At 35.6% G+C, this 72,089-nt stretch overlaps 1 protein-coding gene across 5 annotated transcripts; it reads right to left on the minus strand.

The window, feature by feature from the left end:
* Positions 1 to 26,910: 26,910 nt before the first annotated feature.
* Positions 26,911 to 32,822, minus strand: LOC126690603 (disease resistance protein RGA2-like). 5 transcript variants are annotated; one of them, XM_050385853.1, is made up of 4 exons: positions 29,562 to 32,822; positions 29,211 to 29,329; positions 27,943 to 28,038; positions 26,911 to 27,320 (listed from the first exon to the last, which is right to left on the minus strand). In XM_050385853.1, exons 1-2 carry the CDS (start codon positions 32,707 to 32,709, stop codon positions 29,316 to 29,318), a joined length of 3,162 nt encoding a protein of 1,053 aa, XP_050241810.1. In that variant the 5' UTR covers positions 32,710 to 32,822; the 3' UTR covers positions 26,911 to 27,320; positions 27,943 to 28,038; positions 29,211 to 29,315. The 5 variants fall into 5 exon arrangements, with proteins under 5 accessions (XP_050241810.1, XP_050241793.1, XP_050241785.1 ...); XM_050385836.1 differs by having other exon boundaries at positions 26,911 to 27,301; positions 29,211 to 32,822; XM_050385828.1 differs by having other exon boundaries at positions 29,211 to 32,822.
* Positions 32,823 to 72,089: the final 39,267 nt, after the last annotated feature.

Raw genomic sequence — 72,089 nt, forward strand, 5'->3', positions numbered from 1 at the left:
CATGTCTATCATGCTTATTTGCTTTATGCCTCTTTCACATGCTCTTTGCATCTTTTCCTTCCATTGCTTGTCTGTTGGTTTCTTGTCTTTGCCTTTGCATGTACACACATGGAGCAAGGATGCTTGGAGCTAGGGCATAGTCTCCTTGGCACAAGCAAAAAGGGCATGGACACGAGCCTGTAGAGATAAGCCAAGCGGCAATGTTCAGTAGATTTAGGAGTTTAGCCTTTCCCTTTGGTTATGTACCCTTTTAAACCCCTTCCATCCTCCTCCCTTTCTCTCTTAGATGGTTTGTATTAGGTATATCATGCCATGTACCATGCAACCTCTGTTTATTTTCCTACACTTATATTTTGAGCCATGCTCTAGGGATGTAGGCATTTCCTTTCCTACTTTGTGTGCTTGCATTATGCACAATGTATGTATATATATACCTTCTCGCCCCTTCCGGTGTGATTGTCACAGCCCATGTCACCTAAGGCAAAGCGATGCCTAATTTCCACCACGAAAGTAAGGTGACATGTCGCTGGATTTTCGCTATGGAAATCTAGTACTTTGCCTGAATGCCTTAGGAAAGCATAGATTGGAACCACACCCATTCAAAAGCCAAACCTCATGCATACAAAGCCCTGAAAGCTAATGCCAAAATCATGTTTTTACTGCCAATTTCCAAAAATTAAGGTTTTATCAAAATAAAGGACTATCCTTGGACAGGCATTGTGGGGTGCCTAACGCCTTCCCCACACGTAACCAAACTTCCAGACCTAAGATTCAAGATTTTTTTTTCCATCCAAATTAGATTAGGAAAAATGCCCTTTTTTCTTAACCTAGGATTGGTAATAAAATTAACTAGAAATAGGTGACCAATCACACCTTAGAAAAACCCAATGATTGGTGGCGACTTCACTTACCTTTGGTAATTCCCCTAAAATTTGGCCAAGATTCCTGCCACACCTCCAAAGGTAGACCTACCTTCCTCCACCGAGAGAGAAAGAGAGAGCACCCGAAGCTCCGCGCATACAACCAACCTCACAGTCATCGAGATGGTCCTCCAACGGGCCCCACGCGCGCTGGAGCTTCGCCATGGCGAGTGGTCGAATGAAGGCCTGACAGTTCTCCATTCTAGGCTGGGCGTCGATAGTATGTGAACCAAATGGCTTCTAAAGATCAAAGAAGTGGTCACCAAGAAATTGAAAGTAGGGTTCATCAAACCCATACACCAAGCCGAATCGATAACCAATGTTGTGCCCGTACCCAAGAAAGATGGGAAGGTAAGAATGTACGTGGATTTTAGGGATTTGAACAAGGCTTGCCCTAAGGATGACTTCCCTCTTCCACACGTAGATGTTTTGGTGGATAACACAGCTGGTAGAGTCTTGATGTCTTTCATGGATGGTTTCTCGGGATATAACCAAATCAAGATGGCTCCTAGGGATATGACCAAGACTACCTTCGTCATAAAATAGGGAATTTATTGTTACACTGTGATGCCATTCGGGCTCAAGAATACAGGTGCGACTTATCTAAGAATGGCCACAGCCTTGTTACATGATATGATGCACAATGAGGTAGAAGTGTATGTTGATGATATGATTGTGAAATCCAAAGAGAGAGAGGGTCACATTGTCAACTTGAGGAAGTTCTTAGAGAGGATCAAAGAGTATAGATTGAGATTGAACCCGCAAAAATGCACCTTTGGGGTAACTGTGAGGAAGTTTTTGGGCTTCTTGGTAAGTGATAGAGGGATAAAAGTTGACCCATCTAAGATCAAAGCCATATTAGAAATGCCTCCACCCAAGAGTGAGAAAGAGATAAGGGGATTCTTAGGTCGATTGCAATACATCAGCTGATTCATTACTAAACTCACTTCCACTTGTAAGCCCATCTTCAAGCTCCTAAGAAAGCCATTACTCCTAGATCTCTCTATCATAGAAGATGCGGTTGGAAGTATGCTTGCATAAGAAGACGATGATAAGAATGAGAGAGTTGTATATTATTTGAGCAAAAGGTTCCATGATTATGAGACTAGATACACATCCATAGAAAAATCATGCTTTGCTCTCGTATGGGCCGTATAGAAATTGAGACGCATTATCCTACCTTTCTAGATATGGGTAGTAGCCAGAATGGATCCATTGAAGTACTTGTTTGAAAAGCTTGCTTTAGTGGAAGACTGTCAAGATGGTTAATCCTATTAGCAAAAATCGATTTGAAGTATGTGGCAAAGAAAACTATCAAGGGAAGTGTCATGTCAGACTTTTGTACCGAGTACCCCGTGGAAGGAGAGGATGGTAGAGAAGATTTTATGGATGAGGAACTTTTGGTCATTGAGCTAGGGGCATGGAAGATGAATTTCAATGGAGCCGTGAACCAATATGGAAATGGGATAGGAGTGCTCTTGATCACTCCCGAAGGATCACATACCCTTGGCAGTTAAGTTGAACTTTGAGGTAACCAATAATATGGCAGAATATGAGGCTTGTATCGCCGGAATGGAAGCTTTTCAAGAATTAGGGGTAAAAGAGGCCAAGGTCATTGGAGATTTGACTTTAGTTATAACTCAAGCACAAAGGTTGTGGAAAGCGAAGGAAGAGCACTTAAAGCCCTATCAGCAATATTTAGAGGATTTGACTAAAACTTTTTACAAGATTGAATATACAATCATCCCTAAAGCTCAGAATCAGTTGCAGATGCCTTAGCCACTTTAGCTTCCATGGTTGAAATACCCGAAGAAGTATGGACACGACCCTTAGAGATTAAACAAAGTTATGGGTTGGTACATAAAGAGAAGGCCGAAACTTCAGTCTTGGTTATAAAAGAGGAAGGGTTCCTTGGCATTATGACATCAAGAAATTCTTCAAATTGGGGTATATCCGGATGGTACCGACAAGAAAGAGCATCGTTCAATTAGGATGATGGCAATGCAATACATCTTATGCGGAGGTCAGCTCTATAGGAGATCCTATGATGGTATCAGGGGCGGCTTGATGTATTTGGGGGCCTAAGGCGAAAATTGATTATTTTGTTTTAGATGCAAAATTACTACTAATTAACATGAACTACATATAATTTTTTTTCTTTTTTTTAGAAATTTTATAGACAGAAAAAACTTGACAAAATTTTTCATACTTATTGATATGGCAGATTGTAGTGGTAAGTAAAAGAGTGGGGTTAATGATAGACTTAGATGAAAACTATTAAAAGTTTGCTAACTCACCTCTTATTATTATTCTTATTTTTTTTAGAAGTGCAACATTCACAATATTTTTTTACAACAAATCCTAGGTTTTAAGTTGTTTTTCGTTTTCTATTTGAAAATATCACAATAATTATTTTTTTGCAATTAATAACAAGTTGTAACAACCTACTACTTAGCATTAGTTGTAAAAGTGTTATGAAAAATATTGTAAACGTTGCATTTTTCTCTCTTTTTTATTTATTTCTCATATGGGAAAAAATATTATTTTATTTATTGATTATAAATAACCCTATTGGTTAAAATTTGGGGGCATTTGTTTTACTTGGGGCCTTAGGCGACTACATCTTTTGATCACCCATTCAGCCGGCCCTGGATGGTATACATCTTCTTTGTCTAAAGAAAGAAAAAGCCAAGACAGTCTTGGAAGAAATCCATCAAGGATTTGTGGTCCTCATATGAATGGGAGAATGTTGGCCAAGAAGATCTTAAGGATAGGGTACTATTGGAACATGATGGAGACCGATTGTGTAGATTTTGTGAAGAGTTGCCACGATTGCCAAACACATGCAAATTTGAATCACGTGCCACCTAGTGAGCTATACAGCATGACCTATCCATGGCTTTTCTTAGTCTAGGGCGTAGATGTGATTGGAAGAATAGCCCCTAAGGCCTTAAATGGACACAAATACATCCTAGTGGCAATTGATTACTTCACCAAGTGGGTGGAAGCGGCCTCCTACTCCGAACTAAAAGCCAAACATGTGGCCAGATTCATAGAGAATAACATCATTTGTCGGTAAGGGGTACCCCAAGAGATTATCTCCGATAATGGTTCCCACTTTGAGGGAGAGGTTTGAAAGATCATGGAATTATACAACATTGAACATCACAAGTCTTCGCCATATCAACTGTAGACCAATGGGGCCATAGAAGTAGCCAAGAAGAATGTCAAGAACATCCTAGCCAAGATGGTAGTGATATACAAGGATTGGGCTAAGAAGCTCCCATTTTCCTTATGGAGTTACAAAACTTCTATCTGCACATTGACTGGGGCAACCCCTTACTCTTTGGTCTATGGTAGTGAAGCAGTACTTCCCATTGAGGAAGAAATACAATCTTTAAGAGTGCTAGTAGAAACCAAGGTCTTATAGAAAGAATGGATGAAACAAATATATGAGCAATTGGCTTTGATAGATGAGAAGAGAGCTAGGGCACAACATCATGCACAAGGATACCAAAAGAGGATTTCTAGGGCATTTAACAAAAAGGTGAAACCTAGAAACCTTAAGGAAGGGGACTTGGTCCTAAAAGTGCTTAGAGATGAAACTTTTGATCCAAGAGGAAAGATGAAGCCAAGATGGTCTAGGCCTTTTATTATCAAGAAAATCATGTTAGGAGTTGCTACGAGAATTATAGATTTACATGGGAAGAGATGCTTCACCCAATCAACATGGATAGACTCTGAAGATATAACATTTTAAAGAAGAAAAAAAATCCTGCTAGGTTAAAAACCCATAAGGACGGCCTTGGCAAAAATTAAAGTAAAAGAACTTCGCTAGATTGAAAACCCGAAAGGGTGGTCTAGGAAAAAGATAAGGGCAAAGACCATGGTTATGGTGAAAATTCCTCAAAAGACGTCATGGGAAAAATTACATGGCATGGAAAAAAGAAAAAGAAGAATAATGACAATAAGCAAAGATAATAAATGAATGGTTCTCTCATTGCTCAAATTAAAAGATAATAAATTGTTTCCATAGGGGATTTAGAACATTCCAATCCTTTATTAAGTTCAAAAGAAAAAAAAAAAATATGAATCATAAAGTGCAGAAAAGTATAATTTGGGGCATATCAAGGTTGTCATTCAGTCCTCTTCCTTTTGTTGGTGTAAGAGATTGCACTGCTTGAGGGGTGCTCTTAAAAAGTGATTTGGGTGCTTAGGGCACCTCTCTTTTAGGTAATTGTGTGGAGTTGCCACTTTTTTTTTTTTGTTACAAAAAATAAGAAAAAATATAAATATAAAATTTACATGAAATACATCAAAATTCATTAATTATGTAAATACAATCTTAATTAAATAATCATTACAGGGCTTTGGTCCTAAATACAATCTATAATCTTGGTAGAGTAATATTACAAGGCTTTTGATCCTAGTTACAATCTACCAAAACAAAAGATAAAACACTAGTCTACTATCCAAAACCCTAAGTTCGAGGGCTAGGTTACAGAATGGGAAGGTATTAGGCACCCATTTCGCCCAAACGGAATCTGGTCTTCTAGACTCTAAGTGACCATTATATACCCTTTCAAAAGATGCATGATATGACATATTAAAATCCCTAAAATCAACGTTAATTAACTCTTTAAAAATCCAGAATCTAAAATTTTTATTTAAGAAGAAAACCATTTTTTTATCATAAAAAAATTTAGATCTGTATTTAATGAAAATACATATTAGTTTTGTATACTTGAAAATTCAGATTTGCATTTAATGAAAATACAAATCAGTTTTTTGTATTTAATGAAAATACAGATCTGTTCTTGTCTAGAAAAAATTTTAAAAAAATATTCAGATCTATATTAAATGAAAATACAGATCTGTTTTTGTTTAGAAAAAGTTTTTGAAAAATTTATAGAAAAATTTTCAGATTTGTATTTCATGAAAATACAAATTTTTTTTTTTTTTTAAAAATGTTGTAGTAATTAATTGTAGATTTTTCAAACAGCTTAAAAAATAAGCAAAAAACCATATGGGGAAAAAAAAGAGATTTGGATAAAAGTAAGCTGATTTTTCAAATCAAAACAAGCTTCAATATTTTGATCTTATCTTTCTACTCAAAATTCAGGTCGATCCTACAATGTATAGGAGATCTATTGTTGATCCTATGAGTTTTAGAGTTTACCTGATGCGACCTTGTTACTCAAAACTTTGACCTTACTTGGAAGATCTTCACATGGGCGATCTCACCTAAATGAGGCATAGCCGAATGCCCCTAGTTTACCCTTTAAAGTAAGAAAAAGATGATTTTTGATTTTTTTTTTTTAATGGATGAGGCATGGCCAAATGCCCATAGTTTACGAATTGATGCATGATTTTTGGAAATCTTGATTTTTTTTTTTTTTTTAAATGATGATGATGATTTTTTTGAAAAATAAATGAGGCATGGCCAAATGCCCCTAGTTTAACAATCATTGTGAATTTTAAAAAATCTTATTGCGTAGGGACCTTCAATAAAGCAAAATTTGAGCAAAACAAGATCAAAATCACAAAACTGGGCAAGACAAGGGCTACTAAAATGATGTGCCAATCAACATTACTGGAGTGCTGATTGGCACTTTTGAAGTGCCAATTGGCACTCTTGAATCTTATCCAGTTGTTGTGTCTTGACTTGTTTTCAACCTTTTTTCTTAGGACATATGGCAGCATCCAAACTGAAAATTGATGGTGAATATTGATTAAACGAAGGATTCATGCCCACATCCTGCAAAAAAATTCTTTCCATAAAAGCATGTTAGTAATCAGTCATTATGAAAATATTTTGGGCCAATGCCCCTAGTTTATACATGCTTGCAAAGAAAATTGATGATATGCTTGCATAGAAAATTGTTACCATGCTTGCATACTAAAAACAATGGGCGAATGCCCACAGTGTAGATATGCTTGATGCAAAACAGATGCTCCTAGCCTAAAATTCACCCAAACAAATGTCCTGATTTTGAGTCTTTAAATTTTTTTTTTTTTTTTAAGTGATTGTGACTGGGCCTTTGAAAAGGTTGCCTACATACCTCTCTCATAAAGGATCAGGTCCAAACGTAGTTCACAAAAAAATTTTTGAAAAATCTTCTTTTTTGAAATGAAGTTTCTTTTTGGGTGATTGTGATCGAGCCTTTGAATAGGCTGCCTACATACCTCTCTCATAGAGGATCAGGTCCAAACGTAGTTCGAAAAAAAGGTTTTGAAAAATAAATTTTTTGAAAATTTTTCTTTTTTTGAAATGAAGTTTCTTTTTGGGTGATTGTGACCAGGCCTTTGCAAAGGCTACCTACGTACCTCTTTCATAGAGGATCAAGTCCAGACGTAGTTCGAAAAAATATATATATATATATATATATATATTTTTTAAATGAGTTTCTCTTTCTTTTGAAAAAAAAAAAAAAAAGCAATTTAGTTAGAATGAGAATTTTTTAAATTTTATCTTTTTCAAAGGAACAAAAGGTGATCCTTTAAACAACCTCTTTGACCAATCATAATGCTCAATTGTTAACTCGATCTCATTGGCTAGGAAGGATTTGGAATCATTAAAAACATGTAATCAAATTTGCTTCTTCATTTTGAAAGTTTTTTTTAGATTAAGTCTTTAAAGACAATCAAAGAAATGAAATGCTTGGGAATCACATATGTTGGGAACAAGCAAGAAAAGGAAAAATTATAAGTTTGAAGATATGAAAATTTTGAGAATTTGGAAATTTTGTTTTGAGAGTTATTTATTGTTGGAAACAAATAAAGGGAGTGTTTGGAGCTTAGGAAAAAAAAAATCAATCACTTGAGAATTTGTGAAATTTTGTCTTTTAGAGATATTAGCCAGTGAGGCTTGATAATCTTGAGTAGTTTTCCTTCTTAATCTAGGAGAAAATATTATTAGAGCTAAATGTGTGCTTTCAATCAGCAGGACTTCAAGGAGGTCTTTATTCAAAGGTTGTAATGTAGGTCGGGTTTAGGTTATTGAAAGGAAGGATATAAAATGCTCAAAACCCTTATGATATTTCCCCAAGTATGCAATACTTTAAATTCAAGCATTGGAAGATTTTTCCACATCTTCCATCATTGATTCTTCTGCTATAATCCTTGTCATGTCCATCATCTTATCATTGGTCTTCATTGATTCTTTCATTTGATCTTGATTTTTTTATCTTAACAACTTCCTCTTTTTGGTATTCTTAGCATCCTATCTTGTGGTCAAATCACTCACTCTAATTTTTTTTTTTTCAATTTTTTGAATGATTTTTTTTTTTTTTTGAATATTTTTGTCCTAATTTTTGCCTAGACTGCCCTTTCGGGTTTTCAGCCTAGCGGACTCCTTTTTTTTTTTTTTGGCTCTAATTTTTGCCTAGACTGCCCTTTTGGGTTTTCAGCCTAGCGAGCTCTCTTCTTCTTTTTATTTTTTGCTCTAATTTTTTCCTAGACTACCCTTTTGGGTTTTTAGCCTAGCGAGCTTTTCTTTTTCTTTTCTTTTCTTTCTTTCTTTCTTTCTTTTTTCTTTTTTTTTTTTTTTTTTTTTTTTTCTTTCAATAGGCTTTCATCTTTCTTGGATGAATTTGCATTTCTCCTTGATATCCCCTTATACTTTCTAATGCACTTTTTTGATAAAATGTATCTCATGTCTCTTGTGTCTTTCGATGAATCAGTATTCTATCACAACTTGATGAAAATTCTTGCATTCACTTCTTTCTCTCTCTTTTTTTTTTTTTTTTTTTTTTGGTTGAAGTCTTTTCTAGCTTGATGGCCTTCTCTTTTTTTCTCATAGCTTGATGCTTTCTCAAAATCTTATCTCTCCTTGATGGACTTCCTTCCTACCTAGCTTGATGGAGTGAACTATCCCTTTTCCTTGATGAACTCTTTTTCCTAAACTTGATGCCTAAACTTGATGAACTCTTAATCTTTTTCTTCTTTTGAACTAGTCTCATTGTCTTCATTGAAGACCTTACAAAGTGGTGCTAAATCCATAAGGTCAACACTTTCTCATCTTGAGATTTAAGCATGCATACTTACTTTCCCACCCAAGGTTTAAGTTTTTAGTGGGTTCATTGAAAAACAGGCTAACTGTTTAAAGGCTCAAATTGGCTAGCAATGGATAATTATTGTAATAGGTGTCAAGGAATAATGTGGATTACCAAAGGCGGCCTCCTATCCCTAGTAATGCTTTCTTGTAAGCACAGTGACTTAAACACTTTTAATAAATTATTCTTGGAATAGAAGTATACATGCTCCAACAATGTGGAAAATTTTGTAGAGATTGGGATTGAGTGTATGTGGTTTGAGGAATTTGGATGAATGGATGAATTTCTTTTATTGCCTTTTAGGACCTTTTCTTACCATATTTTGAATGTTTAGCAAAAGTCCTTACATGTATTGAATGAAGTTAAATCCCCCGTTGGCACAAATTGATTGGTAGAGCAATTAATCATCATGATTTGGAAGAAGTTTTGTCAAATGGATCATCTTGTATTCTATTGAAAAGAAGGCTTTTGAAAAAATTTTGGAGTCTTTAAAAGGAAGGTTTTGGAAAACTCTTGGAGTCTTAAAAAGAACAAAAAAAATAATAATAAAAAATTTAGAAAAAGGTTACTAAGAAGGTCCAATGCCCCTAGTCCAAAGATTTTTTTTTTTTTTTTTAAATGAACTGAAATGACTTGAGAGCCCAATGCCCCTAGTTGAAAAATCTTTTTTTGATTTTTTTTTTCAAATTTTCGAAAACTTAAAAAAAAAAAAAAAAAAATTCTCCCTCTTTTTTTTTTTTTTTTGAAAACTTTTTTTGAATCTTTTTTTTTTGGATTTTTCTTTTTTGGTTTTTTTTTATTATTTACATATGAATAACATGACAAACCAAATGCATCAAACACAACATGGATTTTATTAAGTAAAAGACCAACTAGAAAGTGAATCCTAAATAAACAATAAAACCAAAGAGTCAATCTAAAAAAAAAAAACTTGTAAACTACAATTCAAACAAAGTCAGGATGACTGGTTGATGAAGGCGGAGTAATGACTTGTTGGTCAATTAGTTCTTGAATATCATGCCTTAAGTGAAAACACTTGTCAATTGTGGCCTCCTCCTTGACGATATTTGCAATGAGCATTAGGGTTGTAGCTTCTAGGCATGGGATTTGGTATTGGCTTGGAATCTAATGGCTTCAGTACTCCCTTAGCTTGTAGTTTCTCCAAGGCTTCACTCAAAGTCATGTATAGTTCTGAAAAATTTCTTTGAGGTTTGGCTATTGATGATCTTTGGGATTGATAGCATTGACCTTTCTTTCTGGAGTTGTTATTTTCTTAGAGACAAGATCTTCTCCCTTGATTATGCCATTGTTGATAGCATCTTCCACTTGAGTACCAACTATTAACAAGGCTTTGAAGTTAGGGAAGTATTGGGCGAAAAGATGATAATGGTAAATGGGTAACAAATTCTTCACCACCATTTGGATTTGCTCTTCTTCACTTGGCCTATTCATCATTTGGGCTGCCTTGGCTCTCCATTTGGTTATGAATGTAGAAAATGACTCCTTTGGCTCTTGTTTTGTAGTTTCCAAATCCCTTCTTGTCATGTCCACTTCTATGTTGTATTTATATTGATTATGGAACTCGTGACAGATGTCCTCCCAACTCCTTGCTCTAGCTTCATCTAGGTTGAGGAACCACCTAAGAGCGGCTCCAATCAAAGTATTTTGAAACATTTGAGCAAGTAGTTCTTCAATTGCTCCTAGGGGCTGCATAGCCGTCATATACATCTTCAAATAAGACTTTGGGCAGCCAGTCCCATCAAATTTGTCCAAGACCGGCATATTGAACTTAGGGGGAAATCTCACATCAGGAAAAAGAGAGAGCGCTTGATAATCCATGAGGTCTTCCATCTTGCGGGCCCTTTCGATCATCTCCTCCATCTTACTTATCCTCTCATTAATCTTCTTCTCATTCTCCGGAATAGGGGGATTCTGATCAATCATGTTTTCCTCTTGGCTACCCTTCAAGTTTTGAAACTACTGCATGATAAGGTTCATGTCCTCCCTCAAATGAATTTGGCTTGCTACCATGGTGTTTAGTAGCATTTAAGTGTTCATTGGTTCTTCATTGTTTAGGTGCTCTTCCCCCTCTACCATGGTGACAGAGTCTTCGGATTTCTTATGGCTTAGGCTATCTTGCAAGTCAAACACAGGATTGAGATGTTGTAACTGCTTGAGGGTGCTCTCAAAAAGAGATTTGGGTGCTTAGGGCACCTCTCTTTTGGTAATTGTGTGGAGTCGCCACTTTTTTCTTTTTCTTTTTTTGATTACAAAAAATAAGTAAAAAACATAAATATAAAATTTACATCAAATACATCAAATTTCATTAATTATGTAAATACAATCTTGATCAAATAATCATTATAGGGCTTTGGTCCTAAATACAATCTATAAACTTAGTAGAGTAATATTACAAAGCTTTTGATCCTAGTTACAATCTACCAAAACAAAAGATAAAACACTAGTCTACTATCCAAAAACCTAAGTTCGGGGGTTAGGTTACAGAATGGGAAGGTGTTAGGCACCCATTCTGCCCAAACGAAGTCTTGTTTTCTAGATTCTAAGTGACCATTATATACCTTTTCAAAAGATGCATGATATGACATATTAAAATCCCTAAAATCAACATGAATTCACTCTTTAACAATCCAAAATCTGCAATTTTAATTTAAGAAGAAAACCATTTTTTTTTTATCATAAAAAAGTTTGGATCTGTATTTAATAAAAATACAGATCAGTTTTGTATACTTGAAAATTTAGATTTGCATTTAATAAAAATACAGATCAGTTTTTTTCTTTTAGAAAAATTTTCAGATCTATATTAAATGAAAATACAGATCTATTTTTGTTTAGAAAAAGTTTCCGAAAAATTTTCAGATCTATATTTAATGAAAATACAGATCTGTTTTTGTTTAGAAAAAGTTCCAAAAAAATTTTCAGATTTGTATTTAACGAAAATACAGATCTATTTTTGTTTAGAAAAAGTTTCAGAAAAATTTTCAAATCTGTATTTAATGAAAATACATATCTATTTTTGTTTTTTGTTTTTTTTTTTTAAGGTTATAGTGATTAATTGTAGATTTTGAAATTAAAGAAGAATTAAATCACAAACATGTTAATCAACTAAAGAAAACTCCAACTAAACAATATAAACATGGTATAAATGAATTGTAAACAAGACCATATTGCTAATGACATCAGACACATATTCATAAAATATATATATATATATATATATGCAATGAACAACACAAATATATCAAATAAGAGAAAAGAAAAAAAAAATGCAAGAATGAAATTAAATACCTACTTGCATTAATATACCCTTCAATAGAAGAATACTTTAGAAATCAAAGAAATTTTCACCTCTTTGAGATCTAAAATATTTTACTTTCAAAAAAGAAGTTCTTAAAGCCAAGGCTTCTAGAACGTCTTTGACATAAGAGGGGCAAAGAAGTCAGAAAAAGAAGGGCTAGAAAAGAGGGGTCCTGAATGTTGGGAGGCCTCTCCTATTTATAGAGGTGTTAGTTGCTTACAAAATAAGTTAGGTTTGCTTAAAATTAAGTCCAATCAGCTTAAAAAGTAAGCAAAAGAATGTATGGGGGAAAATCCTAAAAAAAAAGAGATTTGGATAAGAGTAAGCTGATTTTTCAGATCAGAACAAACTTTAGTATTTTGATCATATATTTCTACTCAAAATTTAGATTAAGCGGAAATTTTGATAGCCAAAGGGAAATTTGATTCTCTACACCTTTTCCAAAAATAGCCTAGTATGAATTTTGAGTTCTACTATGCTAAAAGTGCCTTGGAACGTGAATATGAAATCTACTAATTGATTAGCACGTTTTTGAAGTGTTTTCCAAGTCTAAAACTGTACCTGGACGAATTTTTTAGTTATTTTCATGATAAACCTCATCCCAAAGTGATAATTAGGTTTTTTAAAATAATTATTTTGAATATAATTATCCTATAAGCCTAATTATCTACAGCCTTTAAATATTATCAGCTTATTTGTTTTAATCCCATGAAACAAATCTCACTTTAAGAAAAACACTTAACCAATCACAAAAATTCATTTAATTAATTTTAATCATTAACCAATCAAAATTAATTTCAATTAATCACACGTGATCGGTTTCACCCCAATACAATGCATGCAAACCGTGAAAACTTGATCCTGTGATATCTTTCAATCCAACAGTTCGATTTGGGAATCGGGCATACTGTTGCGACCGTTAGAATTTCAAGATCATTTTTATGATATGCAATGAATGATTTAATGCATGTAATGCAATTATGATTTTTGGGTATATGAATGGTCATTCTAGTCATCTCCCAAGATTAAATTATGGGTGCAAAATCGAGTGTCTACAGTTGGACTTCATGTAAGCTTTTTCGTCTATGGGAACCCACTTCATGTGATCCTCTAGCCACTTTTTGTACCCAGAAGTAGGATGAAAGAACTGAGGTGGATGGATGTCATTGGTCACCCTCCATTGTGACCAAGACTCGCAGATTCTGCCCAAGGTCCTATCAGTAAAAGCCAAGGTATGGAAGGAACCATCATCATTAGGAGCTCATTGGCTATCACCAAATCACCTTGCAATGCGACCAGTAGAGCAATAAGAACAACAACAAAACCCAATGAAGGGAACACAATTATCCTTAAGATTGCGATGAACCATACTTGAGATGCACCACCATTCCACTACCCATTGGATATCTATGACTTTAATTTGCTCCATGAACTCAATGAACTCATCAAACTCACGTTAGTGTGTTTAGGCCTACGATTGCGATAATGCTTAGGGAGCTATGAACTAGAAGGAACAGTCAAGAGATGGAGCAATCGAAGCCTCTCTTATAGCCATATCTAAAAAATAAAATATAAGAGAGAGAGAGAGAGAGAGAGAGAGAGAGAGAGATGATGATGAAAAGACGATATAAAGAGCCTCTATGGGTTGAAAACTGAAAGGCAATCCATGCAAAAATTAGAGGGATCCCGCTAGGTCAAGAACCTAAGCAAAAATTAGGGATTATACCTGAAGAAGGAGAGGGCTACCCGCAAAGAAATTTTCTTCCTTCCTCTAAAACGCAACAAAGCCATTAAGAGTTTTAGCCAAGATCATACCTACAAGGTTTTCACTCCTCAGATCACAAACCACCAAGCACATTCTGTGGTCTATGCAGTTTGTCTCATGTACCAAGAAGTATCTTGCAAGAACGCATAGGCAGAAAGCATTAAGATAGTAGGAACGCAGTCTATCGGTCACAAGGACAGTTAGCTGAGAGAAGTATGCAAAAAATTAGACGGATGCCCAACTTGCCAAAAACACACCAATGCTTTGCCGTGTCAAGAGAAACACCCAACAGATCTTGAATCAAGGAAGGAAGATCCCCACCCATGGTAGGAAAGACAAGAGTGTTAACTTTAGGTTCACCCATGATTGCACTAAACTCTTCAAGAGTGGGGCATATCTCTACACTGTTAAAGTGGAAAACATGTTGAGTAGGGATCCAAAAGTTAGCAGTAGCACGAAGGAGAGGTCCATTTACTTTGATTTGATGATATGGAAAGATGCAAGAGAGACTGAAAGGAGTGATAGCCTCTTTAAAATTAGGGCCAAGCTTCTTGAACCATGTCGTGACTTCTAAAGGAGAGAATTGTACCATTGGAGAGCCCTAAAGAATATTTTCTGAGCTAAAAATACATCTAGAAAATGTTTGGAAGTCCCGACGGCTATTTATACTTAAATAGGGAAGCTACGATTTTTCTAACCCGTGGCATGCTTGCGTAGAGTCAAAGCTGCGTACGCAAGGTCAAAGCTTGCATGCAAGGGTGCGTGTATGCGCATGCACAAAAGTAGGCAAAACCGAGTTTTCCCCTGTTTTAAGTGTGTTTCCTCCCCGAAAGCTTCTCCTGCGAGTCTTAAAGCCTAAAAAGCTACTCAAGGTACAATTCATGCTCAGAATTTCCAAATATCAAGAACAGCAAAATTGTATTAAGTTTCCACAAGTTTGTAATTTAAGTGCATATCCCAAATAAAAGCATAAATGTGAAAGATGTTCTTAAGTACAACCCAATGTCTTAAATCAAATCCAAAGTGCAGGAATGTATGCTAAAAAGAGAAAAATAATAAAAACAACAAAAAAAGAAATATGCTATGCTATCTATGTCTGTGTCTATCTGCAAAATCTCCAGAAACGCCTCTTCCTTAACTAATAGCTTGGAGTCAACTCTGAACCCCCACACACCATCATTATCATCATCATCATCACCAGTACCTTCATTTCCATATAGTTGCTTGGAATACTCAATCACCTCCAACTTAAGGTTCCCCGCAAGCCAAACGAGCTCCTCGTGCTCTTGCAAAGTAGGCCGAATTGAAAAAGGATACTTTAGGTCAAGGGTTGAGAGATGCAAGAAAATTAAAGGAAGAATAAAAGAGAACTCATCACCCGTGTACCCTCAGAAAGGGGTAAATCATGACATCTGTATTGCGGCTCACCGAACGCTCCCGAGCAAAGCCATCAAGACCATAAGCATAAACCGACCAGGGCAGATGGGAAGGGTCGATAAGAGCACTAGCAATAAGGCCAGCCTAACATAAGTGTTCCGCTTAAATAACACAAATGTATAGGAGTGCAAGACGATGAATGATAGAAGGAAGATGAGAGAAGCAAGAACACATACCACATTAGTAGAGGGCATAAGGCGAGTTTCGCTAAACTCATTATAGTCCAGCTCATTCATGACTCACTCAGTGTAGGGGATGCCCTACCTCCATAGGTCATACTTTGCAGTCATCATGGAACGAGGGGCAAGCATGAACTTAGGGGGGTCTATCGGAACCTAGGGCACATCCGCACCCGCTAGCTAACAGCACACCCTTTATGCCAAGTAAAGCACCCTCAATCTAGCACCTTCAAGAGGCTGGGTGATCCCAAAAGTGATAATGGCAGTTACCTCTAAATTTAAGTTCATAACAGGATCAACATTGGCCCAGGGACTCCATACAACCTGTGATAACACATAGGATTAGAAAGAAAATCCTAAGAAGCATGCAAGAAAAAAAATGGGAAGCAATATGTTCCTAACTTACATCATTAGGAGAAAGCTTGTCAAAATGGGTCTAAATCGAGGTGACGCTCTTCAAATCCATCATAGCTCCCCGAGCAATATAACTGTACTCCACGACCCAGCGCTGAAAAAGCAAAAATTTGCAAGATGACAATTTGCAAGAGAACATGGTATAGTATGTAAGAGAAAATGACAGTTTGCAAGATATAGATATAAGAGTTTGTAAAATGACGGTTTGTAAGAGGTTATGGCATAGTTTGCTAGATATAGATATGACAGTTTGCAAGAGGTTATGGCATAGTTTGCAAGGTACAGATATGGCAATTTGCAAGATGACAGTTTGCAAGATGCGAATATTAATGCAGCTAGTAAGAATATGATGCACAGTGTTAGCCTAAATGACATATGGGTATATGTAATCAGGAGAGTTGAAAATGCATGATTTACAAGAGAAAAGGAGGAGAAACTAACCTCGAGGAGCTTCCAAGGCTCCACTAGCTGGTATAAAGTCCCCTGGCTAAGCGTGTCCAAGGAGGAATAAAAATAAGCCAAGCATGCTTGCCCCCAATTACCGTCCCGAGCCCTTTCAAAGTCTTGGAAAAGGGCCAGCCACCTCAAGGACATTGTCTATCCCTTGTTGGTGAAGAAGTACACCTCTAGTAGGTATAGTAAAAAGACCCTAACCATCTTGACACACTCCTCGGCTGTCACCTGTGGATAACACATGAAATCCGCCTCAAGGTCGGTATAGCAAATTGTCTCTGTGGCGTACCTCCTCCCAAGAAAATCTAGGCTCAGTTGAGTGCCCGACTCACCCTCCAAAGTTATCAAGGCCCCATCAAACTGCAGGCCGGTCATGCGATAGAAGTCATAGGGAGTGATGGTCATCTCCCGGTCAGCAATGTGAAAGGTTTGGGTAGTAACCCACCACCTATTGGCCAAAGTCTGCACCAAGATGACACTAGCAAATCTCTCAAGCAACGAATGGATGATGGGCTTGAAGCCCACAGCACATACATGGGCCCGAGTCTCCTTGGTAAGGATTCTGTACCATATCAGTACCTAGTTGGTACTCCCTCTGTTGGAGTACGGAGGTAAAATCTGCAAAAAGAGAATGAGATTAAATTCACAATTAGGTGAAAAGAATGATGGGAAGGTAATATAGGATTCACAATAGGATGAAATATGACATGGGACATATAGTTGGATGCAAAACTAGTGAAAATGATATTAAAATTGCAAATAGATGAAGAACGGATAGAAAAGGAGTTCAAATGCTCAAAGTAGGGTTTCTTCTAGACAACATGCGCGCATAGGAATGTGGCTGCATGTGCAGGCACTCTGCACTGGTGTGTAGGCCAAAACTTTCATGCGCATGAACTGAAGAACAAATACATCCATGCAAGAACATGCCTGTGTGTGTATGAGTATAAGCTACATGCACAAGAACATGCTTGCGCATGCAGGCTCGAACTCACGCATGCATGAACGCAGACAGAGGGTCATTCTTCGATATTTTCAAATTTTTTTCAACCAAAACTCATCCCAAACATGTTCCTACCCCTCCTAAAGTGTCGGGTTTTCATCTAAACCCATCCCACAGCAAAACCCAAGCGTCTATAAGCCTAAAAATAGATCAAAATGGAAGATCAAAGGAAAAAACTTGAAAATGGAAAAAGTAGAAAAACTCACTAATCTGGCCCTTGCACCCTCAGAAAGATGGTTTTGGGATTTGTAGTTCAAGGAAGGAGACCCATTCAGCCTTACCGCTCCATTCCAACGAGTGATATGAAAAGCATTAGATGTAGGAACTCTTCTTGGACTTGGGTGTCGTTGAAGGAGATGAGAGAGTTTAAGAGAGAAGCTGAGATTGAAGAGAGGAAGGGATGAAAGTCACATTGTGAGGGAATAAGAGAGAGGCATAGGGTTATGTAGTGAGAGTTGGAGAGAATATGAAGAGATGGGGGAGATAAAGAGAATGAAAAGAAAAAGGAAACAGTTGGTAACCGTTGGAGAAAAATGAAGAGGTGGGAACACACCTAGTGGCTAAACTACATGTAGTTTAGGCCTCCCTACTAAACTACATGTAGTTTAGCAAAAAGAAATAATCAAATATCCCTAAGGAGTTCCTAAAAGACAGGAAATGCAAAGGAAATTCAAAAATACATTCAAAAATGACAGAAATTCCCTTAGTAGACAAAGAACACAAAGACCCTCAAAGGCATCCCCAATAGATTGAAAGCATAAAAAAATCCCTCAGTGGATCATAAATCATCAAGAAAACTCCTCCGTAAGTCAAGATCATCAACCAAATCCCCAACAAAATTCAGTATCATAGAAAGACACAAAAGCAGCCCTCTCGGGAGTTGTAAAATGAAATTTACCCTATGGAGTTGATAAAACCCCCTTTAGAGTGGAATCAGCATCAATCCCCAATAAGTCACAAGAAAGAAGAAGATAGTTTTTCCCAATGGAGGAAAGTTTTCCCCAATGAGCAACACGCCACCAAGAAATCCCCAATAAGGCCCAAGGAACAGCACACCATCAAGAATCATCACCAATACACTTCTCAGTAGATTATACTCCCCAGTAAGTCCCACAAGTATCCCCAATGGATCTTTCATCCAAGGACTTCCTTATGAGTCATAATAGAAAATTTGTGCACATATCCATCGGGAATTGAATATGTAGGCACAAGCCATAAACCATATAAATCAAAAAGGAAGAACACAAAAATTATGCACATATCCTACAGGAACTAAATATGCAGGCACAAGCCACAAACCATACAAATTAGAAAGGAAGAACACATAAATTGTGCACATATCCTATGGGAATTGAATATGCAGGCACAAGCCATAAACCATACAAATCTGAAAGGAAGAACACATAAATTGTACATAGATCCTACAGGAATCGAATATGCAAGCACAAGCCACAAATCATACAAATCAGAATTCATGCACATATCTTATATGAATTGAACATGTAGGCACGATAGAAAAGGTAGAGATAAAGATAGAGACCAAGGTCACCCCGAGGCAGGAGCCTCACTAGAGTAAGTAGAGATAGAGATGGAAAACAAGTACCACTCAGAGAAGTTTGAGGCAAGAGTCCCAAATGGACACCACAAATATGTATCCTTTTAAGCTTGTAAGAGCACTTTTGTTTATTTGGCTGATGGTTGCGGCTGTTGGTCTTGTTTGTTTGTCTCTTTAAGTGACTCTAGGATATTGAGTCACTTGCCATTTGCTTGTAATTGGCAAAATAGGTTCTAGGATAGTGAACCTATCATTGCTTGTTTCCCGAACAACAAAGGTGGGAATTCAGACATATGAATCCCACGCAACTCTTTGGAGTTGCACCCCACCCCATATATGTGTGATGTGTGTCATGTGCGTAGGTTAGGCCTGAGCCGTACATCGAAACAAAATGTTTTTTCTCTTATTCTTTTGATTCCATCAGCGGAGCTCACGAATCAAAAGAGTGGCATTTATAGACACTACATTTTGTACCTCTTACAACTTGGGCCCCCATTCCCCAATGATGTTGAAATTCTAATACTTAAGGTTGGTTGAGGGCCTAATCTGATGTTAAATTGACTTGAGAAAGGTTAAAATGGAAAATATAACTTTTAATGAGCAACTAAATCTATTTTTGGAAAAGTAAAGCCAAGGAAACCCTCAGCTTGCGCCCGCAGGAATCAACCTGCCCACGCGACCATAATGCATGCGCACATAAGCACAAGCCTGTGCGTGCATGTAGGGTTCCAGAAACTATGAAAGTCAAGTTTTCTACATTAAAGACTAAGGTTTGGAATGAATCCCACATTGTCTGGGAGTTGTTCTAAACACCCATTTTCACAATACAAATAGTCATACATGGTACCTTTTCAAAATAGACAGAAATCCTAAGGAAAAACACGAAGATTCACTAGCAATAGCAAATCAAAGAGGGAGTTTTTCACAAAACATCCTCAAGTCAATTTTCTTTTGATTGGAGCCTTTTCTGGCCTTGATCTTTGAGTTTAAGATTACTAATTACTATTTTATTGATTGTGAATAGATTTGACTGAGGGGAACGGTAAAAAATCAAGCTTGAAGAGCTTCTGTTTTGAGGTATTAGTTCTAATCTTTTTCTTTTTATTTTCTTTAGTTTGATTCTGTTTTTGTTTGTTTCATTGTTTGTTTTATGTTTTAATATGTTTGTATAGCTTAGTTTCAGGTAGCCTTTGTGTTTTTAAGCATGTTAGGTTGTTGGTTTCTCCATTTTAAATTCTACACTGTTTCTGTGCTTGCTGCATTTTTGGGCTTAGGTTTCTGAGCAAACCTGCACACGCATGCATCCTACATGCATGTGCAGGTCAAAGTATGCATACGCATGCAGCTAGACCATGCGTGCATACCACTGCCCAGAAACCCTAACTTAGGTTTCTGCTTCGTTTTCTTTGCTTATTTCACATGTTATGCCTTTGTTTTGATCATTTTTCATAGATGTAAGTATATGCTTTACTGTTTATTGTTGTTTGTCTTCCACATGTTAAATTAGGGTTTATCTTTTGTTTCTTTGTTTTGATGCCATGAACATGCATTCACATGTTCATTCATTAATGCCATAGGTGCTGAGATGCAGCAAGGTAAGCGAGGTAAGTCATGCATTCACATGAACACTCATGATGTATGTTTAATGATAGATACGAACATGTTTGTTTGGATGAGTTATTCTTAATGTATAGATGCTGATAGGCCACAAACTGAATGACCCATTGTGATAGAAATTAATTAATTAATTAGCCAAGTTATTAATTAATCAATTTATCATGCAAACGCGTGGTAGCATAAACAAATCACCAATAAACTAATAATGCAGCGGAAAATAAATAACACGGTGATTTGTTTACGAATGGGGAAAACCTAACGGCAAAAACCCTACCGGGTGATTTTCAGATCACCACTCCCGAAACTCCACTATTATCACAACAAGCGGTTACAAGTAAAGGAATCCAAGTACCTTACCAACCTACAGTTGAACCCTTACCCCAATACCCAATTGGACTTGTTCTGTAGTAATAGTTCCCCTTTGAGATGCATGACTCCTAGTACGTGACTAACCAATTGCACGGATCCCAGTACGCAACTTCAATCACCAACTAAGAAGGTTGTTGGTTGCAAAGTTCTTCAGTTCATCCACACGATAAAGATCAAGAAGATGCTTGGTCACAAAACCCTACGGTGCACATACACAACAACTTCTTCAAGAGAAAGAGATGAACTAGGGCAAGAACTTCGTCTCCGATCACAATTTGCTTGAACAGAGTTTGCTCAAAGCTTGTGCAACTTGTGAACACTTTGACGGCCCTTAAACTGATCCTTTTATATGTCTAGGGTTAGGAGAAAAGAAAGCCCAAAGACACATTCACGGATCCCAAGAAAATCATATTGGAATTCTGAAAATCTTAAATCTCGACAGATAGCAGGTGTCGAGAAGCTGTCGAGCAGGTGTCGAGCACACCGAATGTAGAACAGCTTCCTTAAGCTCGATAGATGCAGCTGTCGAGCCAGCTGTCGAGCTTTAATGATTTTGCACTTTGAACTTGTTTTCTTGAACAAACTTGAAGGCTTCAATACTTGATCTTGAAATAAGGTTTCTTGAAGTATTTAAAGACATCCTAAATCTACCCAAATACAAGTAAAGTGTGTTTTGTCAAAGGATAAGCCAATTACATAAAATCATGCCATATATTCTTAACACATGAAACACATATGTTCTAACAGATGCAATCCCATGTTACTTGGATCATTCTATGCTTGTGTTTCTTCTGTCATGGTTGTTTGCTGCCTATGTTTCTGCCTTGGATGTGATATGATGTTAGATGAATGCGAGGTTGATATGAGATGCCATGTATGCTAGGCTTGGGTTGTGATATGCCATGATAGATGAATGATTAGGTTTTGGGATGATTGATGCCATGTTGTATGTTTAGATGTATGCTAGTGTGTGTGAGAGAATAGATACAATATTGAATGTGCCTTTAATAGGATTAAGATATAAGACATAATGAGTGGAAGCCAACCCTAGGGTTAGGCAGTTTTGGGAGCCTAACACCTTCCTAAAACCGTACCTAAACTCTGAACACATACTCTGGTAGTAAGATCAAAAGGTCCTTCCCCGAGAGGATGCTATATTCATGGTTTACTTGGCAATTGTAAAACTAGATGGCAACTCCCCATTGTGTCCACAACACCTACTCCTTGCTTTTTTAAGCAAGCCAACCACCCTAAACTTCTTTTTCTAGTAGCATATGAATTCCTAATACAACTTGAGTTAGGGTTCTTCTTAAGCTTGGACAACACACACGTTAGTTGAGCTTTAATGTGGGCTAGACTATGCATGTGGTGCACCCAACAGGAATGGGCACTTAGGGGTGTGCAGCCAACCCACGACCCATCAAAACCAACCTGACCCAACCCAACCCGTCGGGTTGGGTCGGTTTTTAGGGCTTGGTGGGTTGGGTTAGGTTACAAAAAAAATTTTAATAGCGGGTCGAGTTGGGTTCAGGTCATAAAATTCCAAACCCGGCAGACCAAACCCGACCCACTCGTATATTTAACCAACATTAAATAACTAACTCTTCTTCTTATCGAGTTGGGTTTAGGTCATAAAATTCCAAACCCGCCAAACCAAACCCGACCCACTCGTATATTTAATATATATTTAAAGTATGTCATATAATTAATAATTTTTTTTTAAATAACCAACTCTTCTTCTTATCCTATATAAAAGCCAATATTAATGTATATTAGTTCATATATTAATGTATATTTTGTTTATCAACTCAAGTGGTAGGTGTGATATATATATATATATATATATATATTTTGCTCAATTTAATAATAATAGTAATAAAATAATTGTTCAACCCATGGGTTCAACTTGACCCGACCCAACCCATGTGGGTTGAGTTGGGTTGGGTTGGACTTATGTAATGGGTTGGGTTGGGTTGAATTTTTTTTAACCCACCATGGTGGGTTAGGTCAAAAAATCTCCTTAACTCGACCCATGCACACCCCTATGGGCACTAAATACATTTTGGGAGATATGTAAATTGTGTCATAAACATTCATTTAGTAGTTTTTAAAATAAAATTATATGTTCTATAAACTAATGATTAAAGTCATGCAAGGCATGTACCTCCAACTAGTTTGAAACTAAAATCAATCATTTTAAATAATACGAATTAAAAGAATCTATTACCAATTGGTATCATCTGCGTAGAACAACATTCTCTTTCAAACCTTTCACCCAATTGATACAACCCCAAATACGATAAATAATAAATTAAATTAAAAATTTGTTGAGCATTTTCTTAAAAACTTGCTTCGGATATTCGAATATCAAAGCAACTTTGAGTATTTAGAGATACTAGTCACTAACCCGTGCGATGCAGGGGAAAGCTATAGTGTATAAAGATGTAAACTATTCTTTTTCTCTTCCTTTTGATTATACATTAGGATTTTAGTCTCATAGTTTCCTATCCTTGATATGAAACAAAAAATTATGTAACAAAAAATAGAAATCAAACTTAAGTTTAAATTAAAATGAATATGGTCATTTCTGAGCTATCTTAAACCTTTAATTGAATTCTATACCTAATAAGAGAAATGACATATATAATGTTAATATCATATTAGTTTTTGTGTATTTTAATATAAATACATTAAAAATGTGAATCCAAAACAAAGCATTTGCTAATCTTTGAAATTAGCAGTCTCAGGAATTTCCAAATTAATATAAATTCTTGTTCCACTTGTTGATGATAAGTTATACTCTCCTGCAATGCACAAAATTCATTAAAAAAAAGTACAATTATCTATTGGACAATGACTTACTGACTCTATTTTAATATGATGTTTACTTCAAAATCACTTAACAATACTTCAACAATCTTACATTATAAGTATATCTAACATGACCATAATCAATAATCTTACTTTTCCTATATATCTCTCACTTTGAAATGTACATCATTTATGAAAATTTCAAAGTACCAGTAATATAGATACAAAATGAGCAGTACAAATAGCATATGAATCCAACAGGACCTAGAACCTCTAGGACCAAAAGGTGAACTGAATTTGCATATCCAATTTCAAGGGCCATATTTACATTGATTGGCAGGTGGATATAGCATCAAATGTCCAGCCTGAAAAGGTTGAAGACATTTGGAACTTGAGAGGGATATTGAACACCTCACGACATCGAGTTCAAGTTCAAGTTGGTCACTCAAATATGTAGACCAATGTCGAAACAGTATGAAATAAGTAATTGAATGGCTCAACACCTTTTTCCTTTTTTAACTCCTGGTTTAATTGAACCCCATTGCTTTCCTTAATCTCATTTACAAAAACAATAATTTCAGCATGTTGGATACCATTTAGTGGATATTATTTTGAATATTCTGTGGTGTGCAAGTGGTAGTTCAAAACTCTCATCAACCTTGCTTCTTATTTGCCAAGATTTTTACCAAGATTTTTACTTAATGGATGTTAAAAGCCAATCGTATCATGTCTTATATGCATGGACTCTAATCAGCCATGCTTTTATCAGGTAGCTATGACCTTTGTAGGCCCAAGGGTAGGCTTATTGTATGACCTTGGTCGCACCAAGTGTTTACTTTTCCTGTAAGATTTTCCACATGTTATAATTCAATCCAATCAATGGTCAATGGAAGACATTCTGGTCTAGTCATATCCAATTGCCATTGTAGTACGTCTCTCTCATTTCACATAAGGGTGGGCTTTATGTACAAGGATCCAGCTCATACTTATGTGAGAACCTAAGAGGAGGAGGATATAGTATATGTATACTCATGGATTGTCAGACCATCTCAACCATCTAATATTTGTCTTTAATGGTTAAGATTGGTTGAAAAAGTAAATTCCCAAAGCCATCATCTATTTATTATTCTAAAGGCAATCGCATACAAATTCGTCTAAAGGCTAAATTGTTAAACTATGCATAATTACTTATAAAGAAAAATAGAGAAGAGAAATGAACTTGCCTTTAAAAGTCTAGATAGTTAAACATGTAGCTATTATGATAAAAGGGCCTGGATTTTCAGTAAAGAAGCATATTATCAATCTCTCCTTGTGTATCCCCTAAAAGAGTTTCTCCAGCTGTGGAGATATTGGCCCCCTATATATGGGTTAATGAATTGTTAATTGGTCAAGCATTGCCAATGTTGTGAGAATGAAAGAGTAGAGAGGAGCTTGAAGGGATCAAGAAAGATGCCAATCTTTTTTGCAGAATTGAGAATTAATATTAAGGTACTCTTTGTTTATCTCTCTTAAAGTTCTATCTTTTTTATTCCTCTACTATTTTGATCTTAGTTTAAACTTTTTTTTCCTCTCTTTTCCCTCAACCTCTGATGTACTGCTTATCTTTTCTTTGTTCTTTACAAAAGGAACAACAGTGGTTAAGAAAGACAGTAATGACATTGCTCACAAATTCTCAAGAAAAGGGACCTGAAGATGAACAAATGGATCATGCAAGAAAACAAGTGGATCAAAGTACTGAATAAGGAACATCAATATTTAAAGAGAAAGCCAACAATATTTGATTGAAAATTTTCATCTTTTTTCAATAGTTTTGACAGAGATTTGTATATTTCCACATTTAGATTTAAAAAATCCAATTAAGCTCTTATAATCAAGTTTGTTTCCGAGAGAAATAGTTGAAAAAGTAAATTATATTAATTCACTACTTACAAAACATATAGTGAGCTTCCAAACATTCATCTCTGGGTAGAGCTTCTTTGTGGATTTGATGAATATTACTTTAGAATTCATTCAAAAATACCCATCTAAGAGGCATTTTATCTTCTAAAAAACAATAATAAAACGATTTGGAGGAGGTGTATAATTCTCCTCACTTTCAATTGGTTATCCCTGGGTAGAGAAGCAGATGAAAAGCATATAGAAAAACCAAAAGAGTAATAGTCCAATTTAACTGAAGAAAAAAAAAAGACTATTGAGACAGTAAATTCAACGTCAAACCACCAGTAATATTGTGTTAGTGAAATTTGAAGAAGGTCTTTATGCATATTTACAGATTAATAGTAAACTCACCTGACTTTCAAAATTACCCGTAGAATACCGCAAGGTCATGTTTGACAGATAAAAGTCGTTCCTGGCCCTTAGGGTTAGGTGGGTTGAATTTGAGAGGGTTTAGTTTGCATATTATAGTGAGAATCTGATCAGGATGATTTCAAATTAGTCAAAGGCTGGGGTCCTTGCAACTCAATTGACAAGAGAGTTCGGCGTTTTGTGATAAAAATTCCTCAAGAAGACTTGGTTGCTGAAGAGGCTACGTCTGGAGTCAGTGTATAGGGTTTTAAACTAATTAGGCTAAACACCATTAGAGTTTAAATAGATTACTATCTTCTCTCAAAATTATTTGATCAAATCATTAAATTATTTATTTCTCTTGAAATCTCTTCAATATTATGTTTATTTTTACACGTGCCTTTTTTTAGGGGGCCTACAACTATTATGTGGCATTAGAGTTACATCATGTATAAAACTTAATATTATAGCACTTCTACGAATAGCTCTTAATGTCGCCGAAGAGTTAAACTTTAATGACCAACAATGTATTTTTATCCATTCTTAAAAAAAAAAGTATTTTTATCTTAAATAAAAAAAATCAAAAAAAAAAAAAAATCAAAAGTTTTAAAAGAAGAAATGACAAAATAAAAAAATAAAAAAAAAAAGAAATCAAACAAACAAAAGAGGGGACAAAGCATACAATGGAAAACGTCGACTGAAAATTATAATAAAATAGAACAAGCAAGCAATAAATAAAATGAAGTAATTCCACTTGATTGTCGTGGTAGTATAGTGTGTATTGAGCAATATTTCTTGAATAAGTATCTTTCTTAACAATATTGTTTGCTTCTATGACAATTAATGGTTTCAAAAGAATCATAACGGGAGAGACTGAATTCTAATTAGTACATATTGAAAGAAGCTGAGCATATATGCATGTCCTAATAAAAAGTTTCTTCCAAAATGTTGACATGAACAGTTATGCCAATCCTCGCCCATTCCTCCTGGTATCTTTCCAATCAGTGGGGGACAGCCTGATATTCTTGGTTTCAGTAAAGAGGTGTGGTCAACTAGTCATAAACCTCTTCTGGCATTGAGGTCAAATTGAGAATCTGCTTGAAATGATGCAAGGTTCAACTCCTGAAAAATATCACCGAGACTGCACCAAATCACCAATGAGCGTGTAAGGACTATTATATAAGTAGAATATAGGGATGGGGTTGATAAATTAATCTAGTACTATAGCTTTTCTTAATACCAACATTTTAGCCATTCAGTCAGCTCTCTCTCTCTCTAGTTTAGTCATTTGAAATTTCATTAGTGTTTTGTTTTTAAAACTCAAAGGCGTCCACTACAAAAGGAAAATATGGTTTATATCAAATTATCAGAAGGTAGTTGAACTTCATTAAACCAAAAGAAGGATTTGTTGCTTGTTTAAGAGTATGTTAAGAATTATTCGTCCTTCGAAGACAGGAATTATCTATATCTTGATCTTTTTGTTACTGCCAACCCTTTCTCAGAAATGACATTTAAGTTCAAAGTTATACTGCCGATACAATTAAGCTCAGTTGGTGCTCTGAATCCAGTCTGAGCTATCAGACAAAAAAATATCCAGAATAGGTAGATTGCAGTCATTTTTTCTTTTCAGCCAGACTACATATAGCATGATTCGTAAGCTAGTATAAGTTAACAGCAGTATCATGATTTGATTATATTTTCCAAAACAAACCAACAGATATGGAATTAAAGAAACTCAAAACAAAAATGAATAAGCAGAATACCTGCATAAAAGCTAGTTCCTGGAGTAGTAGCCAGATAAGATCCATCTCCAGAATTCTACTCCAATATTGATGAAGATCAGACTACAGTCTGTTTGTCTAATGATCATAAGAACAGTAATAATAATCATACATCAACCAATGTGAACGTATCATATTCAGAATGAAAATTCTATGAGGGAAGAACTGACAAAAAGAATAAGTAATAATTACTCAGTTATTTTAGTCCCCATTAGGTCTAAGAAAAGAAAGCACCACCTATGTAACCTTTGTTTTCTGCTTTAAACTTGAAAAACCTCTCATGAGAAAAATATAAAAGAGAATAAGGTGTGTCTTCAATCAATTTACAGAGGAGATCAATAGTAGATGTATGAACATGTGGAAGCAGTGGACTGCTAGGTACTTCTAACAAGTAGAAGAAAATGCATCAAGGTTTTACATCTTATATTTCATGTTGTTTTGGCTAACAGGACAGGAATCTGTATGTAAACTGATAAAAAATAATAGTGCCAGGTACATTTTCATAGGAGATTTTGTTGTCCTAAATGATAAATTAAAAAAATAAAACTTATATTTGAAATATTTGAAGTTTTTCCTGCCCCTAATGAAACATTAAATTAAGCCACCCTGAATTGTTTATAAGTAGCACGACATTGGTGCCTGTCAATCCACAAGAAGCTGCCAGGGAAAGAAATGTAGAAATCACCCTTTACCAGCAGTAAAGATGGTTTAGTCTACTTGTAAGATTTGATCATCCATCATAAATACAACAATAACAAACAAAGCCTTAGTCCTAAAATTCTGGGGTCGGCTATGGATCCTCAACATCCTAGTTAGGGTCCGCCATATGTATTCTTTTGTCTCCATTCTACTCTATCTAAAGTCATATTATCTATACTCCTTTAATTGACATGTTCTTTTTTATTACTTCTACTAATATGATTTTTGGTCTTCTTCTACCTTTTTTCATTCCCTCAACTTGGATACGCTCATTCCTTCTTAGTGGTGTATTAGTTGCTCTCCTCTGCACATGACCAAATCATTTTAAACAACTCTCCTTCATATTTTCATCAATAAGGGCTACCCATATCATCCAACATAAATCTACTTTCAAAATTACTAACTGCCAGAAAACAATCTGTTTTTCAGCATGGAAGAAAGCAACAAAGAACATCAAATTTTCACTTTCCCAGAGATAAATTGGCATAAATAAGAAGAAAAAACAAAGGGAGAGAAAGGAGGGAAATTAAAAAACAAAAATTAGATCTTACCACTAAGCTGTTGCTGCATTGGAGTGCCAGTAGGTTTGAACAAGAACCAGCTTTTAACCTTTCCATGTCCCATGCTGAAATTGGCTTAAATTACTGAGAAATTCTTCAAAATCTTTTCACTGTGGGCGAGTTCATTGGACAAAATGAGGAAAAAATAATTACATAAATCATTTGAATCTGAACAAATAAAACTGAAATGTGTTGTACATGCCAGAAGAAGCAGAAATTTTTTTATTTTTTTTTATCAGAGAAGCTGCACATTCTTAGTTATGCAAGAAAAGCTTTACTTATATCTCACAATTCAGGTGATGTGCAAACTTGAGATGTGAGCTATTTTAGGCCAATCCACACCTGTTTCGGTATGGGATCTTTCCAATAATTTGGGACAGTCTGAGATTATGAGTTTCTGTAAGTGATAGATCTCATCAGGCAGTGATGTTAAATTGGGGCATTGGCTTATTTCAAGCTTCTGAAGTGACATGAGGTTGCCCATCCACTCTGGTAAGGTCATCAAGTTAGAACAGTTTACAATCTTAAGATGTTGCAGTGTGGTCGCATATTGAATCTCGTCAGGTAAATACACCAGATTTGAAATAGTGATAAGAACCAGTGAACGGAGGTTCCTGAGGCTTTGCCATTGTATGCCGTCTAGATCCTTGATGCTTGCAATATGCAGAGACTTCAATTTGGAAAATGGGGAGTAAGTTGAAAAGGAGGGGAATGAAGAAGAAGAAATCGAAGTAGAAGAGGTTAAGGAAGTTGCTATTGTTTGTTTCACCATCATTGACTGCTGTTGTAAAAGCTCCCTTCTGACATCAGTCAGCTTCAAATCTTCTTCAAGATTTAGAAAAAGAGGCATAGATGTCAGGTTTGGGCAATGCTCTATAGACAATTTAGAGAGACAAGGAAATGACAGGAATAACGGAAATTGTTGATTCTTTGCTGCGACTCCTTCCCTCCTCATCCTCCATCCTGTCAGATTAGGCAATTTATAGAGCGTTAATTCCTTTAGGCTTGAGAAATGTGCTGCTGAAGATGGTGCTGGTTGTCTTCCACTGCCTCCAACCAGATTGCCCCTTGAGGGTTCATGATCCCTCTCTTCTATGACCTCAAGAGAAGTTAATTCTCCAACATATAGAGTCTTGAGACAATGGAGATGACTCAATGATGGTAGATGCTGGCATTTGGAACACCTGCTTATATTAATTGCAACAAGATTTGGGAGGCACCAAAATATATCATCCTTCATCCAACTGGGAAAATTTAAGCCCATATACCCTTCAATGCCTAATAGAGCCACATTTGGGTGTGGCCTGAGGGTTTCAAGAAGTGCTTCATCATTGGCCGGATCAACATCACCTACTATTGGTTCCCACTGTAATCTGACAGCCTGAAGGAATCCTTTGCTTTCCAAGTTGGCAGCATTAGATTCTGAAGTATCAATTTTGATATGTCCCAAATTCAAAATTGTTAGCTCTCCTCTCAAGTTGTTTAACCCCATCAATTCACTTAGCCCGCCAGTCTTCCCCAAGCTGGCAGTGCCCTTGCCAATCACAAATAAAGGTAATGTTTGAAGTCTAGTTAACTGCCCAAGTCCGTCTGGCATATGAGCCAAACTTTTACATCCACCAATCTCAAGGTGTCTAAGATTGACCAACTTCCAAATATCTCTAGGCAATTCTTTAAGGTTAACACAAGAGGAGAGCTTAAGAGTTTGCAGATTTAGTAGCCTTGTAATTGAAATGGGCAACAGGTTGATGTCTTCGTTCCCAGAAAGATCAAGATACCTTAACAATAGCAAGTTACCAATTGAAGGTGGAACCATTTCAATCCCCGAATCATGCAAATCTAACACACGCAAATACTTAAATCTTGAAATAAGTTTATCAATAATTGCTTTATCCAACCTTCCCTTATATTGAGTTGGCAAAAGAAACGTCCGCAACTTCTTGGCTTTAAGCAATTGGTCCAGAAGTTCCCGTGATGAATGTAAACTAGAACAAAACAAAAAATGACGAGATCTTTTATTAATAATTTCCGCCTTCATGTCTATGATGGTGCTTCCAGTACCAGCTACAAACACTGCCGCATCACGAATTAAATCATCCATTCTACAACTCAATACATTGCCCCATTCATCTTTCTTGAACTCCAGAAATAATGAATTCCGAAGTAGACTCATAAAATACTCATCACCAACATCCTCCATGTGTTGGTTTCCATTTGAGGAATGGATGAATCCTTGGGCCATCCAAAGTTTTATAAGTGTCATCTTATCAATTATACAATCTTCAGGAAACAATGAACAATAAGCAAAGCACTCCTTCCGCTTTAGGACTGGTAAAAAATTACAGTGTGTACTACTTTCCGTAAAAGGTTCAATAGTCTTGATCCCTGATGAAGCATCTGGTCGTTTAGCAGACAACCCATTTCCCATTAGCTTTATCATGGAAGGAAGGCCTCTGCAAATCTTTACAATCTCCTTACCATATTCTAATACTTCTGGTCTCAATGGCTCTCGGCCTTCTTCAAAGGCAACATGACACAATAAAGACCATGATTGCTCTTCCGACAAGCCTTTTAAAACATAGGGTGGAGTAGTGCCTGCTATTTCTCCAGCTAAGAATGACCGTGTAGTTATCAGAATCTTACTTCCTCTGTCACCACCCATCAACTCTTTTTTCAAACTCAACCATTCTACTTGATCTTCATTGCAGACACCATCCAAAACAAGCAAATATCTCTTTCCAGCAATATTTTCTCGGACGAAACTTTGCAATTTATCCATAGGAGGATTTTCAAGACTGATCTGCCTTAAATATTCCACCATTTTCTTAAGAATTAATTTAACATCAAAGACATCAGAAACCGACAAACACACCCAAAGTCGTAGGTTGAAATGGTTTTCCACATTCTTGTCTTTAAATATCAATTGAGCCAAAAGGGTCTTCCCAACTCCTCGAATTCCAACTATAGGAATGACTGAAAGGTTGTCTTCAGAATCCAACAAAACCTTTGTAATGGCTTTCTTATCATCCTCTCTCCCAAAAACCAGTTCTTCTTTATCCCCTGATCTCATCACTGGAGGCTTACGTAGATCGATATTGAAGATTAACCTTTCAATTTCAATATCATTCAACCTCTCCAGAATTGCGTTTACTTTTTGAGCCATCTTAAGCCGAAAAGTGAGCTGTTTCGAGCATGAGAAGAAGATACGTACCTCTTTGTCCATTTTGGTCATCAAGTCTGTAGAGGAGACAAGGTCCAGCAAGTCCTCAGCGTCGTTAAAGGCATCTTTCAGCTTTTCGACCCAGTGGTTGAGTGCTATATCACCGGTGGTGGCGTGCTTATCCTCAGCATCAAGAAGTTGAGCTTGGGTTGTGTAGATCGTGTTCCTAAGCTTTTCAATCGCATCATCGAAATCCCGGAGCATCCTAATCTGCGAAGAAAAGCCGCCCACAACATGTTTAACGATTGCCTCTAGAATAGACTCTGACATTCCTTGAACTGAGCAACAAGAGTCAGGAGTCAAGAGATGAAAGAAGAGACAAGGGATTGAAAACCGAAACAAAGGAAACCTCTTTTTCCTTTCTTTTTCTTTTCTTATCTAAAATTCTGTTCAGTGTTAGTTTGGATACGCGTTTTGTTTGCTGCGTTTTGCCTTCTTCTTTTTTTTTTTTTTTTGTTTGGTAGCACGCGTTTTACCCCCAACGCGGTTACTGTTTATGTACTGTACATAACCACCACTAGTTTTGCTTGGACAGTGCATCCGTGCACTGTTCACGAACCCACAAATTTTATTTTTTATCAATTTTTTCATTAAATATGGGTTTCACAGTACTATTTACACTTTTAAAAATTATTTTACTACAGTTTTTTCAGTTTTCAGTTTCAACAAAATAAGTTCTATCCAAACAGACTCTATTATCTCCTGTAATTTTATTATTATTTTATTATTAATATTTAAATTGGATATAAAAATAATACGACAACGTAGACACTAACCCATTTGCATAAGCTGATTCAAAATTTTAACCAAAAAAAAAAAAAAAAGCTGATTCAAAACGTTCGGATTATTTAGGTAGGATAAAGTTTAGATACAAAATTAACTAATCACTAATTCCTGCGATATACAAGAAAACTACTGATTTTTGTAATTAAAAAATAAATAAAATTAAGATGAACCTCCAAATGATGTGACATTAGAATTGTAATAGCCATCAAATAATAACAAAATATACATTTTTCTAGATTAAAAAAATGACACAAATAGCTTAGTCATTTACTCGTGTGACAGTGTTGCACTACTCCCAAATGACCCATACACCACATAATCATTTGGTTGCTTGTTTAGCCAATCAAACAGCAAGGCCTTCTTGGACGAATTATCTGATTGTGTTACTATTGGACGAACTAGGTACACTGGTCTTTTTAATACATAAACAAATAGTTTATCATCTCCCAAAGCTGCAACTGTTTTAGGTTGAAGTTTCTCTCAATAGTTTTTTATTTGCACATATTGGGAAAATGTCCCAATACCATGTCCTTTTTCTATGGCTTTTTTTATTTTTCAATTTCATTTATTTCATGTCTTCCACTAAATATTCAATGTATTCATTATATTTAAAAAACGTTGAAGTAAAGTTGTATCCTCAAATAACTAAATATAAGAGTTTAATTCCTCTCTGTTTCAATTTAAAACCAAATTGTGCATAAAAGCAAAAAAATTTCCTTTGTTCCAATACGTCTTTAGTACCAAAATCACAAATCCATTAAAACCAAATTGTGCATAGAAAATCTTAGAGATTGAAAGACAACTTTAAAGTGTTTTTTGTATCTTCTTCCTTTGTTGCTTTGTGGTAGTCCCTGAATATGCCCTTTTGTTTTCCTTGAGTATAGATGTTGGTATGAGTTGCACATTGCTTTGAACATCACGTTTTTGAAATTTTGTACAATCACCATCTTCTTCAATTGATAAGTTGTTGCTACATTCATTTGAAGTATCACTGATATAAGCCTGGCAATAGAACAGATTGAGGAATGTATTACAACACATACATCTTAAATATCGTATTTGTAATTTTGCTAAATTAAAGAATACTTACTTCTATCATTTTATCAAGTTGAATTGCTTTGTCAGTTTCTTCAAAAGAGTCAAAAAGTTTCTTGACGGTGTAGAATTCTCATCCATAGTTGAGATTATAGTCATTTAGTTGTATTTGGAAAACAAATTGTTTTCCTTTCAGATTTCCTATTTGCACAGGAAGGATGACTTCATCGAGCTCCTAACAAAAGTAACATTTTCCAAATTGTACGCTCAAGTAAAGTTTAGTAAATATTAAATACTAATTTTATCTTCCACATTTACCTCTAAAGATTTGTTCAAAAGGTCTTTGGCTGATATGTTGAGTAATTTTTCTGCTTCTGAATCAAATAAAATGAATGTGGCCATTCCTGAGCTATCTTCAACCTTTAATTGAATTCTAAACCTGATAAAAGAAATGATATATATATATATATATAATGTTAATATCATATTAGTTGTTGTGTATTTTAATATAAAAAGTAAACATTTTCATTTTGTGTACCTTGGGATTGGGAAGCATGCCTTTTTGTTGCAATTGTCGCACCATAAAAATTTATATCTTGACTTTACCTTTTTACGACATACTTCATAAGAGATAAAGTACCAACCAGAATTATCTATGTCAATGTTTATAATCTTTCCTTGACAGGTAAAGATAGTTTCCTAGAAATTGAATTTAATATCAATCAATTCATAATTTTATAGTTAAATTTTGTAAAATCAAGTCTATAGTACATAAAGCAATGTTAAGGACACAATGTTATTGTTGAAGGTATTTTTTTTTCTTACCTCATTATCAAAGTCCCACATAATTTTTTTTTTTTTTAATTTCACTTATTGTTCTTTTGTTGATGTTCATCTCTTCTTGAATTGTCACTTGTGGTTTGAATTGCTTTGGCATTTGTACTATTGGTTGGTTATTTTCCACCAGCCTATTATATTATATTAAGATATTAGACATAGTATTGTAGAGACTATAAATATATTAAAAATGTGAATCCAAAACAAAGCACTTACTGATCTTTGAATTTATCAGTCTCAGGAATGTCCAAATCAATATAAACTCTCGTTCCACTTGTTGATGATAAGTTACACTCTCTTGCAATGCACGGGTTTCATTAGAAAAAAAAGTACATTGAAGTTTCAATGGAATCATTACTGTAATAGAGAGAGGTAAATAATCCAACTTGGATGAGGTAGATATAGATGCTAAAAGATAATGACATTTGAGTAAATGTTTGTCACATTTTGAAAACTAAAGGACCCCAAAAACCATGCTCTTGAAATGGGTTAAAAAAAAAAAAAAAACAACAACAACAACCTCTCTCAACAAAGAAAAATGTAAAGTGAGGGAATGAATCCCCCAACACTAAGTGATGAATATGTTTTTAATTCTTATACATTGAAATGATTTTTCTCAGCTCAATAATTTAGAGACATAATTATCTTGATTCATCACATGTACAGTAACTGGGACAGAAAGCTTAATTTTAGACACAACAGCCAAAACTAATGAAGAATCTGTAAAAGCTTAAAGGAAAAAAAGAAGAATTGCGGATTTGTCTTTACAAAAGATTGATACTGAAATCGAGATCAAAGTGATTCAACTTCCTGCTTTGAATTATCCTGGTTTCATTGTTGGCAGCAAATGCAATTAGGTACCAATCATTTGAAGCTGCCTTGAATTCCTGAATTACTTCTTTCGAAGGTTTTAAGGCTAAAATAGAGCATATTTGGCCTACTCTAAGATGTGCTTTACCATGAACTCTTATTTTGTTATTTCTTTCCTAATATTAATCAATTACTAATGGCTACTTTAATAGGGTGTTATTCTTTTTTTATTATTATTATTGTTAAATTTTAATATTAGAAGGCCTGGAGTTCTAGGGGAAGCAGGGCATAAATACAATTCATACTTCCTTCTTCTCAAAAAAAGTGTCTTCTCTTTTAGGTACTCGTAATTTTCTTTTTTCCAAGGTCCTATACTTAAGGCTACTGATGTGTATGTTTTCTCATCTTTAAGCTTAAGTGAGAGAGAGGAAGGGCATTTTCTAGGATCTTTGCACATAATGTCATTTTTATATTTTTACTTGTTTTTTGGGTAGCTAGGTTTCTTTTCATTTTGCTTTAATTGCTATCTCTAACTTGTAAAGAATGAATTTTTGCTGCATAGGGTGTTTATAATAGGAGTATTTTTGAAGTGTCCATTATGCCTTTACAAATGTACTACCCAATTACTCAGACACCTTAACATTTGCAATCAATGAGGTCTAGTTAATTAATTACTTATATGAATACTCTACAACCAAGCACGTCTATTTGTTTGCTTGTGTGTATTAATGCATACACGTTTGCTTCTGGTGTGCATCTGTGCATGTATGATGCATGGTAGAGATTTCCATGATAATCTAATGTGATGCTTTCTCTACATTTTTAGACCCCTTAAAACACAACCGGATTAACCTAGTCAATTAGCCAAGTGATTACTTAGTCAAATTATTCAAATATAGGTTAACACAAATATACCATATCATTGTAAAGTGCGGAAAATAAATAACACAATGATATGATAAACCAAGAAAACCAAACCAGTAAAAAATCTGGGGAGGATTTAACCTAACTATCCTCAAGGTAAAGCAGATCCACTATAGAGAATTGAAGTTTACACAATAGCGACTTTGACCACTAACATCCTATTGCTACCTCGAGTAGGAAACTTACTACCACGACCATGTGACAGCTCCGAGTCCATAGACTACTTCTCTCTTGGATTCACAGCAAGCACAAGTACTCCCACTTGTGTATATTTAAGCTCTTTATGCAACAACCAAACTGATCATCAAGCTCTTGACATAATCTTGATTCTTGATAACCCTAAGTATATGTGAAGGCAAACACCTCTAGATCTCACAAGAGATTCACATACATAGCATAAACATCAACCACTAAACGTGGCTAGGATTTTTCCTTTTATATTTAAGGCAAAACATAAAACCCTACATGTCAAACGAGCTTGGGCTGAGTTGGAAATTTCTGCAGAAAAATAATTTGCACGAGCTTCGATCGATCGAGTCTAATTCTCGATCGATCGAGCCAGACAAATTTACATAATAAATCCTGCAGTACACTCAATTCCAACTTTACACATAAAAATACTTTGAGCAAGTCTAAAACAAGACTAAACGTTTTGATCATGGTTTGCTAACATTACAAAATGAAGTTCTAATACATTTAAACCTAAAAGTCTTAGAACCCAACAAACTCCCCCTTTGGCAATTCGTGACAAAACACAAACTAGACAAAGTGCTCAAAGTTACAAAAATAGCCCATTACAAAAACATTGCCTAGCAAAAACAAATTCAACTTAACTACTATCTATCAGTTGCAAGTGTAGACAGCAGCATGACTGAATCAACCTGTATATTCTTGTAACACTTAACAAACACATAAACGCATGTGTGGAAAATACAAGTAAAACAAAATAAATTCTTGATTTCACATAAACATAAACTACAAGACATATATCATGAATAATCTCATAAATATAAATCAATAATCAATGTAGCACAATGTGAAACAAGAAATAGATATAAATACATCATAGTATCTCCCCCTATCATAGACAACTCAACTAAACAAAATACATCAAGAGCAAAAAAAATATAAATACAAGATGAAGCACCTAGATACAATTTAAAGCTCCACAGCTCCAAAAACAACAAAAACTACCCCTATCAACAAAATCTCCTATCCATATGTACTCCCCCTTTTTGTGACGAATTGCCAAAGGGCAATCACTTATCATCAAAAGGAGGTGGTGGAGGTGACTGTCGAATACTCGCCAAATCTGCTCTCAAGGACTGGAGCCCGGCAAGCACGTCCACCAAAAGCTGACCATAAGCCGCCTGAACGGTCATGACAATCTCTAACATACGACGAATGTCCGAATCATCCGAAGTAGAAGGTGGAGGAGCAGCAGCAGCAGTCAGATCCACATACGCATTAGCAGCCGGATCACTTGTAGGAGGAGGAGGAGGAGGAGGTGCAACACCCGAAGAGGAAGAATCTACTCTAAGGCGTTTAGAGCTAGCTCGCATTTGAGCAGCTCTCTACTGAAGAAAGGTGGCACCTATAGGAGTTATAATATGCACAAGCTCAGAAACAGGAAAAGACTCTAATCCTAAATGTAGCAAAATCCTATGAATAAAAACAGGGACAAAAAGAGCATGAGAAGAAGAACTACTCCTATGAACCTTAACCAAAGAACGAATGAATAGATGAGGAAAACTCATAGAAGCGTCTGTGACAAGAGCATATGAAAATGCACATCTTTCTAGAGGAATAGTATGCAAATGAGAGATGGGCCAGATCGAATGGCAAGAAATCCGGAAAAAGAAATCATGAATCTTGGTCAACTCGTGAGAGGTGATCCAAGGATCAAAGCCCACTGGATAGAAGATCCAGTAAGATATGACATGATGTCATCTAGGGGAGGAGACTCATCATAAGGATAGACGGGATGCTAGACCTTAGGCACCCCAAGAGCAGAGGCCACTACCATAGGAGTAATGGTGTACTCTTCACCCCGTATCCAACTCTTCACATACTGAGTGTTGGAATCATTTGAGTGGACAGAGAGGTTCAAGTAGAACTCTCTGATCAAGGTAACTAGTGGAGGATGATCAACATCCAACAAAGGCAACTAGCCTCTATGCTCAAAGTGTCTCCTAAACTCCGAGTCTAGCTCAAGAATGTTCAGCTTCTCAAAAGTCTCCTGGTTTTTCTCACTCAGAAACCGCTCACTATCAAAGGTAGGAGAAGAAGAAGAGGTGGATGTCCTATGGGCTCTAGTCTTCCTAACCATGATTCTAAAGATCAGAAAGGATAGACAAAATAAAGACAAAAGACAAAACAAAAGAAAAACCCAAGGGCAGACTACATCAAACATAGTTAGAGCAAAAAAAATATAGAAAATAACAATCTATATGATGCATAAACAGAATTAACACATGATGCATGCTCTAATGCAGTGAGAAAAAGTTCAATTTCACTGTAAAATCACAAAATTAGCTTAAGCATAGAGTTTATATCCAAAAACCCTAAAATTTTGAAAACCCACTTTCACAAATTTCAACAAACTAACCAAATAATTCGGGTAGTTTCAAGCCCTAGAAAATCCAATTTTTCCCAATTCATCAAATTAATCAAATTAAACCTTAAAGAACAGTTTACTATCATTCAACAACAAACCCATTGATCAATTTTGAAAGAAAATAGCTAGAACATCAAAACCCCCAAATGTTATGAAGTCCAAAAATTCTCCCTTAAATGCATGAAAAATGAAAAGAAACTGAAAAAGGAAGGGCAAAAAGGTCTTACCGGCCTTAGAAGTCAAAAGCCCTTGAAGAAATTTGAGGGAAAACGATAAAAAAATGTGCTTTGAGCCTTGACCGATAGAAGAGAGAGAGAAAGAACTTTTGAAAAAGTTTGAATAGTGACAATCACATGAAAAACTTATGTTTAAAAAAAAAATAAAAAAAAAAACCTCTCTGAATGATTTTTGATTGATCAAAAAATAGATTCGATCAATTGAAAATAACATTCGATTGATCCAGAACCAATCGAGCCAGGCAGATTCAAAACAATTTTTTTAATCACAATTTTGATCGGTCAAGAGATAGGTTCGATCGATCGAAATTCTTGAAAAAAACAAATTTTTGAAAAACAGAGCAATTTTATGCAGAAACTACTCATAGCATAGTATTTTATGAATAGAATTCATGAGTATGAGATAAAATGCTTTTCAAAAACACTTGTATTGAACCTAGATCTCCCAAAAACAAGATTTTCAATCAATTTTCCTTAAATTCTCAAACTTCAAACACATTTTGCATTATAATCAAGGAATTTTCAATCTTGGATGGCCAAAACAAGATCACACACAATAACATGTACAAAGTTTAGCAAAGAATAACTTGTGTATTGTGTGCAACTAGCAGAAGCTTAAGATACATGTGAAGTGATATGTGAATAGTAATCAAGCACAATTTCTACAAAATTCATCACATAAATTTGAAAGAGACTATCACCTAAAGAGTTACATCATATATCTCCCACATCTCCTAGAAAACAAGCTTGCAATCATGTAAGTTTCTTGATTTGCCTCATATTGTACACACCAATTTTATTTGATCAGAAACTTATCAAAATAGCTAGGATAATGTACACACCAATTTTAATTGATTGAATTAATTATAGTCCAATAATGTACACACCAATTTTAGCATTTAAATCGAGGTTACACCTTATGTTCTTTTTGTGCATGCGCTACACTTTCTCGAGCACAAAATCTTATGATATGCACTAAGGTGTTCATGATTGGCTAGTAAACAATGGTGAGATGGTTATTTATGCCTTTCTCAATAAGTTCAAGTCCAACAATCAAAGGCATGTGACTTCAAGATCAAGAAAAAATGATGAAAAACTATAAACATCTTCCCACACAACATGCATTAAAAAACTCAAACTAGTAAAGTGCAATAAATAAGCTCATCCAAGCTAAACAAGATACAAAGACATGTTCCACTAACATATTTTATGATTCTTTTAATAGCATTCAAATGTGAAACTATAGGATTAGCTTGAAATCTAGAGCATACACCAACACTGAAAGCAATATTAGGACGACTTGCAGTTATATACAACAGACAACCAATCATGCTTCTATATAATATAACATCAACAGACTCACCCGGTGGATCATTGGTTAACTTTGCATTAGCAGCCATTGGTGTTCTAGCATGTGCAGCCTTGTCAAGTCCAAATCTCTTGACTAGATTTCTAGCATACTTAGCTTAGTTGATGTAGATTCCAGAATCCGTTTGCTTCACATGCAATCCCAAGAAATAAGTCAGTTTACTAACCATACTCATTTCAAATATTGCCTTCATTTCATCTGCAAAAGATTGATCAAGAGAATCATTAGTAGTACCAAAAACAATATCATCAACATAAATTTGAACTACTACAAAGTAATTCTTATCATTTCGTATGAAGAGAGTAGTATCTGCAAATCTTCTTTTGAATCCATGCTCAGTGAGATAAGCAATTAACCTATCATACCATGCCCTGGGAGCTTGTTTCAAACCATAGTGAGCTCTCTTCAACTTATAGACATCATCCGGTCTGTGAGGATCAACAAAACCCTTTGGTTGTTCAACATATACCTCTTCTTGCAACATTCCATTCAAGAACGCACTCTTGACATCCATTTGATACAATTTAAAATTCAGATCAAAAGTATCCTAATGGATTCCAGTCTTGCTACTGGGGCAAAAGTCTCATCAAAATCAATCCCTTCCACCTGTGTGTAACCTTGAGTAACTAACAAGTCTTGATTTATTTCTAATAACTGTACCATATTCATCTAACTTATTCTTAAAAATCCATTTACTTCCAATCACATTTACTCCATTTGGTCTAGGAACTAATTTCCACACATCATTCTGAACAAATTGATGAAGTTCTTCATGCATGGAATTAACCTAATCAGCATCTTGAAGTGCTTCATCCACCTTTTTCGGTTCAAATTGGGATAGATAGCATGAGTGAGTAATTACATTCAAGGCTTTGGATCTAAATCTCACGTTATCATTCAGACTCCCCAATATATTTGTGACAAGGTGATTTAACTTTACACTAGAAGATGGACCTTTGACCAGAGATGTGGAGGTACCTTTGATAGTTTTTAGACCCCTTAAAACCACAATCAGATTAACCTAGGTAATTAGCCAAGTGATTACTTAGTCAAATTAACAAATCTAGGTTAACACAAATATATCAAATCAATGTATAGCAGCGGAAAATAAATAACACAATGATATGATAACTCAGAAAAACCAAACCGGTAAAAAACCTGAGGAGGATTTAACCTAGCTATCCTCAAGGTAAAAAGCAAATCCACTAGAAAGAATCGAAGTTCATACAATAAGACTTACAAGCCCCCACGCTCGACTTCTTATTGCTACCAACCAGTAGAACTTACTGACACGACCACGTGCAAGCTCCGAATCCACGGACTCCTTCTTTCTTTGGCCTTTGCAAAACACAAACACCCCCATTTGTGACTTTGAGATCCCACTCAAAGGTTTAGCAACACAAACTCTCCTGTTTGCGACTCCAAGACCACCCTTGAAGGTTTAGATCATCAACACCTTTGATGAAAAGAGAAGGCAGCAACTTCTACAATACCGGATCTTGAGATTCTTCAAGGAATAGCACCGGTAGAAGACATAAGAGAGCTTTTTAGAAATAAAACCCTAAATACAAAAGAGGCACACTCTTTTCTCTTTGAAAAGCCACATAAAAACGTACTTAGGGTTTCCTTTATATACTAGGAGAAGTAGATTAGAAACCCTAATCCTAAATGGGCTTAAACTGCTGTTTGGGCTTAATTAAAATTCTACAGATATGACTTTCGATCGGTCGAGCCTGTCTTTCGATCGATCGAACCAGAAAGATTATGAAATCTTCTTCCTGCAACTTGTATGTTCTTGAATCTTAGCTTGAATCACTTTGAGCATTGTCTAATAAAACCTATAGACTCTAAGATCTATATCTAGACAATTTTGTGTTCACGATTTGCCAATTGTTTTAAACATTTAGAACCTAACAAACTCCCCCTTTGACAATTCGTGACAAAACTTTCATACAAAATGAAATGCTCAAATACAAAAACAACCCAATACAATAAAATGCCCAATTACATCACAAATCCCAATCTAAGACTCCTAACCTAGAAGTTGCAAGAAGAGGTAGAAGGTCTTGATCAGAATGCACCTGTCTTTCCTGAAACACTCAACAAACACATCACTGCATGTGTGGAAAGAAAGACATATATACAATAATATGAAACAGAATATAAAAAACAAAAGTAAATTCTAACTCTCCCCCTAAGTTAGATACATCAAAAAGTTTTTATATTCTCCGCCTTTGAAAAACTATTTTATCTCTCCCTAAACAAAACAAACAGGATTCCCACATATTCTCACATTTCATCTCTCCCTTTTTGTCACGTATTGACAAAGACTACTTAATCAGAAGGTAGACAGAAAACATACGCAACAGAGTAAGAGAAAATAGAGACAACTCCCCCTATGAAGAGCAACAACTCCCCCTAAGAACCACAAAGGTTAAAAAAAATTTCTCCCCCTATAAAAATAGGAAAAACAAAACAAGTTTTGGGAAAAACAGTTTTGGGGAAAAATAAAGGGGTTGGGGATAAATAAAAAGACACAAACCAAGTTTTTTTTAAAAAAAACTAAGTTGAGGATACACATGAAGAAAAAATATTCTTTCTTTCAATAAAATGCAAACATGGCACTATGTGACTCATAAATAGTTGCATGAGTAGAGAAAATATTTGCACATTGATTATCCATCATATTTCTTAAGAAAAAAAAATTTTCTACAATTCACACATAAAAATAGCATATACTAGAAAGTACATAACTCAAAAATTAATCAATCAATTTTTAAATCAAGTTGAGTACCCAATTTAGCAAAATATATGCATGTTATGTGTGAAAATAATGAGAGATATGACTGCAAAACTGCAAGATGGATGCAGAAAACAATGCAATGCAAGTGAATCCTAAACATAAATGATGCATGGAAAAATCAAATTTTTGAAAAAAAACAGAGCAATTTAATGCAGAAACTCCTCAAAGCACAATATTTCATGAATGAAATGCATGAGTATGAGATTAAAAGTTTTTTTTTTTTAAAAAAAAAACACTTGAATTCAACCCAGATCTTCCAAAAACAAGTTTTTCAACCAATTGTCCTCAAAAAACTCAAAAATTAAGCACATTTTGCATCAAAATCAAGGAACTTTAATCTTGGATGGCCACAACAAGATCACACACAATATAATGTACCAAGTTTAGTAAAGAGTAACTTGTGTAGTGTGTGCAACTAGCAAAAGCTTGAGATACAAGTGAGGTGATATGTGAATAGCAATCAATCACAAAGTCTACAAAATTCATCACATAGAATTTAAAAAAGACTATCACCTAAAGAGTTACATCATGTAACTCCCACATCTCCTAGAACATAAGCTTGCAATCATGTAAGTTTCTTGAATTTTGCCTCATAATATACACACCAATTTTAATTATGTGATTTGGCATTAAGCCTAATAGTACATACCAATTTTAAGCATTAAGCAATTAAACCGAGGCTACACCTTATGTTCTTTTTGTGCATGTGCTACACTTTCTCGAGCACAAAATCTTATTATATGCACTAAGGTGTTCATGATTGGCTAGAGAACAGTGGTGAGATGGTTATTTATGCCTTTCTCTAAAGGTTGAAGTCCGACAGTTAAAGACATGTGACTTCAAGATCAAAACAAAGTGACCAAAACCATAAACATCTTTTCCACACAATATGCACTACAAAGCTTCAACTAGTAAAGTGCAATAAGTAAGTTCATCAAAGCTAAACAAGGTACATAAACATGTTATGTAAAGATAATATGGCAAATCCTCAATTATAAATCCAAGATGTGAAATACAAAACACAATAATCTTTTTGGTAAAAAAAACATGACCAAAAACAAAAAAGCACATATTATGCTAAATAAACAATGCAAATGCAATGCATGACAGTGCTTAACTAAGCTATAGAGGGTACATAAACAAGAATTATCAATTTCTTAATTAACCCATGAGTACATGTACAAATTAGTACATACTCACACAAAATTAGAAATAGCTTAGCACTTATATAACACATACTATTCAAGTTTCTCCACAATGTCAGGCATGTTTTAAATTAAGAGAGAGATATCATAATTCATGTAATCCTCAAGAAAAATAAAACAAGATACAAAATAAAATATTTTTGTCTTTTTGAAAATTTTCAATGTTTTTGGATTTTTTTTATTAAATAAAAAACATTCTTAAAAAAAAAAACAACCAAAAACAGAAACACAAACAATTTAAAACACAAACAATTGAAAAAATTAAATCAGGGACAATTCAGCAATACTCACCTTAGAGAATCTTTTCTCACCCATCTAGCACGAGTCTTCGGCTTTATAGGTGAAAATCCATGAGAAGCAGAGTATATTTGAGGAATTACACCAATCTTCTGAGAAAGACTAAAATCCTGCAAATTCCTTTCACAAGCCAACAAACTCAATTTTTCAAAAGAATATGAAACAACTTATATGGACTTATGGCAAGAGAAATATCATCACAAATCCTAGACTGAAACATAGAATGCTTAAATTTCAGTTTATGACAATTAGGACGAATATGACCACGGACACCACAAAAGTGACAGACAGGAACAAATTTAGGAACATCGGTATTCCTAACAACAAATCTAGTCTCAGATTTTGGTTTTTGCCTCAACAAAGAACAATTTGGTCTAATATAACCAACAACACCACAAAGGTGACAGGTAGGCACAAAAATAGATTTATTGTGCTCTAACAGTACGTTTAGACATAGGTTTAGAAACTTCAGCGTCTACATCAAAACTTTTACCTTTGTCTAACCTAGCAAAATAAGCCTTTGCTTTATTATTCCTCTTGAAATGAGGGATATAAACTTTCTTAGTTTTAGGCTTAAAAGAAACAGAAACACTTCTGTTATCAACAGCAGACTTGGTACAAGTCAAATTTTCAATTTTAGCTTTAAATTCAACTAACTCTTGTTCCAAGCTTTTCATCTTCTCATCTTGAGAGGAAATTTGATTTCTCAAAAATTCATTCTTTTTATTAGATTCATCTAATCTAACAACCAATTCCTTTTTTTCAAGATTAGCCAATTTTAACTCTTTCTTGAATTTCTTAGCAATTTTCATAGATTTCAGTAATTCCTTACGAAGAGTTTCACAGGTATCAATAAAATCAACAGAAGCATGAGCAAAAACATGATCAGAAAGACACTTCAAATTATCCATGACAATAGGGGTCAAGGATCAGCTCTTAGATCAAAAGATCTAAAACAAAAGAGCAACCTGTTCTGATACCATTTGATAGTTTTTAGACCCCTTAAAACCACAATCAGATTAACCTAGGTAATTATGACTTGAATCAAATTTCGGCGTGTGTGCATGACAACTTGTAGATAGTACATTAACAGGTCCAGGAAAGAAACGCAGTATTCTTCAGAGAAAAAAAAAAAAAAAAAAACTCGTATCAATTTTGTACGAAACTGCCCCAGGGTCCGACTGGTCAAGAATTATGACTTGAATCAAATGTCGGCGTGTGTGCATGACAACTTTCAGATAGTACATTAACAGGTCCAGGAAAGAAACACAATATTTTTAAAAAAAAAAAAAAAAAAAAACACTTATCAATTTTGTACGAAACTGCCCCAGGGTCCGACTGGTCAAGAATTATGACTTGAATCAAATGTCGGCGTGTGTGCATGACAACTTTCAGATAATACATTAACAGGTCCAGGAAAGAAACACAATATTTTTCAAAAAATAAAAAAATAAAAAAAACTCGTATCAATTTTGTTCGAAACTGCCCCAGGTTAGCCAAGTGATTACCTAGTCAAATTAACAAATCTAGGTTAACATAAATATATCATATCAATGTATAGCAGCGGAAAATAAATAACACAATGATATGATAACCCAGGAAAACCAAACCGGTAAAAAACCTAGGGAGGATTTAACCTAACTATCCTCAAGGTAAAAAGCAAATCCACTAGAAAGAATCGAAGTTCATACAATAAGACTTACAAGCCCCCACGCTTGACTTCTTATTGCTACCAACTAGTAGAACTTACTGACACGACTACGTGCAAACTCCGAATCCACGGACTCCTTCTTTCTTTGGCCTTTGCAAAACACAAACAACTCCGTTTGTGACTTTGAGATCCTACTCAAAGGTTTAGCAACACAAACTCTCCTGTTTGTGACTCCAAGACCACCCTTGAAAGTTTAGATCATCAACACCTTTGATGACAAAAGAAGGCAGCAACTTCTACATAAGAGAGCTTTTTAGAAATAAAACCCTAAATACAAAAGAGGCACACTCTTTTCTCTTTGAAAAGCCACATAAAAACGTGCTTAGGGTTTCCTTTATATACTGGGAGAAGTAGATTAGAAACCCTAATCCTAAATGGGCTTGAACTGCTGTTTAGGCTTAATTAAAATTCTGCAGATATGACTTTCGATCGGTCGAGCCTGTCTTTCGATCTATCGAACCAAACAGATTATGAAATCTTCTTCCTGCAGCTTGTATGTTCTTGAATCTTGACTTGAATCACTTTGAGCATTGTCTAATAAAATCTATAGACTCTAAGATCTATATCTAGACAAGTTTGTGTTCACAATTTGCCAATTGTTCTAAACATTTAGAACCTAACAACCTTTTTGTTTAGATGAAGGACTAGGCTCTCTTTGTTCTTATTAAGTTTCATGAACTGGTGTGGATGGTTTTGAACTTGATGGTACTGAAACAGTATCATTCAACAATAGTAGCTCTTCATCACTATGCTTCCCAACATAATCATCAGGAATAGAATCCTCAACCTCCATAGTCTTTTCTTAAACCAGAAGAGTATTTTTTGAATAATGTTCTGAACATAGTTCATCATCGATCACTACATTTGAAGACTCCATGACTATTTTAGTTCTCAGATTGTATACTTTGTATGCTCTACTAGTAGATGAGTATCCCAGAAAGTATCCCTTGTCACTCTTTGCATCAAACTTTTCTAGGTTCTCTTTATCACGCAGAATGTAACAGTCACTGCCAAATATCCGGAAGTATTTAACAATAGGTTTCTTTCCTCTCCAGAGTTCATAGGGAGTTTTCTTAGAATCAGGTCTGAAATACACCCGATTGAGTTTATGGCAAGTAGTGTTAACAATTCTTCCCAGAAGGATTTGGGCAACTTTTTGTTATGTTGCATGGCACGAGCCATCTCTTGAACAACCCTATTCTTCTGTTCCACTATTCCATTTTGTTGTGGTGTCTTGGGTGAAGAGAACTCTTAATGTGTGCCTTGATCATTGCAGAAGGTAGCCAGCTTTGTGTTTTCAAATTCTCTTCCATGATCACTCCTAATTCTGGCTATCACATTACCTTTCTCAACTTGCAATTTCTTACACAAGTGTATCATCTTTTCAGGAGCCTCAGCTTTATCTCTCAAAAGCACAACCCAAGTATATCTAGTAAAATCATCCACAACAACTAGAGTATACTTCTTTCCACCTAAACTCTAAACTCTGGCAGGACCCATGAGATCAATGTGCAACAACTCAAGAGGTCTGGAAGTTTGAACTTCAGTTACAGACGGATGCTTGGACTTCACTTGTTTACCCATTTGACATGGTCCACATATGCACTTTTCTATCTTCTCAAACTTGGGCAAACCAATAACTGCATCACACTTGGAAATTTTCTCTAATTGCTTGTGACTTGCATGTCCTAGCCGTTGATGCCATAAGTCTACTTGATTGATTTTTGCACTGAAATACTTGTTGCTTATACTAGGTGTTATACCACAACAGTTGCCAGCTGTCCTCACACCAATACACATACAGTCACCTCCTCCATCAAGTATCTCACATTCATAATTAGTGAAGAGAACATTCAGTCCATTGTCACAAATTTGGCTGATGTTGAGTAAGTTAACCTTTAACCCATCAACATACCAGACATCTTCAAAAACTGGCAACCCTAGAATGTCCACAACTCCAATGCCTCTGATCATAGATTTACTTCCATCTCCAAACGTGACTGTCCCAATCTTTCCTTCAAAGAGTGTCTTGAACAAAGTTTTATTTCCTATCATATGCCTGGAACAACCACTATCCAAATACCAAAGACAAGAATCACGTGCCTTTAAGGTGGTTAAAGTAGTATAACACACATAATTATCATAACATGTAATTATACCAAGATGCTCAAGGAAAGACTTAACAAAAGCAACAAAAGATACAAACCAAAAGTAGACAAGATGGATCATTAGCAATAAGAACTTCCAAGAATCCATGACAACAGGGGTCAAGGATCAACTCTTAGATCAAAGGATCTAAACAAAATAGAGCTAACCCGCTCTGATACCACTTGTACATTTTTAGACCCCTTAAAACACAACTAGATTAACCTAGTCAATTAGCCAAGTGATTACTTAGTCAAATTATTCAAATCTAGGTTAACACAAATATATCATATCATTGTAAAGTGCGAAAAATAAATAACACAACAATATGATAACCCAGGAAAACCAATCTGGTAAAAAACCTGGGGAGGATTTAACCTAGTTATCCTCAAGGTAAAACAGATCCACTATAGAGAATTAAAGTTTACACAATAGCAACTTAGACCACTAACATCCTATTGCTAATTTGAGTAGGAAACTTAATACCATGAACACGTGATAGCTCTGAGTCCACAGACTACATTTCTCTTGGATTCACAACAAGCACAAGTACTCCCACTTGTGTATCTTTAAACTCTTTATGCAGCAACCAAACTGATCATCAAGCTCTTAACATAATCTTGATTCTTGATAACCCTAAGTATATGGGAAGGCAAACACCTCTAGATCTCACAAGAGATTCACATACACAACATAAACATCAACCACTAAACGTGGCTAGGGTTTTTCCTTTTATACTTAAGGCAAAACATAAAACCCGACATGTCAAACAGGCTTGGGCTGAGTTGGAAATTTCTGCTGAAAAACAATCTGCACAAGCTTCGATTGTCGAGTCTAATTCTTGATCGATCGGGCCAGACAGATTTACACAATAAATCCTGCAGTACACTCAATTCCAACTTTACACATAAACATACTTTGAGCAAGACTAAAATAAGACTAAACGTTTTGATCATGGTTTGCCAACATTACAAAATGAAGTTCTAATACATTTAAACCTAAAAGTCTTCGAACCCAACACTTTCCATATTGTTTTGTGTTGTTAAGACCTAAGATCTTTATAGCTTTAAAATCCCTTTCTGCATGTTTTAGGTTGGGAAATTGTGTAATGGTGACTGTAGATATGTCCCCACATAATGAATCATCAATCACTGCAAATGATGCATTAGTTAAAGACATGGAGGTAATCTTTTAATTTGCCTATTCCTGAATTATCTTTATGGTAAAAATTAAATTGAGTGAGGCATCCATGCTAACCCATACAAAGTTTGATGTCCATCATCTCTTCCTCAATAGGATTATGTTCTAGGCCCCATACCAACTCCCACTCCAAAATTTTCAAATTCACAAATAATAATAAAAGTTTCCAACCAAATTTAAAATTATAAAATTTACAGGGCATACAATAATCAAATAGAAAATAGCAAACTAAATCTAAGTTTCCATCCAATTATACAACTTCTTAATTGGATGCTTACATAATAATTTAGCCAAAATACTTTGTATTTCAAACAATTGGATGATTTCTTATGTAGTTCAGAAGATGGTTATAAAGAGAAATAGAAAATAGAAATGAACTTGCCATTAAAAGTCTTGACAGTCAAACATGTAGCTATTATGATAAAAGGGCCTGGATTTTCAATAAAGAAGCTCTCCTTAACTTCATTTGTAACTGATCCCCAAAGTGTAAGCTTTATTTCATTTCCTCTATTCAAATTTTCCAATGTTACAGTGTAAGTTCATATAATATAAGTGCATGTATTGGCTTATCAAGAATAAAAAATAAAAAGTGCATGTATTGAAAATAATTTCTTTTTAAAAAAAAAAAAAAAAAAAGACATACTCTATAGTCATGACATTTATGTTTCCCATCGAGACATTTGATCCTTTGATGCAAGGTTGCTCGATCCGTCCAACACCAATCACATTTGCAATGATATATTGGCATTACAAAGATGTGGATGTAATTATTTTCATATATAACAATAATATAATGCATAATTATTAAAAAATTTAATATAACACATAATATATATAGAGATATCTGATAGCTGGACATGTTTATTAACGCGTTCATGTATTTTATTGTAGTCAACAAATTTGAATTTATGACGCAGTATATCAACATCAGTGTCCTTTATTTCCTTAATGCTAGTTTTCAATGTAAACATGATCTTTAAGTCATTCTCTACTGGTCTATACAATGCATTGCCACCAACCACTTGAAAATAACAGAGTTCATACAATTTTCCTTTTTGCAGAAAAGGCTTGAACTTTTTAGCAATATTATTTTGAATGATTGCATGTATTGATTTATTCTGCAAGTAAAGTTCATCAGTTTTATATAGATAGAGTTCATAGTATATATAATGATTGAACAATATTAAAAGTTATAGAAGAAAAACAAACCTACTCATCGATTAAAATCATATCTAAACTAATAATATCATTATTTTTTGAGTTGATTGCATTCCACATCCTTGATATTCTAATCTTGACTTTCCAATTTTCTTTGTGTTTGTCTATACAAAGCTGATTAAGGAGAGAACATTGCATCATCTTGGATCCCTACCTGTATAGATTAATAAATTTGAAAGTTTATAAAAATTCTATCTTTCATTTAGATACTTCATAGAATAAAACAAAACAAAGCAGTATAACAAAGACACCAAAAAGTAATTAGCTTGTTAAAGATAGAAAATAGTAATTAGCTTGTATTCAATTATCTTATAGATATGAGTTTAACAAAACAGTAAGCATATACAAAGTGGCTAAATCAATTTGGAGGAGATAAACAAAAAAATAAATAATATATAAAATTATGTTACCTTTATTAGTTGGTTTCTTGAGTCAAAGATTGGTAAAAACTTCTTTATACACAATATTTTTTGTTTCAAACTTTTTTTCAATCTCATTGTTAATGATGAGGAATTTTAGTCAATTTCTGCTTGTAACTCTAGAGATTGCAACGTATAATTGCCCATGACTAAAAACAAGTTTTGGCAAATACACTCCAACATGTTTCAATGATTGTCCCTGGCTTTTATTTATAGTCATTGCAAAGTACACTGAAATTGGAAATTGTCGTCTCTTTAAAATGAATGGCCATTTTGAATAACTTGGAGATAATGTTATTCTCGGAATGAACACACGTTTGCCTATATTAGTGCCAGTTATGATTTCTGCTTCTATCACCCATGTAGCCAATCTTGTTATAATAAGTCTTGTTCCATTACAAAGACCTTCAATCTGATTCAGGTTTCTAAGCAACATTATAGGCAAACCTATTTTTAATGTCATTTTATGGTTTGGCAATCCTAGAAATCTCAACGTGTTCAAAATTTCAACAGTATACAGGAGATCTTGGTCAGGAACATTTGAAGAAGCCTTGCATATAGAATCTGAACTTAGATATTCATGAACTTCTCCATTTAAGGATGACACAATGTAGTCATTTAGTTCTTTTACAACTTCATTTGTAGGGGCAAGAATTGCCCTATCCTATAGGTAACTTAGATCTGTGTATTTATTTGCCAAACCTGGATATGTGTTGTCAATAATATCTTGCATTGGATTCTCTGAAGGTTGGATAATCAAATCACTTGGAATTCAAATGTTTTAATCCCCATCTCCTTCTCCCAATTCAGCATTACCTATTTTAAGAATCCACTCACTAAAGTCCTTTATAGATGATGTTTCTATTCCACTCATATTGTTCTGTAGAAGCCTCATATTTGTTTGGAGTTTAAAGACATGACAATCATTCCATAGATATGACTTGCTAATTGAGGATTGGACTATATCTTCTCGTCTTCCCTTTCTCACAAATGGAAGTATTTGTCGAAAATCTCCCCCTAGAACTACAACTTTACCACCAAAAGGTTTTTCAGCATTTTGAGGATCTTCAATTTGTAGTATATCTTGTAACATGCGGTCAACAGCTTCAAAACAATTCCTATGTACCATCGGTGCTTCATCCCAAAGTATAATACTTGTTTTTGAGAGAAGTTCCGCTGCTTATGTTCTTTGCTTTATGTCAAAGGTAGAGTCATCATTTACATTAATTAGGATATGAAATCTTGAGTGAGCAGTCCTTCCACCAGGAAGCAACAATGTAGCAATTCTCAAAAACGCAACAGCAAGAGCAATTTTGCCTTTTAATCTTATACCAAACAGGATGGTTCTATAAAGATACGTTTTACCCGTTCCACCATGTCTATAGACAAAAAAATTCCCCCTCTTTCAGTAGCAACAGCTTCCATTATAGTATTGTAGATTATTCTTTGTTCATTGTTTAGGCCAGAAATTAGGATCTCATGTTCTCTTTTCAAATTTGATACATCATACGACATTTCTTTTTGAATAAATCTATTCCCATTCTGAATAAGACCCATATCTAGCTGGGGCATTTGTGGATAATCTCTAAGTGATCTTCCATATTGTTGGAGGATTTGTTCAATTTCATACAATCCATAATTTCTCAATTGGTCATCTGATAAGATTAGTTCTTGGAATTGGAGGATATGCCTTTGCCTATTTAGTATATCTTCTGTAATTAGTTTCCAGTTGGATTCCCAAAGACTTAATGGATCAGCTACTTCATAGAACAATAGTATTGTAACAAATAGTTGACGCAATTGTTGCCCACTGGCCGAACTCGAAGGTTTAATTAGGGAATCATGCCATTCTTTGTCATCATCAAGAAGTCCAAGTGCATAACAGGCTTCCTTATAAGTTGGATAAGTAACATCATTTATAGTCCTTAATTCTTTAAAGTTTCTTAGACCTTTGACAATGTTAAGCAACATTCTCAAATAAAACCTTTCACCACTTGAAGGATTTGCGTAATGCACTCTTCCAATACAATATTTAGATTTCCTTCTTTGCCATTGCTTGTCATTACTATGCCATACCCATTTTGTAGGAAATTTAGCATAAGTCAACTCTCAAGCATCTTCAAAAGCCTCATTTGTTTTCATCCATTCTGTAAACTTTGTTTCTTCAATACCAGGTATATTTAAAACATTATCCAAGCTTGTATTTTCCAGATAAATGATGGGATGTTCATCTTCCAAATGAAAATTTAATCTTTTAATAGGTGGATATCAAAACTGAATTGGAAATTCAAATATGAGAGTTCAAAAATGTGTACAAAAACACTTTTGAACGTTTAGACCCCCAAAAATAACTTAACCAACACAAGCAATATGTCAAACAATAAGTGTGCGGAAACTTAACATATGCTATATTGTGAAATTGGTTAAACAACTATCTAAGCCATAACAAAATAAAACCACAGCAGATAATGTAAAGGCAAAGATAGAGAGGAAGGAAGATGCAAACACAAAGATAACACCCGATGTGTTATCGAAGAGGAAACCGAAGACCTCGGCGAAAAACCTCTCCGCCGCCCTCCAAGCGGTAATCAATCCACTAGAAAATACAGTCGGGATACAAGGACAGCAATAGACCCTCCAAGCCTAATCTACCCAGTGCACCTAAGCCCTCCAAGCTTCTTGCTCCAACGAGGTTGCGCCGAACCTTTTTCTTTTCTAGCTTCCCGAATTCCGCTACTACACCGTAGCATCAACCAATGAAGATTGGCTCCTTCCTAACTGCTTCCCAGAACTCCAAACGACTGTCTCACAGAGATGATAATGGTGAGAACCAGGTTTGGTATAATGCCTCTCAAGGTTTTGACAATGGAGAGGAAGAGAGTGAGGGATTTTGATGAGACTCTAAGGTAGGGATTGTGTGTGAAACAATCTTGTTTTTCTTTAGGGTTTCTCTCTCAAAATTCTCTCTGGAAGCTCTCTTTCAATCGTGGGTTAAAGGGGTATTTATACTGGAGTGGAGAGGAATGTGAAACGTCAGGTTTTTCCAAAACAGGGGTGGCTCGCGGCTTGACCTCGCGGCTTGACCAAGTCGCGAGATCCAGTCGCGAGTTAACCGTATGGCCAGTTATCCTGTTTTGTCCTATAGTGCTCCAGCTAGCATGACTGTTCATCTTCCAGCATGCTTGGCACGTGTGCAGCTTCTGGCGGCTTGCAGCCGCGAGTCCACCCGCGAGTCCCAGCCGCGACACTCTGTTTTCTTTCACACTTTTGAGCAATCTTCACTCTATCTCACTCACTACCCTTACAACAAACCCACCTACATACAGGGTTACTAAATGCTGAATTACAAGCAAATTTGGCACGGAATAAAGCCAATTAGATGGTTGAATAAATTCAACCTTACAATCTCCCCCTTTGGCTATTCCGTGACAAAACCCTAAAACAGACTCTAGACTTAACATGTGAGTTGGGAACAGTTGAACAAAACTCACTCACACCTAACTCTAGAAGCTGTGAAGCACTTGAATCATATGAACATAAACTCCTGAAACACAACAATACACCATGATCATTGTAAGCAGAAAATTATAAATGCATATGAAACAGGAAATATGAGATCAAGCAAAGATGGAGTTAATAAACAAACCATGGCTTGATCAACCAAGTGAACACCACAAGGTAGTGATCACAATGCTCATTCACACTTGGAATGAACACAAGGACATACAAGTTAACAAGCACAAGGCAAGACACTTGTATGCTCAACACTCAACCAATGCATAGCACACAAGGCATATGCATCTAGGAACAATCCTACAAGGGCACAAGAGTGACAGTACATAAACCAAAATGCATAACATTTAGATTAAAGTACTGATTTCAACATAGCATAAAGGCTGCACTTAAGCAAGGTACATACCATAAGGCCTACAAACTATGCATAAAACATTAACCCTAAAAGCTTACAAAAGCACATGGGTACAAACACATTATATTGAATAAAAACTTAAACAATATAAACTAAAAGTGCTTAAAGTTTCTCCCCTTCAAAATGATGAGAAGCTGTGATGCACTTGGAACATATATACTTGTAACCTGAAACACTTGCACAAAACACATTAGACCCTCAAGGTAAAGCAAGTAATAAAAGGACAAGTATAATGTAACAAGTAAATTGCGATCAAGTAAACATGATGTGAAACATGTGAGCAACTTGATCATACACCAAAATAGTCATATAGAAATGACTACAATGATCTCATAGCAAAGCAAAAGATCATCTGAACATGCATTCAAAGAAGCACAATAGCATAGGGATATATGCATGTCCAAAGCAAAAACATGATGCAATGAGAACACCAAAGCATAACACAAAGCACCATAAAGCCAACAAGAAAACAAACAGAACAAGGTTTTCTAGTTAACACAATGTCTTCTCCCCCTTGGTATATGCATCTCCCCTATGGAATATCTCTCCCCCTACAAATGTGCATGAGAAATAGAATTTCTCCCCCTAAGGATGTGCACAAGAGTCATATAGAAATGACAAAATACTCCGAAACATACTCTAGAGTAAACTCTCCCCCTTTTTGTCAGGAATAGACAAAGGGTCAAGAAGAAACAAGGGCAAGAGAAGAAGGTATGAACAATGCTAATGATGCATGAGGGGTGCAAGATGAATGAGAAAATGAAGCTCAAACCTAAGACAAAGTAACATGCTACAAAGCAAAAGGTAAGCATGACATGCTAGGATGAAGAAATAAGGTAAAGACCAAGGCATGACAAGGGTAACAAAAGTGTGTGCAAGAGGTGGCTAAGTGCAATGCATGACCAATGCATGAAAAATGCACATGTGGGGCAAAGTGTGCAAAATACACAACTAATGAACCAAACATGTTCCTAATGAGGAAACATGAGAAACCCCAAAGTTTGGTACTCATCGGAGTCCAAACAAGCGAGAAAATGTCTAAGAGGCATTTTATCAAACACCTAGCATGCACACTATGAACAATAATGTGAAATAATGCATGAACATCATGAAATCCACCCTTAATACATGTTCTTTCTGCCACAAGGGGTCAACATCCAATGCATATCAACAAAAGAAACCAATCCCATGAAGAAAATTGACAAAAAATAAGTTTTCCCAACCCCTATGATGAAAATCCCAACCAAGAGCACAAAACTCTCCAAAACATAATCTAAGGATCAAAATCAATGAAAAGAGTTTATAATTACCTTAGAGATGTTAATGGATTGAAAAACCATTCAAATTGGTTGGGTTTTGATGTAAAATATTGAAAGAGGGGTTTTAGAGAGGATGGGAGAGGTTTAAAACAAGTTTCCCACGAAAAAACTCTTTAAAAAGCTGATTCTGGGCGACTCGCGACTGGCGAGTCGCGAGCCAAGTCACGAGTGAGCCGCAAAACCTCTCTGTCTGAACTCGCGGCTTAGACTCGCGGCTTGCAAGCCGCCAAACCGACCAGCCAAAACTGGCAGCTCACGCAAGTAGCCAAAATGAGTGGCCAAAAAATCTGACACTTGTTTTTCAAACCAGAACATGTTTAAACATTGAAAAACAAAGTAAGCACTAAACATAAACTCAAAGAGTGATAAAAATCACTTTCAAAAACATATAAAATGATCAAAAATCTTTTTGGATTGAACCATATATGATTGAGCACACACACATCACATTTAGACAAGTACAATCTAACAAATGAATAAGACATTCATTGAACATAAGGCAAGTGTGTTATGTGTGTGTATCAAATGTGGAATAGTCCTTAGTCTAGAATGAAGCTTCAATGATCAATTCAATCAAGTCATACACAACTAGTACTAAGTCAAGTGGTATATCTCAATTATAGAAGTGAACATATATGACCTCCCACAAGAAAATGATTACATAAGATTGAAGCTTTTCATTTGGCTTCTTACAATTCATATCATTTGATCATTTTGAATCAATACAACTCATTTTGAGCAATACATCTCATTTTTGAGATTGATGCCTGAAATTTTTGATATTTCAATTTGATGAACAAGCCTTTGGCTTTTTGGGCATCATACATTTTCATATAAGTCGCTTTCCCTTTTTCCTAGTCGAATACTAGTATGTGCGACGGCTTTTGCAGCTCATTATCTCTTTTCATTTTGAGATTTACATTTATTGAGCTCTTTAAGCAATAAAGATAAAAGAGTGGGAAGAGATATAAGCACAAGTCTACGCATGAATCAAAACCAACATGACTATTGACAAATCATTCATGACAAGCTTGAAGATTGATTTACAACAATCACACAAAGATGTCAAGATTTTTCCCACAAAGATATAAGTGCAAAAATAACAAGCTAAGCTCTAAAATGCACAAAGCCATTTGTACAAAGGTACAAGGCCAAACTCACATGTGATATGTGCTCAAACATATACGATCAAAATTTTTGAATTTTTCACTTTTTATGTGGTTTTGGATTTTTACTCACACAAAATAGAAACATAAAAGTAAGATCAAAAACGAAACAATGCATACAAATAAATGCAAGATGCACAAAATGCATGAAGATATGACATTTAATGCATGAAGGGTCCTACAAGGATCGAAAGAATTAGATCAAGGACCAAAATAGTAAAAGCTCAACCATAGGAACCCTTCCTCATCCAAACGGAACGATTGTTTGGAATGAGTGTCTCAAGAGAAGCGAGACGAGGGTTGGAAGAATGAGAACCGGAGATGCACATAGTCAAGGAGTTAAGAGCATTAAACATTTTCTTTAACAACATGCTATTTTCACTCAAATCCAGTTTACTCTTTTTAGCACAACTTCCAAAAAGCTCAAGTTTCTCTTTTCTTTTGATTCTCTTAAGAGCTTGAAACTTAGAGCAATGAGGTCTTAGATGACCAAAGGCACCACAATGGTGACAAATAATGTGTTTAGGTTCACTAGGCTTTTTGGGAATGGATCTAGCGACATGGTTTTGTTCCCTCTTCAACTTATGACATTGAGGTCTTATATGACCAATCACACCACAATGGTGGCAAGTTGGAACAAACTTAGATCCATCCAAAGCCTTAGGTTGAGACCTAAACGAAGGCTTTGACTTAACAGCCTTTCTCTCCACCTTTTGATTTCTTTTATGTGGAGGAATGTACACCGATTTGTCCTTTAAGGTAGAACACACACTAGGCACAAAATCGGGTACCACAACATGATTGCAACAAATATTTTCATCCTTTTTAACAATAGGTTCAGCAATCAAACACTTGGCATGCATCTTAAGAGATTCATTTTCACATTTAAGATCATCAACAAGTTTGTTAGACAAAACAAGTTTAGCATCCAAGTCCATATTCAAACATTCAAACTCTTTCAGCTTTTCAAGAGAAATTTCAGCAAGTTTTTTATATTTCTCAACCAATTTGTTGGATTCATTGAGCTTAGCAATCAAATCATCCTTTTCACAAAATAACTTGCTCAAATTCTTTTGAAACTTCTTAGCATTTTTCTTGAAGAGTTTGTCAACAACACCCATGGATTCAAATAACATGTCATCACACTTATGAGGATTAACACTCATAGAGGCGATTTCACAAACACGTGGCATGTTACATTCATTACCAACCAAATCATGCAAAGAGTCATACAAAGCACAATTCATGGCAAATAAACATAAGGGGTCAAGGATCACACTTAGGTATTTAAACCACAACAAGTGTACCCGCTCTGATACCAAATGAGAGTTCAAAAACGTGTACAAAAACACTTTTGAACGTTTAGACCCCCAAAAATAACTTAACCAACACAAGCAATATGTCAAACAATAAGTGTGCGGAAACTTAACATATGCTATATTGTGAAATTGGTTAAACAACTATCTAAGCCATAACAAAATAAAACCACAGCAGATAATGTAAAGGCAAAGATAGAGAGGAAGGAAGATGCAAACACAAAGATAACACCCGATGTGTTATCGAAGAGGAAACCGAAGACCTCGGCGAAAAACCTCTCCGCCGCCCTCCAAGCGGTAATCAATCCACTAGAAAATATAGTCGGGATACAAGGACAGCAATAGACCCTCCAAGCCTAATCTACCCAGTGCACCTAAGCCCTCCAAGCTTCTTGCTCCAACGAGGTTGCGCCGAACCTTTTTCTTTTCTAGCTTCCCGAATTCCGCTACTACACCGTAGCATCAACCAATGAAGATTGGCTCCTTCCTAACTGCTTCCCAGAACTCCAAACGACTGTCTCACAGAGATGATAATGGTGAGAACTAGGTTTGGTATAATGCCTCTCAAGGTTTTGACAATGGAGAGGAAGAGAGTGAGGGATTTTGATGAGACTCTAAGGTAGGGATTGTGTGTGAAACAATCTTGTTTTTCTTTAGGGTTTCTCTCTCAAAATTCTCTCTGGAAGCTCTCTTTCAATCGTGGGTTAAAGGGGTATTTATACTGGAGTGGAGAGGAATGTGAAACGTCAGGTTTTTCCAAAACAGGGGTGGCTCGCGGCTTGACCTCGCGGCTTGACCAAGTCGCGAGATCCAGTCGCGAGTTAACCGTATGGCCAGTTGTCCTGTTTTGTCCTGTAGTGCTCCAGCTAGCATGACTGTTCATCTTCCAGCATGCTTGGCACGTGTGCAGCTTCTGGCGGCTTGCAGCCGCGAGTCCACCCGCGAGTCCCAGCCGCGACACTCTGTTTTCTTGCACACTTTTGAGCAATCTTCACTCTATCTCACTCACTACCCTTACAACAAACCCACCTACATACAGGGTTACTAAATGCTGAATTACAAGCAAATTTGGCACGGAATAAAGCCAATTAGATGGTTGAATAAATTCAACCTTACAAAATATTCTCCAACATGCTTCAGAAGCTGAAATATATCTACAATCCAAGTATGCTTTTGTCTCATCAACAACAATGTTGGTCTCTTTTCCATCACTCCCAATATTTGGCAAATCCTTTTCTACAACAACTGTTGCTCTATCTGATCCCTTGTTTATATATTTAAACAAATATTTGATCGATCGAGATCTATTACACCAGTCTACATTCAAATGGGATTGGTACTTCACCAAAAGATCTACATTATACGGTACAACATATCGGTTATCCAAAAGAATTCCGTTCTTCTCTATTGTTTTTCCATCATTTGTCCTTCTATATACTGGAAAGCCTTCTTCATCAATTATTGTTTCTTCACAAAATCTTTTTGGAAATTTGTTTTGTACATTTACCATTTATCATGCACGGTGATTTTGGTTTTGTAGATCCATATGGCCCATGCATCATAAATTGTTTTACAGCTTCATTAGCAACAGGATCCTCATCTGGATCTGGTATCTCAGCCATAATGATACCATCAATGTCTGTTGGACTTGGACACTTATCCTTTGGGTCCAAGAATAGAAGAATTTGTGCATGTGGGAGTCCTCTTTTTTGGAATTCAATTGTATACACAATTGCAATCACTCTTCCAAAATGAGATTTATGCCTCAAATCATGTAATAGTTCATCCAATTTTATCTTAAAAACCCTTGCTACAATATTTGGCCGATCCTCATATTTCAGGCCTTCTATAAATTCCAAAGAATGATTGATTTCTGGCCATTTTGGATTGCAAATAAATATAAGAAATAAATCTGGGTAACCTGCCCATCTGCATATCGCCATTACATCTTGATAATTTTGAACCATGTACCTTGGACTTCCAGTAAATGAGGATGGTAGGACTATTCATTTGCCTACAGTAATGAGATCTGTATCATCACGAAGAACAGCATCTTTCAAGCCATAGTACAACTCTGACCTTAATTTTTTTTTATTGAATCTAACCCATTGTAGTCTTTCTTCTTTGATAGAAGTGTATGCATCCACTATAAATTGTTGAAAAAGCCTTCTACCAAGCAACAATGTCTTGCCCTTATGAAAGCATTGTTGAAGCCTAGAAGCATAGTATTCCCTCATTGTTATTGATTCCTTTTTTCTAGAATTACTCCCATTCAAATTCCTATAAGGTATACCAAGCATATACCCATCCTTACCATACGGAAAAAGTAATGGATATTGCAATGCTTAGCTTGGATGAGTCCCATTTATACGTTGCAATCCTAAACTTCGATTCTCAACAATAATATCTCTATCAGAACTTTCAATATTAAAATCTCCAACAATAAGAGCAGCTATCTCAGACGTTACAGGTAAGTCATATTACCTTTCACCAAAATTGCGACTTCATATTAAATGAATTCTGACATTATGTATATCTGATTCATCAAATCTGTCCCTAACCATTCTAAAATATTTAACCAATTGGTTTCACTGGTCTAACATTTCCATCAACCCGGTAACAATATCTGGATCCACATAATTTCTATCATCTTCATGTATAACTGCATCAATTCTATTTTTAACTTCATTTTTAACTTCAACTCTTCCTTCAGAACAGCACAAACTAAACTTCGGTTTGTAGGCGTTTTTGACTTTATAGTTCTCTCTTCATACCAAAGTTGAGCTCCACAATGTTCACATACTATTGTTGGAGGTCCTAAATCCAAAGGTTCTATAAATTTTCCTATGACAACAAAAACAAAAATTCACTTTTTCTTCCTAATTTTAGAACTTTTTTGGGAGAACTAAAACATGTAGTACTTACATTGTTTTCTGCTTTCATCATTAATGCGCTATTGTCTACGTCGAATACTCCTTTGAAATGGCTCGTCATCTCTTGTTCTTGTTTGGCCTAGGTTACATACTAATTATTAGGTTACATACTAATTATGAGTTTTTAAAGAAATTTTTTTTTTTAATATCTCAATATCATACCCCCTTCTATTTCTCTTTTTAGATAAAATTAATCTTCGTCTCAATCTTGCATAGAAAGCAGACTCCATGCTTGGGGAATAAACTAAAAGTAAAGTATTCACAAAATTTTAATTCATAAATATAACTATATAGCAAAAACATTTATTACAAATTAACAGTTAGATGTTATAGAAAGGGGAAAAATTGAAGAAAAAATATAGCATTCACATACTAACTTTAGAATTTTTTTTTTTTTTTTTTTTTAAAAAAAACATGATTATTTGATAAAATACAAATTGTACATAGAAGTAATTAAAACAATGGAACAATTAAACCAAACATAAAACCAAGTTTGAGATAACCAAGAAACTTAAATATGCAATCATATTCCAATTTCAAATTCTTTCTACAAACATATGACCAATAAATATGCAATAAACAGTACAAAATAAAGGAAAGACTAGTAAATACCTGACTTTCCTCATCTTGTAGTTCTATTACCAAATAAGCCAGATATCAAAATGCTAAATCCCTACTTACAAAACAGTAAGAATCCAATTTTCAGCCAAGAAACATTAATAGAAGAGAAATAATGCAATGCCGAAAGTTTGAAATAGTGCAGTGTAGTGCAGATTTTAATGAAACAGTTCAGTGTAGTGCAAATTTTTCTTTTTTAATCTCCTTCATATCATCAAACAATTTAATTCTAAGAGCAGGCAGCTTACCCTCATAAAAAAAAATGAGAACTCTTCCTATATATGTTATTTTCTTCAAGAATTAAATAGATTAGCATAAAAATTTCAATGATTCTATCCAATGAAAAGACAATCACCTGCATCTAATGGTTTTCTAGTTTTTTTTTTTTTTAAGGAAAAATCAAAAACTTCTAATGGTTTTCTAGTATTGTGCCATTTTAGAATCAACAATGAAAATAGGACCGACATTTAAAAAAAAAAAAAATGGTATTGTAGATTAGGATAATTAATTGTTACTTTAGTCCAAAGGCATGGGTAAATATTTTATTATAGATGATTAAGATCAGAATTTTGTAAGTGAAAGAACTAACAATCTTCCATCGAATCAGATTCCTTTTCCAGCAATTTTTTTAGAAAGGATTTTCTATAGATCATGCAAGTAACATTAAGTTTACCATAAAAGGGGGAAAATTTTTAGCACTCCCCAATTTCTCATGCTAACAAAATGGAACCTTGGTAAATTCAGAAAGCTAATAAGTTCCTTCTCTTTTATTAGGGTATTGATAGATCAAGTAACAATTACAACTTTCTTTAACTGTTCTTTGTAACCTATTGGTGCCTCTGCCCATTTATTTACTTTTTGATTGGTAATTAGTACAAAAAAAAAATTGAAATGGAAACTGAACACTACAATATACTATGATATTAAAACTCCAAGCATAAAAGCAGATTTAAAACAGCAACCATATATTTGTTGTAATTATTAAACATACATAGGGGAAATATAAATTATTTAAATATTTATAAGGTACAATTGTACTAAGCATAGATATAAATTATTTTATAAACCTGCTCCATATCTGTAAAGAAAAGAAAAAAAAAACATATAATTAAGTATGAACAATGTAATGAATAACTAACCTCAACGTACTCCACACCAATTTTGCTAAGATTATCAGGAATGTTGTGTGATGAAAGCAAGCTAATAACTCCACCTCGCTCAGTTTCCACTAAACAAATTCAAACCCATAGCTCAATTTCCACACAAAAAAATTCAAATTGATTATCACCATTTTAATATCTATTTAAAATATTGAAGATGTAACTCACTTCAAAAAATATTGTACAAACCCTCAATAAGATAATTACATTCACTTCGATGGACAGTATATCAAACAAAAGCAATTTTGATTGCCACATATTTTGATATGTCACATACTTTTCAGTTACAATAATATATAGTCCACACTACCACATCTGTCATCCACGGACTCATAAAATCTAATGACTTGAAACTAGAGTTGAGAACATGATTGATCACAATTGATTTCTTTAGGTTTTAATAATTATGCATAAAATAGCATTGTTTAGGAACACAGCCTTCTTTTTACAAATTGAAGTATTTTTTCTGCTAAAACTGACTGCTGATTAGGATAGGCCCTGGGTTCCTTGGGTCAGCCCCCAAGTTCACCTCTTCTAGTTTTTTCTTTGGTAGGATTTATGCCTTCCTTTCCATATCCGTAAGTTTCTCCAGGACCTTCATAAGTAGTAAATTAGCCTTCCTCATTCTGTTTTTTCTGTCCAAGGGATCCCTCAAACCATGGGTATTGCTTCCTTCTTCTAGGATGGGAGCCCCTCGGGATCCTAGAGATGGGAGCCCCCGAGATCCTAACAATGGGATATTCTCCAGTTGGAGCCGATTCACCATAAAATATATTTTTCACAAAGTTTACTTTGTGCTGGATGAAAGGACTAAGATTGGCAGTGACTTTTGTGGGCTTCCCATTCAATCCCTCTTTCACGTACTAGTGGTACATTGAGAGGATTAGGCAATACTTGTGATGTCATGGTTGGCCTTTAGAGCTAGTTGTAGGTGTCCTCCAGTGGTCTCTGTATCTCCTCCAGATCTTGTTATTTCCATAGGTGAGCCCAATTATTGAGCTGTAAGAAATGATGGATGTACTGTATAGTTGTTGAGCTTTCAATAATGTTGATTTTGCTGCTGACTTGCAATATAGTGTTTCTATTGATTTTCTTCAAAATATATTTAAGGTCCACTACATAATAGGCTTTAGCCCCCAAGACATGAGGCGATTGTTGAATCATGCTTGATCCACCTTCTCTTGATGCTATTATGGAACTTCTATCCATTTTCCGAATGCTTCCATTTTTTTTTTTACAACCATTTTACTTTGCTGGATTCTTGGAAATACTTCGCCTTTGCTGGAACCAACGATCTTTTAGGCTTTGCTGAAATTGAGGGTGTACATAGCCTTGCTGGAATTAAGGATCTCCTCAGCTTTGTTGGAATCAAGGATCTCCCAGGCTTTACTTTCCTGGAGTCAAGGATCTCTTAGACTTTGCTGGAATTAAGGATGTACTCAGCCTTGCTAGAATAAAGGATCTCCTCAGCTTTGTTGGGATCAAGGATCTCCCAGGCTTTGCTTTCCTGGAGTCAAGGATCTCCTAGACTTTGCTAAAATTAAGGATGTACTCAGCCTTGCTGGAATAAAGGATCTCCTCAGCTTTGTTGGGATCAAGGATCTCCCAGGCTTTACTTTCCTGGAGTCAAGGATCTCTTAGACTTTGTTGGAATTAAGGATGTATTCAGCCTTGCTGGAATAAATGATCTCCTCAACTTTGTTGGGATCAAGGATCTCCTCAGTTTTGTTGGGATCAAGGATCTCCCAGGCTTTGCTTTCCTGGAGTCAAGGATCTCCTAGATTTTGCTGGAATTAAGGATGTACTCAGCCTTGCTGGAATAAAGGATCTCCTCAGCTTTGTTGGGATTAAGGATCTCTTCAGCCTTGTTGGGATCAAGGATCTCCTTAGCTTTGTTGGGATCAAGGATCTCCCAAGCTTATCTTTTCCTAGAGTCAAGGATCTCCTAAACTTTGCTGGAATTAAGGATGTACTCAGCCTTACTGGAATAAAGGATCTCCTCAGTTTTGTTGGGATCAAGGATCTCTTCAGCCTTGTTGGGATCAAGGATCTTCTCAGCTTTGTTGGGATCAAGGATCTCCCAGGCTTTGCTTTCCTGGAGTCAAGGATCTCCTAGACTTTGCTGAAATTAAGGATGTACTCAGCCTTGCTGGAATAAAGGATCTCCTCAGATTTGTTGGGACCGAGGATTTCTTAGGCTTTGCTGGGATCAAGGATCTCCAAGGCTTTGCTAGGATCATGGAACTACTCCATTTTGCTAAACCCGTGGGTGGAGCCAAGGAACTTGTCCATTTTGTTAACTTGCGCCATATGATATTATTATCAAGTTGCTGCAAAATTATTTAGCCCCACAACGTGAAGAAATTGCTTTGCTATGTAATTTACATTTCATCAAATCTCTTTGATTCACTTATTTCTCTTTCTTCTTTTTCTTTTTAAACAAATGAAACAATATCATGAATTTTTTTTTAAAAAGAAAGAATACATTAGCCCCCAAATGTGGGGCCATTTCTCTATTATGTAGCTCACACAATCTTCATTTCATCAATATATTTTATTTGTTCACTTCTCCATTTTTCTTTAAAGCAATGAGACAATATTATGATTGTTTAAATATTACTACATGACCCCCTGTTTTTCTTTTAAAAAGCAGGGCAATGATCTATTATGTTCAAATTGTAAAGTAGAGAAAATAATAACGCATAAAACATATCTTGTGTTGGGAAATTCCCCAAAATTCCATATAGAGTCTCTCGGTAGAACGTTCGTTGGAGGAACCCACACTTTTGGGATCTTGATGTTGAATGCACTAAGAGGAACTTTCCTTCCTCTAGGTGTTTCCTAGCTTTGGAGCCATGCTTGCGAAGGGACTACTTTTTCCCTCTCCTTTTTCCCAGTCCCCAGTGGAGTCGCCAAAACGTGAGAGTGCTTTTTTTTTTAGCACACAGGCCCAAGGATCCTGGGCCAAATAGTTGTGTTTTGGTGGACTGGGCTTGGTTCACCACAGCTAAATGGGGGCTGATTACGAACCAAGTTGTGCGCAAGTCACATAAATCTCCTCAAGGCAAAAATGCGATTCCTCCTAAACAATAAAATACCATTATAAGTGTTTTAGTATCATAAAATGACCCTTTACTCTTACAAAATAAGTAAAATAGATGTTTATAATATTCACAATGAGAAAGAGATTGAAATAGAATATTTAAGGCTTATCTTTTATCGTATAAACATTTTAAAGAATTCCTTCACTTGGTACCCCGGGCGTACTGTCGTGGGATCCCGGGACGTACTGTCGTGGGATCCCGGGGCGTATTAAGCCTGTAAGAACCCAGAATCTCTGGTTCTCTGCACTATACAATCTTTCTCCATGCTTGTTATGCAATGGAGTTTTGTCCTTTCCTTTTACCTCTATAGGTCCTACACAAGAACAACTATACAATGCACATATCTTCAAATAATTGTTAGTTTCTTAGATTAGGATATATATATATATATATATATATATATATATATATATATTAATACATATACATATATGTAAATGAATTTCATAAGGATGATTCAGCCACGAGGATCCTGGCCCCAATTCTTACAGACTTATACTTTTGCACAAGACTTGTGGGATTTGAAACTCAAGTCTGAGTGGCTTTGCTTGGGCAGGGGCTCAACTTTACAAGCAAGAATATATATGTATTGAGCAGCAAGAAGCAGTAAAGAAATATGCAAAGTAATTGTTAGAAATTCTCAAATCAATATGAGATATTTCATTATTTTTCTTGATTATGGATTACAAATGTACTCACTAAGACGTGATACAAGGTTCAAATAAGCTAAAAAATTACAGACTTTGATGGCTATTCAAGCCTCTAAAACTTGCAAAGTTTGAATCCTTTTGAATCCAAGTATGTGCTATAGTGGCTGTTTCTGGGATACCGGGAGACATTCCTCTGTTTTTCTTAAATTTTACAGAGTTCTAATAACTCTGTTATGATATTCTTCCTACTGAAAATCCTCTCCTTCAACATGGGTTTTCTCTTCCTTTTATAGCGTGTTTTCTAGGGCTCTAAGGTACTAGTGATTTCTCTCTTTTGCCCCTCAGAGCTCGTGCTGTGACATTTTCTTAGGGGCTGGTCTCTTCCCTTTTTTCTCATGGTTTTCATCTTTTAATACTGTTTCTCTAAAAATCACTTACTGACTTTCCATTCCGGGGCGTCCTTGGGCAACTAGCCTTCAATCTCTCTTCCTTCAAGATTTCTCACTTTTCAGACTCAGCTGCGGTTGTATTTCCTTGCTGTCATTATTCCCAAATAGTTGGAATCTTTTACTGCTGGGTTGAAAGTTCTCTTCCAGTTGCTTCTACGTATGATTTTCTCATTCTTGGTTCCTTGTGGTACAGCTCCTTTGTTCATGAATGTCTGCTTTATACTTTCTGATTCTTTGCTGCACCACTGGGTACTTGAGAAGGACATCTTTGTTCTTCATTTCTTGTATTTCGTGGTACCTCTCTTGAGCTGTCTCAATCCCACAGTAACTGTGCTGCATTACCTGAGGATCCCGGGCCTCTGGCAGCCTCTGGGTATCCCGGCCCAGTTCTTTCACTGGATTTTGCTGGACTTTTTGATGACCTTTTTTGCTGGAAATCTGAACATAAATTGGGCCTTAATGTTGATTCTTCTTCCTGCTTGAATTGGGCCTTCTTTACTTTTCATGGAATGGGCTTTCTTGTGAAATTTTAGCCTTCAACAGATACCTTTAGGTCGGTTTCGACAGGTTGGGTTTGGTGTATTTCCGACTGACAAAGTTGATGGGCTATGGGCTGGATGAGACCTAATGCAAATGGGGTGTCGTTTCTAGGTTGTAGAGGTTGCATGTGAATGGTCTGAGGAAGGAGCCCAATCTCGGTTTTGAGGAAGAAGATGGGTGGTTTGAGGAAGGAGCTCGACCTCTATTCAATGTGTGTGGGTTTATGGGTATGGTGGGTTATCTGTGGCCATGGACTTGATGAAACCCACGGCAAATGGGGGGCCGTTTCTAGGTTGTAGAGGTTGGATATGGGTGGTTTGTGGCAAATCGGTTGTCTGAGGAAGGAGATCGAGGCTTCGATTTGTGGGTATGGTGGGTATAGTGGGTCTGTAGATGCGATGTGATGCTTGATTTACTGTTGGTTGCAAGTTTATGGGTCTGATCAAGGAGGAGCTGTAGAGGACTGAGGAAGAACATGGGGATGACAGACCATCGTGTTGGTAGAGAACTGAGGAAAAAAATGGGGATGGCTGACCATGTGAAAGGGAAAGGCAGAGCTTACATTGTTTTGTTGGTTTTATATTTTTTTAGTGTTGGGTTTATGACTTTTTTTTTTTTTAAATATTGTGCTAAAGTGGAAAATTGTGGGAGCTTCAGAGGCTTCAGTTTTATATATCTATATATATATATATAGATTATAGTCACATTGATGTATGTCGCATACATGAGAAAACTAATGTCACTAGCTGACATGGATTAAGGCAATCACACTGTGACAATCATGCACACAATGTAGTTTGAATATGCATCTACAGTAGTCGCCTTGAATGCATATCCACACTCCAAGGTCAAAGGCACCCAATATCATGAGGGGGTACCCTCCTAATTATGTGAGTCCATTATACAAAGTGCATAACCATCTACTCGCGCGCACACACACACATATATATTGCCAACGCTCTAAGGGTATGGCCCAAGTAAGGTACAAGAAAAGATAAAGAATCAAACATTTCCATACTCAAGGAACGAGGCCCAAGCAAGGTACAGAAAAGATAAATCAGATATTGCCTACATCCAAAGGGTATGGCCTAAGTAGGGTCGTAAACAAGCTAAGCTTTGTCTAGTAGTGCATGCTCAAGTTTGGCTCATCAGGAAGAGTCAAAAGCTCAAGCTTGGCTTGAATTCGTGACAAGCCTAAAAATAATTTTTGAGCTTAAGCTTATGAGAAATATAAAAGATTGACCTTGGCTTGGCTTGGCTTGATTGATTAGTCAAGCCAAGCTCAAGCTTAATATCAAGCTCAAACTCAAGCTTAGGTTAAGTTTTTGAGCTTGAGATCTAAAAAAAATTACATTATCAAATGCTTAAATCTCTAAAATTATGAAGTGTTAGTGACATATTTTATCTAATTGGCTAATCCTTTGATAAAATGCACTTTACTTGTAATTGGGTAAATCTGGGATGGGTTTAAGACTTCAAGAAACATGTTGTTCAAGTCAAGTGTTAAAGTCATGAAGATCTGACCAAGAAACAAGTGAAGAAGAGATGTTCATTAAAGCTCGATAGCAATCTCGACAAAAAGACTTCTATTGAGATTTAAAGTCAAAGCTCGACACAGGCTATTTCTGTCGAGACTTACGAAATCAGAAATTCCAGATCTGATTTTTAGCCCATGCTTGTATATTTTTATAGGGTTTCTTTTCTCACAATCCTAGACATATATAAGACTTATTTTAAAGGCCGTTATATGTGGAGAACACATGTAGAAAGTGACCTAGTTCATTATTCTCTTTGAAGAACCTGCTGCGTCTTTACGCCTAGGGTTTTGTGACCAAGGAGCTTCCTGATCTTCATTGTTGATAAACTGAAGAACTATGCAGCCAAAAACCTTTTTAAGTTGCTGGAGTTAGTCACGTATTAGGATCTGTGCACATTGTTTAGTCACTTACTGGGATTTGTGCATCAAGGGAAAGATTTCCGTTACAATACAAGTCCAATTGGATATTGGGGTAAGAGTTCAACTATAGGTTGGTATTTTGGGATAAGCCAAAGGGTTAGGGAAGATTCCTTATACTTGTAACCGCTTGTGATTGATAATAGTAGATTCTTGGGAGTGATGACCTTAAAATCACCCAGTAGGGTTTTGCCTCAATGGTTTTCCCCATTCGTAAACAAATCAACTGTGTCAAATTTAATTTCCACTGCATTTAGTGTAATTAGTGATTTGTTTGTGCTACCACATCATTGCATGAAATTTGATCTAATTAATTAACTCGGGTAATTAATTAATTAATTAATTGCAAGGGGTCAATTCATTTTTAACCTAACAAGTGGTATCAGAGCAGGCACACTCTGATTAGGTTTTAATCTTTGTTGTGTGATCCATTGACCCCTGTTTGTCATGAATAGAGGACAGTCTCTTATTATACCTCCTTTATTTGATGGCACTAACTATGCATACTGGAAAGTATGCATGAGAGCTTTCTTGGAGTCTTTAGATGAGAAGGTCTGGCAAGCTGTGGAAATTGGCTGGGTGAAGCCAAAGGAAGCACCGGCTAAATGGGATGAGGCCAAGATCAAAGTGGCAAACTTCAACAACATAGCCTTGAATGCCCTATTCAATGCGGTGACCAATGAGGAGTTCAAGAAAATATCCTTAATTGAAACTACAAAGGAAGCATGGACCATCCTCCAGACAACCTATGAAGGGACTAAGGCTGTCAAGGATTCAAAGCTCTAAAGGCTTACGACTAGCTTTAAGGAGATAAAGATGGAGAAGGATGAGATGTTCGATAAGTTCTTTGCCAAGCTGAAGGATATAGTGAACTCAATATTCAATCTTGATGATCATATTC

Source organism: Quercus robur, chromosome 1 (assembly GCF_932294415.1).
Source record: "Quercus robur chromosome 1, dhQueRobu3.1, whole genome shotgun sequence".
Classification (NCBI taxonomy): Eukaryota; Viridiplantae; Streptophyta; class Magnoliopsida; order Fagales; family Fagaceae; genus Quercus; species Quercus robur.

Bases quoted from the DNA above. Each gene is read 5' to 3' on its own strand.
- LOC126690603 (XM_050385836.1), bottom strand. From the start codon at position 32,709: ATGTCAGAGTCTATTCTAGAGGCAATCGTTAAACATGTTGTGGGCGGC.